The sequence below is a fragment of the Aythya marila genome (assembly GCF_965140915.1).
Source record: "Aythya marila genome assembly, chromosome: 5".
NCBI classification, from domain to species: domain Eukaryota; kingdom Metazoa; phylum Chordata; class Aves; order Anseriformes; family Anatidae; genus Aythya; species Aythya marila.
The window spans coordinates 18,703,060-18,773,024 of record NC_139046.1 but is presented as its reverse complement, the minus strand read 5'-3'; the positions used below and the strand labels follow the sequence as shown (position 1 = coordinate 18,773,024).

The 69,965-nt window shown below is 49.4% G+C and overlaps 2 protein-coding genes across 2 annotated transcripts; both read left to right on the top strand.

Annotated features, from left to right (window-relative positions):
- The first annotated feature begins 9,244 nt into the window (after positions 1–9,244).
- BAHD1 (bromo adjacent homology domain containing 1) lies at positions 9,245–45,859 on the top strand. The gene is made up of 7 exons (XM_082762052.1): positions 9,245–9,375; positions 30,559–32,211; positions 34,974–35,335; positions 36,918–37,077; positions 38,034–38,110; positions 40,136–40,227; positions 42,536–45,859. Exons 2-7 carry the CDS (start codon positions 30,576–30,578, stop codon positions 42,723–42,725), a joined length of 2,517 nt encoding a protein of 838 aa, XP_082618178.1. The 5' UTR covers positions 9,245–9,375; positions 30,559–30,575; the 3' UTR covers positions 42,726–45,859.
- Positions 45,860–57,956: 12,097 nt separating this feature from the next.
- CHST14 (carbohydrate sulfotransferase 14) lies at positions 57,957–59,812 on the top strand. Its single transcript, XM_082760801.1, has one exon. The coding sequence runs from the start codon at positions 58,063–58,065 to the stop codon at positions 59,140–59,142; it is 1,080 nt and encodes a 359-aa protein (XP_082616927.1). The 5' UTR covers positions 57,957–58,062; the 3' UTR covers positions 59,143–59,812.
- The last annotated feature ends 10,153 nt before the right edge of the window (positions 59,813–69,965 follow it).

Here is a 69,965-nt window from a genome sequence, read left to right as displayed (position 1 = left end):
TGCTTTCTTATGACACTTTTTGTTATCCCTTCCTGTGACAGCATTCCCTGTAGCATCCCTTGCCCAGCTAAGGGGGTTTGCCCTGCCATCAGCCCTGTTCTTTGCCCATGCATGCAGCCCCCAATGCACTAAAAACCTGCAGCAGAGCAGGACCTGGCATGGGGTGACGGCTTCCCAGCGGTGACAGCAGGGTTTCAGCCACTTCAGGCACTTCAAGTGTGCAGCCTCGTTCTTGGCAGCACCCGCTATCAGTTCGGAGGCTGCCGTTTCCCACCCTATTTTATTGCTGAGCAAAGAGCCGCTGTCACCTTTTGTCCCGGGATGCCTGCGTGGTACGGGGCAAGGTCCAGAGGGAAGGGGCTCTGTGCACAGCGCTGCCTCCGCCTGCCCCAGCAGACACCTCGCAGGGCACAACCTGCTCCCAAGGATGCAGGAAAAGGGTGGCCAAGTGATGGCAGCCCAGCATTTGGGGGGAATTGGGAAGAAGTAATGGGGTGGGGGTATTTTTCTCCTGCCAGTGTACCTTCAGATGCTCTCAAATGCACCTTTACCTCAAAAACTTGAGTGCTGATGGTGCCCTGTCGTGCTTAAGAGCATCATTAAAGTGCTTAAGGCACCACAGGGGGGTGTGCTCCAAAAAGCCTGGTATCAGAGCGTCCTGTGCTAAGAAAGTCTCAGTGACCACAGGGCAAATCTGCTCAATTTACAACCAGCCTGTGATACACCTGCTCAAATTAAACCTCTGAATCAGTGCGAGCAAAGGTTGGGGGTGGCTGTGGTTTAGATCTTCCTTGCACATGCCTGGAGCATGGTGCGGTGCAGAGAGTGGTGGAGGAGAATTTGTCAAGTACGAAAGCCCTGGTTTTACAACAAACACCCTCAGAGCTGTGTTGCTTCGTGAAGCCTGAGCCACCTTTAGTCCGAAAGCCTGACAAATTAATCCACAAGTAAGAGCGATCCGGAGATAAATGCATTCCCTGCGTGCTCGGCAGTCTGAAACTTGGCAGAATAAGAAAGCTGGGAAAATATCCTCCCCAGATCAAATGGAGGCACCAGTAATCCTGATGTGAATGCCACAACCTGCAAAACTCCTGGATGTGCTTTCCTTGAGCTGGTCTAAATGCTCCTGGCTTTAGTTTTTTAACGTGGCTGCATTTTTGTTGTGTGAGTGCAGTCTAAAGGAGCTGTGCTGCATCAGCTTGGACTTTGGGGAAAAATCCGCTTTTGTACTGGCACCAGCCAAAGAATATTCAATTCCAGAGCATTTTTATTTTAGATGGCTATTAAGCAATGCATGCAAATAGATGTAGAGTGGAATGAGCCCTGGAAACTGCTTCTCACTACCAGGGAACCCTCTAAATCCACTCTTTACTAAACGGCCTTAAAACCTGTAAAAAGGGGCAGGCTCGCCTCACCTTTCTGCAAAAATTTAATAAGAGTCAGGTCTCATGTGAATTGGATTTCATTATTTTCACAACATCCACTACAGATGCTGCTACAAAGTATTATGATAAATAATTCAAATGAAGATACAAATGATAAAATAAATGAGCAAAGTCAATTCTGAGAAACATTATCTTCCTTGTTGTGTGTGCTGTGTCCTTGTTGGTGCTAATTCACACCCCCAGTAATTTGCAGCTGGATTCATTGCAAACCAATGAGGTTCTGCACAACTTCATCTTTCAATGGGCCTGAAAATTAGGAGGGCAGAAGGGCTTTCTACAGAGGTCACAAAATTCACAGAAATCTCATAGTATTTGAGACAGCTTTTGTAGGCACAAGCCTTGACGGTGGTGATGCTTGCGTCAGGTTGGAGAACGTAGCCCAGGCAGAGCAGGAGGATGGAAGAGGGATGGCTCACCTCGGCAGCTCAGCCCCCTGGGTTGTTAAATCTGGGGCTGTAAAGGGGAAAGCAGGCTGCCTCAGTGCCACAGTGCTTAGGATAAAACCTCTGTGCAGAGAGGAGGGATGCTTCTAAAGACCACACCATTTTCTTTTGACTCTTAAACTGTTGATAACCCCTTTGCTTGGGATGCTGGTGTGCTGTGGATGTGTATGGGGGGGGGGGGGGTGTGTGGAGAAACACCAGGGGGTTCATTCCCCATTCTCCTCTTCCTCCTCCTCTTCACTTGCCCAGGGGCTCTCTCACCTGCCCTGAGGCATTAGCACAGCTCATGGCTACTTAGCGTCTCACACAACACACCGGGTAAGTAGGACCAGCTCTGTTTGAAGCCCAGGGGACTCCAGTGGCAGCAGGGTGCAGAGGAGCCAGCTGTGGGGACTGACAAAGCTTCCTCCCCCCTCTACTGCTGCTTTTACCCCCCAAGACATCACTTCCCCAGCGGCCCAGCCAGCAAAAAGGCTTGTCCACGTGCTGGCACCAGCTCGGTGCACCTGAGGGACACGGAGAGAAAAGGGCTGAAGTTTTAGTGGTGATGCAGCTGTTTCCTATGGAAGTGCGGGCTGGCCTCAGCTCACACCGCCGGGATTTCTTAGTAGGCTTCCTGCATTAGTCCTGCGTGGGGAAAAAAAGTAAATGTTTTGAGCTGTAAACATAGCGATGGTTTTGTTCCCGCTGGCTTCTCCGCGCTGACCGGGGCTGCAGTGAGGAGCTGTGGGGTGAGGAAGCGCCTCTGCTCGCCGCAGCCCCGCTGAGCGCAGCCATCGCTCGCAGCTGCGCTCGCGCTCGGAGCCCACTAAAACCCCATCCCTGAGCCTTGCCGTTTGCAGATGGTCATATAATTACTGTTTGCGTTCCCATCGTGTCTTTTTGGGACATGTGTTTTGCGTTCAGAATTCTCCAGTCTCGCTGTTCTTGTGAATCACACTTCATAAAATAATGGCTACCCAGGGAACGCAAGGCATAACATTTGATTCTTCCCGTGCATATGAATTTTTCACTAGCACTGCCACGATCCAGCTCATAAAGCGGAGCCCTCGCTTTTAATCCTTATTTTGCAATATTTTGAAGCACACACCTACGTTCACCTCGGCCCACGATAACACCAAGGTACGTTTTTAACTCTTATTGCTGTCATTCTCCATTTTAATTTAACCCGACCTCATTTCTTGGCCGTGCTGGTCCCCACCGAGCTCATCTCAAAGGCAAAATTCATTGTCCCTCAGCTTTTTCTCCCTGTTGATACATTTGGCTCATGGTACTTACACATTCCTCAGCACAGCACATTGAAGTCTTAAGATGAAAGGCGAAATAAGAAACGCTACATAGCGATCCCCTTTCTTTTGCAGTGCACATGTGCTGGGCTTCCCTGGCACTGCTGATTGGTAGAGGACCGCGTCTGATACAGGCAGCATCAACTTTTTTAAAACATTAAAAAAAAAAAAAAAAAGGAAACCTTCCGCAAAGAAGCTAAAAACTTGCAGATGCTTCCTTGAGACTCAAATCCAGTGCTTTTTATTTGCTGTTTTTGTAGGTAATGAGATCATCTAGGGCACCTCTGCACAGTCAGACCCCTCTCATTTAGCCCGAATCCCTCCTGACTGCTTTCAAGGGAAAAGGGGAAATATTTCACCCAGCTAAGAATGAGCAAAAGCTGATGTTTGAACAGAAATCTCAGCGGAAACTGCCTATGTAACCACAGCTGGTATGTTGCGTACCTAAATACTGACAGCCAATTTACTTTTTGGTGTAATATAATTCCAAGTCAGTCAATAGAGCCCCACCAGGGATTAATTTGGCCTTTAGTATTTACTGGGTTAGCCCCAGAGTCAGGGCTGGGGGGAAAAGGAGGGGGACCACTAAAATCCATTTCTTGCAGCTAAAGCCAGTGTAGCACAAGCGATTTTTTTTTTTTTTTTTATGTCAAGGCATCAGGCAGGCTGAGATATCTCAGCTGATTCAGGTCTGAGGTTGCCTATTTGAGGGGACACCTGGACAAGCTGGGAAGAGCACGGAGAGGGAGAAGTGGGGGTTAAATGGGTTCGGTACAAAAAGCAGCCTGAGGAGCTGGATGATTCTTTTTTTTCAGGGCAGGGAGGTTTGCAACAGAAAGGGCAGCTGCATGTGAGTAAGCCTGGGCTGTTTCCTTTCAGGGAGGGTAGAGCTGATTAAGCAAGTACCTGAGGTTGGAAAACCTGCGTGTCATGTTATGGTTTGCTGAGGGAGCAAAGGCTGATTTCTTTTTATTATTATTAAATGAAACTAGAAGTCTTCTCTCAGGATAGCCTGTATATTTTTTTTCTTTTTTTTTCTTTTTTTTTTTCCCCTGATTGTAGTTATCAGGGTGCCTTTGTTAAAGACCAGATTCATCTTGGTGCATGGAAATCGTGACTTGGTATCCATGTGCAGGCTCACGGGTGTGTTGTCTTCTCTCTTTATAGGTTCAAGGAGACAATCCTGGGAAGTGGAGCTGTACTCGGCGGCATCTGACTCTCCCATACGTTGGTGTCCCTTCTCCTGAACCACAGGGAATCCAGCTGAAGTAAAGAGGGCTTTCTAACCCAGCCCCATCACTGCAGCTGTGCCGAGAGCCACGTGAAGATGTGACCTCAGGGATCCCGAGCGGATGGATGGGCTCAAGCCCCACATGCAGAGGCTGCCTGGAAAGGTGGGAGCTGGCGATCCTCCCGCTCCATGCCGTTCCCCGAGGCCCGACCGAGGAACCAGTCAGTGCAGGATCCTCCAGGCTGCTGCAAGTTGCTGCTTTCAGTGTGTGAGCTTACTCGTTTTAAGCCTGTTGCTTAAGCTTCCCTGCCTGTGTAATGACGCTTTCCATCAGCGGCGGTGCGGTTTGCAGGTGCTGCTGTGGGTTCGTGCGAGGCTCTTGTGCCTGATTGCTCTGCTACAGCCAGCCGTGTCTCTCCCACCCTGATACTTGTCGAGATGAGTGAGGGGTACAATAGGAAAAAATCTGGCCCTTAATCCCCGCTGCCACATGGATCGTGCTGGAGCTGTAGGGCTTTGCAGCCCCTTCTGCTTCTAGTCAGCCTCTCAGCCCAAAATGTGAGCTGGGGAATGCAGCAGCAGCAGATCCCCTCAGGCAGCAGGCAGCAGAGGAGTCCTGAATCTTATTCCTTTCCCAAAAAGCAGGCCAGAAGCTGGGGTGGGAATATCTCCTGTTGGGGATTTGGTGGTTTGTTCTTCCTCGGTAATGAGTGAGGGGGAAGTAAAACAACCCAGGCTTCATCTGCGTCTGTGTGCTGATGGATTGAAGAACAGCAGACCTGTGGCACTGTTGTTCTGTAATCAGCAATTAGCTTTATATTTTTTCCTCCCCCATCCCTTTGAGAATGGGATGAGGAAAGGCCCCACTTCAGACTAAATTAGTTTCTTTTTTTTTTTTTTTTTTTCTTTTTTTTTTTTCAAAAGGGAGAGAGCTCTGCGGATGGCTTTGTGTCATGCTTCCTGCTCTTGCACAGCTCTGGAGCACACAGTCCTCCATCCTCGACCTGTCAGTGCTGAAGGTGTTCTCCTCCAAACACCTGGAAGAAGGGAGGTGGCCCCACTTCTGCCTTCACCAAAAGGAGCTGTCAAATGCCTGAATTCGCTCTGCTGATCGTTGAACTTCAGCATCAGTTCTGCACAGCATCCGAGTGCTGGGAAGCTGTAGGTTTGTTGCTATTTTGCAGAAATTACAGTACAAACGAAGCTACATCTAAAATGGATCAGGCATAGTGGTGGGGATGGAGTGAGGGCGAGTAAGGAACCACTAACTAAAGTGTGTGGTTCATTCATGTGCCCTGTGGGGCCTTTTTTAGGGTGTGTGTTTGTGTTTTTTTTTTTACTTTGCAAAGTGCAACAGTTCATTGTGCATGTGAGGGAGGTATTTACCTGGACACTGATACTCCCCAAGAAGAACCACTGAGGAGGGAAGATTTTAGAAATGGCTTCAACAGCAAGCTGTTGGCCAAGATCAGGGTCTCCATGCCCCCAGCTCAATGCCCTGGGCATCCTCTCTTCTTTTTTTGGCAGGGAGAACCTCTTTCCTGCTGTCGTCTTTTGATCCCTGGTATAGGCAAGCCTTTTCTGGCAGTGTTGTCTGAACCCTTGGGCTAGTGCTTTATCTCCAAGTGTGATTGAAACAGGCTGCCTGTTTTTTTCTTGCAGCCTCACTGTGGGTCACTCTGTGCAGGAGCAGGTGTCTGGCAGCCCGTTTGTAATGGGCTCTGGCCCTGTCTCCATACAAAACCAACCTCCAAATTCCCTGCTAAATTACTGTAGCCATATAGTGAACGTCATAATAGCAACATACAGTTCCCAAGACCGTGCATTTTCACTTTTCTGCTCCAAATATTGGTTGTGTTTAGCTAACAAAGTATGAGAAGTCGATTTCTGAAGTTGCTCAGACACATCTAACGACTGGTGTGAGCGTGCTTTCTATTATAGTAAAATTTCACTCACTCAGGTGCTCAGCAGTGCTTTAGTTACCCTCCTGTTGGTCAGGGCTCACAGCAAAGGGAAGGACTCTATTTAAAATGTAATTTCTACAGGGGAGTTTGGCAGCCACATCAGCTTCAGAGGAGGAGCAGTGCAGTGCAGCTCTTTGCTCTGAGGAGAGAGGTGATCCTTTGCACTGGATGATGCTCAGCTGCGTTAAATGGAGTCTGTGGAGATCCCATCCAAAACAGGTATCTCTACAGCAAAAATGGGTTAAATAAGAGTGTCTTGGTGGTTCCCACATTTCAGGACAGATTCTAACCTCTAAGGCAGGTGGAGGAGATCAGGAATGACTCTGCAATGCTGCACTGACAGAGCAGGCTGTTATGTGCTTTTTGCCAGAAACCCATTTATTTAATAATCAGCAAAGAGTACAGTCCTGCACGGGGCTGCATCCTTAACTGCAGGTTTTAGTGAGTGACTAAATGGTGGCTGTGCCTGCATTGTAAAACACGTTCATATCCCCTGGGATGGTCTCCTGACACATACCTGTCTTTCCACCTATTATGTTCTGTTTGCTCTGTAATATTTTTGCTTACTTCTCGTTAGATACTGATGTGACGGTGGTCTCAGAAACATTTCCTTGCATGAGTGGTTTCCCATTTGAATGCTGCTTAAACAGCCAGGAAAGCTTATTGTTCAGTCCTACACAAGCGTGCAGTACCTTCCGACAGGGATCCGCGGGCATGGGAAGCTGCAGATGCACTTAAAGGTACGCACACCCGCCCCTTGCTGGCTTCCAGGGCTGTCTGTAGCCATTTGGGTTATTTTAGCTCATTTCTCTTCTGCTGCATCACAAATATTTGGTATTTGTTTCAGGCAGGCTTCTGGTTTATCTGGACATGGCGCTGAGATGGAGCGCTTGCTCCCAGACAGAGCTCCCACCCTCTGGATGGGTTTCCTCCTCTCACGGGGTGCTCCAGAATTACGGTGGTCAACGAGGTTTATCTGCCCCACTTGTATTTGCTGCTACATCGTCAGGTACGGTCTGACTGGGAGGTGGGTATGGGGGGAATGGTGGTCCTTCTTCCTACGCATGAAATCGGGGCTGACGACCCGATGTCATCCACAGGGTCCTCAAATTCCACGAGGAGGAAAAGCCTGGGTTTATCCAGCTTTATCAGACTTCAGCTTGAAACTTCAGGTAAAAAGAAAACCACGCGTTTTTAGACTCAGTGTCTCCAAATAGCTGAATTCATTTTTTTTTGCGTGTCCCTTGGGTCCCATGAAGATCCTATTATCTTGCTCTTGCTTGTGAGGTCCAGCTCCAGAAACAAGGCAGAGAAAGCACCGTAGCCTCCTGTGTCTCCTCCAGCTTTGCTTCCTGGCAAGCAGACCCTCAGGGCTTGGGGGGTTTAATTTTTTGTCTGCGTTTTGCCTTCCTGGGACGCTTTGGGTTGCTTGCCCCATGTGCTCGTTGCTTGCTTCTCAGGAGTTTCTTAGGTTTAAAAGAAATACAGAGAAGAAATAAAAAAGAAACGTGAAACTGATGAAGGAGACTTCAGTGTTAGGGAAAGTGTGGCTGTGCCATAAGCTCAGCTGAAGACACCTCATCGCTGAGCTGCCAAGGCTTGCTGCATGTCTTTTGTCTTTAAACACATTTTTTTGAGAAATATCAAGGGTGATGGCCACCCTTCTGGTTGGAAAGAAGAAGAAATTGCCGCTGTGTGCCAGGCCTGTGGTGGGGGCTGTGTAGACCTGAGTGTGTCCTGCTCTGGGCTGGACATGGGGTTCTGTGGGGGCTGTGGAAGGGTTTTGGGGCACCCGATGGTTGTGGAGGAGCTTTGGGGCATCTGATACTTGAGGAGGAGCTTTGGGGCACCCGGTACTTGTGGAGGGGCTTTGGGGCACCCAGCACTTGTGGAGGAGCTTTGGGGTGCCCAATGCTTGTGGAGGGGCTTTGGGGCACCCGATATTTCCCCGCTTGCTTTTTCCTATCTGCAAGCACTCGGTGGTTTCCCCGATGCCGGGTTAGGGGCTGCTGACCGATGGAGGAGAGCTCCTTGTGCTTCTCCCCCCTGCCGATGCCCACACTTGGGTCTCCCAGACTGAGGCGTGTGGAAATACCCCAAACCACCCCATAATGCCCCAAACCACCCCAACCCACCCCAAATGACCCCAAATCGCCCCCAAATCGCCCACACCTCCCCGCCACCCCCCGGCATCACTCCCCTCAGCGCCGCGCACCCCCTCGGGGTACTTCTCCTCCCCCTCCACACACACCCCGGAGGAGAAACTTTTCCACAGTTTCGCTCTTTTATTTGGGGGGCAAACGGAAAATAAACGGAAAATAAAGGTGCGGGGGGCTGACAGCCGGCGGGGAGGGGTCGGCACTGGTGTGATTTGCCTCAGGAGCCTGAGGGGAATATGGGGGGGGGGGGAGGGGAGGGGAGGGAGGTGGGAGGGGGGGAGAGGGAGGGGGGCGTGGAGGGGGGGGGCGGGTGTTGGGAGGGGGGGAGCGTGGGGGGGGCTGAGGGGGGCGGGTCCAAGCGCTCCCATTGGCCACCTCCGGCGGTCAGGGGCGGCCGCCATTGGGCGGCGCGGCGGAGCGAGCGGGCGGCGATTGGCGGCGGACGAGGAAGCAGGAAGGAGGCCGGAGGGGCGAGCGGCTTGCGGGGAGCCAGCGGCGGCGGCGGCGGCGGCGGCAGCGGCGCCTCCTCCTCCTCCTCCTCCTCCCTCCCCCCCCTCCCTCCCCTCCCGCCCTTCCTCCTCCTCCTCCTCCTCCTCCTCCTCCCCCCGCCCCCCCCCGCCCCGCTCCCGGCCTCTGCGCGCCGCCCGCCCGGGCCGCGCCGGATCGCGACGCCCTGAGGCGAGGGCGGGCGGGCGGCGGCGGCGGCGGCGGCGGCGGGGGAAGCGCCTCAAGCCCCCTGCCCGTCCCCAGCCCGGTGCCGGTCCCGCCGCTGACGCAGCAGCGCCGAGCCCCGGCCTCCCTCGGGCTCCCACCGCTGACGGATCCAGCCCCGCGGGAGCGCGCCCCGGTGAGTCCCCACGGGAACGCGCACCCCCCCCCCCCCCATCCCATCCCATCCCATCCCCTCACCTCTCCCGGTCCCTTCTCGGCAGCAGGTGCCGGGGCCGCCCGCGGGTACCGGGAACTTTCCCTCACCGGGGGGCTGGGGGGAGAGGGGCCGAGCCTTAACCCCCCCCCCCCCCCCCTCCGGTCCCGGTCCCCACAAAGCCGGGGGGCAGCCCCCCAGGGCAGCCGGGCCCCGTGGGGCTGCTCCGAGTTGCCCCCCGGGTTGTGGTGCCTGGCCCCGGTCCTGCTCCCGCTCCCCTCGCTTCTCCCCCGCTGGCCCCACGCGTGGGGTGCAGGTGGCTCCGAGCCTGCCCCGAGGCACGGTGCAGGACTTCTGGGCTCCCACCTTCCCCCCCCCCCCCCCCCTTTTTTATTTTTTATTTTATTTTATTTATCCCTTCCCGCTCCCCTCGGTGGCCCCGGTGGCCGCGGGTCGGTTTCCTCTTCTCCTTTTGTGTAGCGGTGGCTCCTAATGGAGGCGGCTTCTTCGCTGGCTCCCTCTTTTCCAGCTGCTTCCACGAGACGCAGGAGCCAGCGCATGTGACCGGCAGGACCGCGGCAGGCCGGCGGCAACAGCTCGACACGGGGATGCCGGGAAGGCACGGGGGGACCCCGTGTCTTCCACCAGAGCATCCTCCAGAAAACTCAAAGGGCTTGGGGGGGAAAAACCCGTCAAAACCCAACCTTCGGGGTCTGCTCCCCTCGCCTTCCATTCCCTTCCTGCCCTCCCGTTCTCTTTCTCTTCCCCCGGGCGCTCGGCTGAGGGAGGTTCTGGTTCGGTGGTGTCCCAAGGGATGTGGCCGCCCCTCAGCTCAAGCCCTAATTGTCGGGAGCAAGAGGCCGGGTCCTTGGTTAATTGATCTGCTGGCTGCAATTAGGAAGCCCTCGGTGTGATTGCAGGCACTGGGCTCACAGGTCCCATTTCTGGGGTCTTAGTTTTTCGGGTAAAGGTTGCCCACCCGTACGGTGGCGACGCCGGCTGCATGATGGACCGGTGCTCCTGAAATCTTAATGGGATTTAAATATCAGCACGCCGCCGAGCGCTTTAACAGGAACATCCTGCTAACATATTCATCCCGAGCCATCCTTCACGTTTGTCATGTCCTGGCTACCTGAGTCGGTCCCCGGCTTCAGCTGCGACTGCCTTAAATATTTCCTTGGGGTCAAAACGCGTGTGCCGCTCTGATTTAACGGGACTTTTTATGATTTAAGCACTGATTTCTGTTTGTTCGCCTAATGAATCCGGTGTGGCTTTCTCAATGTAGCGGCAGCGTAGGTTTCTAGCTGCTCTTCTTGAGCAGAAATGCTACCGCAGTGAGACGTAGCTTTGCTTAGAGGTGTAAAATCACTTGGAAAACCCCAAACCTGCAGATGAAAACAACTTTGTGGGAGGGGAAAATCCTTCCTGGATGCTCTCTTTGGTGCGGGCTGACGGTGACAGTCGCACAGAGCAATGTAATGCTGCTGAGAAGCGTGGCACTTGGGGGGGCAAAACCAGTCTCAGCCTCACTTCTGTAGCCGAAATGTTGTCGTTTTGGGAGCTGCTGAGTGCTTTTTAACCAGATCGAGTAGTTTGGGGCTGGCGTGCTGTCTTTCTTACCGTCATCTGCATCACCTTTTTGTCTCTAGTCTGGCAGCCGTGTTATTTCTTTGTGGTTCTTGTTTTTTTTTCCTTTCTGGGCAAAAGATGTAAATGAATATTGTTTGCTGTGGTGGTGTTAATTGACACTGTGTGATCGAGGGGCTGTATGGACGGGGGGACACGTGCCAGAACAGCCTGTGGATATCCTGTTGAGCTAGTGCTTGGCCATTATTTTGGGGAAATAAACCCTTCAGCAAACGCAGATCTCATGCTGTCACAGCACCGTAACTAAGCCTCGAAAGGTAAACCTGTCTGTCCAAAGCAAACAGCTGAAAAATAATTAGGAGCGGGAGGTAAATGCCCGCTCACAGTTTGGCATTAAGTTCAGACCCCTGGGAAATGAAGGGTTGTATCTGGTGCTGCAAAACCCCGAGGGTATGCCCAAATCTTGGGTCCCAGCAGCAGCGGTGGGTGGATTTTTGTGCCCCACCTCACACTCGGTTAACCGTGGCATCGCACCCCGTGGAAGCAGCAAACCCCCTGCTTTCTGCCCGAGCAGCTGAGCTAATTAAGTTACAACCGTCGTATCGTTAATAATACATGAAACAGCAGTTTGGATAACTGGGAAAGACAAAAACTGGAAAATAAACACCCCAAAGAAGCCGTAAAATTAAAAAGAGCTTCAAGCACAAGCTGTGTGTGTTGTGCCACGGGCTGCCACCAGCCAGGATGGCTGTGTGTGCGACGGGAAGGGTTGGGTGATGCCTTCCAGGGGCTTTCTTCCCCATCCAGAGGCGTTTCTGGTGGTCTGGCTTGTTGGTTTGTGTTTTTTGTGTTGTTTACTTTTGCTTCCCGATGTATTTGCGTCTGTCTGAAGGCAGGTTATTGGCGAGCTGCGAGGAAGTTGGTTGGTTTTGCCACTACGGATTTGTGTCAGCCTTCGGTGTGTGTATTTCCTCTGGGTGTGACAGCTGTGGGCCGTGGGTAACTCCTGGATGCAAAGCGCTTTTAAGGGGAGAAAGGGGAAAAAGGGAGGAGCTCTGGGTGGTGCTCACAAGGAGCTGTGCCCCTCGCTTTCTGATTAATCCTGGGAGCCTTTGGGACAGAGGATGTTTCTTTGGAAATGTTCGAAGCCATCCTGCGCAGCAGTCTCCGTTCTCATTTGCACCAAGGGCATGCCTTTAAGGACAAAAATATAATAAATAAATAACCTTTGTGGCCAGGTGCTGGCTTAAGTGAAGGAATTATCTGTAACCAGACCATTCTGATTTAACCCTCTCAAGTTTTTGTGCTCGCAATCCCTCTATCAGCAACTGATGTTCTTTAAATGGGGAAAATGCATGTAGATCTAGGACGGGGCCTCTTTCTGAAGACAAAAAGGGACAGTGCAACAGGCCTTTACCCGCTTACTGCCCAAACCTGATGTCCTGGCATGTGGCTTTATTATTAAAAATAAAGAAAGAGCTCAGCAATATTTCACGTGACAGTAAAAAATAAAAATTCTTCTGTCGGAAGAATGGGTTGAAGGAAATCTGGTCTGGATGCAAAATGAAGTGAGGGAGAGATGTTATCATTAAACTGTAGGGTATCATTAAGAAGAGTAGATGTAAATCTGGTTGAAGACGAACCCCTTTGCACCTGTTCTCTCACCCTGTCGATATTTGTGGAACTGGAAACTAATTAATCTGTTAAATGCTATTTCTTCTCTTGTGATGGAGGCAAAACCCTGGACAAAATGGGAGAATAGGAGAGCACGGGGAAGCTGGCAGGACGTGCAAGGTGTGGTCAGCTGAGAGAATTGAGCAGCCTCAACCTCTTTTATTTTAAAATGTATTTATTTTGCAATCTCTGAGCTATTAATGCTGTGTTAATACAAGTCCTAGAGAACATTTTGGGTTCATTCGTGGTAGGAGTCACTCGGCGGAGGGCATCCACAGCCAGGCTCTGGCCAAGTGGGAGTAGCCGAATTGAGGCTACCTTGTGGCAAAGCAGTTCCCTTTCCCACGTTCATCTCATCATCGATAGACGCAGAATTTCACGAGCATTTCTCTAGGGGGTGTGTGGTTTGGTGCAAATTAAAATGAAGAGGTGGGATGCTTCAGAGTTTTGCCTGGGCGCGCTCGAGCGATGAGCAGGCTCACCATGGGGCGGGCGTTAGGCGGCGGCGGGTACTGTGGTGCCCTTCCTGGGCTGGTTAAAAATGGGGGAAAATGCCTCGTGTAAGGCACTGTGAGGCTGGTGACACCGAGCAAACCTTCTGGCCGCCTGTGAGTGTGCTGTTAGCCATGGAGTAGAGCAAATAAACACCTATTAGGACGGGAAAGGGGCGTGCATCAGCTCGCGCGAGCTCACCGAGGGTGCAGCAGCGCCTTGGCGGTTTTAGCTTTTAAAAGCTTTTCACACGGGGAGTGCTTTTATCACCTTTTTAAACGTTCAGACTTCTGGCTGCATCTTCGTTAAAGGCAGTTGCTTTAATTACTGCTGAGGGCCGTGTCTGGCTGTTCATCCTTTGGTGCTCTGCACAGCACTGTGACCAAGCTCCTTGGTGGGGTGCTGCAGGGGTTTTTGGGATGCACAAGCATTGGGTCCCCCTCCATCCCCTACAAAAGACACCGTGGATCCCCTCCATCCCCTACAAAGCCTCGTCGTGCAGCTGACGCCGTCCCGCGTGCGGTGGAGGGGCGCGCGCCGTGAGCAGGTGGGCTGCTTTGGGCATGGAAGAGCGTGGGATTGATGCCAAGCGCCTCGCGTTCAGCAAGGAGCCGTTCCGCTTCCGAGCTGCAGGTTGCCGTGTTTCTCGTGTCCCAATTTTCTGGAACAAAGGTGTGACTAAACAAGGAAATTATGATTTTCCCCCCGGCTTTGTAAGCCGCATCGCGGGAATGCTTTCAGGCACCCATTGTTCTTCGAGCAGTTTTTTTTTTTTTTTTTTTTTGAAGGGCTTTGAAAGTGTGCAGCCTGCCCGGCTCGGCAGGCTTCATCCCTATAAAAGAGCTCGGCTTGAAGCATCTGCCTGCGTATCAACGCCTCAAAATATTTACGATGCTCTCAGCACCAAAAACCAGGTCCTTCCCTTCGCTTGCCTCGACCCAAACCGCTTGGCCCCCGGCGGCTGCTTTTCGGCGCCCGAATTCTCGTCCTGGAAATAAAAGCGCAGCGCCGGAGCAGCCCCCGGAGCCAGGGGCAGCGCTGGAGCCGCGCACCGCGCACGGCCTTCTATTGTTCCCGGCTGTGGCCTGCGCAGAGCGCTGAAAATAGCACGCTCTCGCCCGCCGTCGTGCCGTGCCGTCTTTGTGTGTCTCCCGGCGCCCGCCGGGTACCTGGAAAGGGCCGAAAGCGGCGGCGGGAGGCGAGGCCGGAGCTGACTTTTCATTTTTTTGCAGGGCAGCAGCACGGCGAGGAGCGCGGCCGAGCAGCCGCAGCATCGCCGATGCCGCCCGAGCCCGTGAGCGCCCGCTCGCACCGAGCCCTCCGCCGGGGAAGTTGTGCCAAGGAAAGGAGCGTTGGGAGCGGACCCTAAAATGGAGGGGGGCACGGCGTTAACGTGAGCACGCCGCAGGCACGGGCGGATGGAGCGCGTTCTTGGGAAGAGCGTGAAAAGGAGAAGGGTCCCCGGGGGCGGAGAGGAGGGGGGCACTGACATCTCCCTCTGCGGAGCGAGGCTGGAGAGGCACCGGGGGGGGTTCGGGCAGGGGGAGGTAACCAGCGAGGATCGCATCGGTAAGCAGGGGAGGTTTGGAAGCGCAGGCTTGTGAAGGAAACTAGTGGGCAGCGCAAGTTTTCTGTTGTTGTTGTTTATTTAAAAAGAAACGCACCAGCAGCACGTTCGGTTTTGTTTCTTTGTTTGTCTAGCTCAGAGGCAGTGCAGGAAAGCAAGGCTGGAGGTGGCTCGGAGTAAGGAGACGGAGCAGATCTCTCCAGAGCGAGGAGGATTGCAGCTGCCAAATCCTTTTCCTCTGCTGTCATGTGCAGACCGAGAAGAAAAGGTTTCTTTTTCTTAAAATACCTGGCTAAACGCCAGGTGGCAGGACAGGTACAAGAATCCTGACGTCTTGGACAGGCAAAGCCCGAACTGGGATTTCTTCAGACTTGAGCAAATTGCTGGAGCAGTGGAAGCGAACCTGGCTTTTGGGGGGATTTGTGCCCTAACTTAGTAGCCCCAATTCTCCCACACATCCCTAATTATTTAATGATGGTACATTTGTTATCCCAGCATATACTGGTGGAGGCAGAATATGCAAAGATATCTGCCCCCCTTCTCCCTTGTGAGAGCCCTGTCATCTTCTCTCCCATTCTTAGATGCTAGAATTAATTACATTCCTAGGTGTCTTTCATTATTTGGGATTTCTACCATCTTTCTTGCTTTCTGGTTGCAAAGAGGTGAACCCTTTCAGACTGGAGAGGACAGGCAGCACGATTGGGAAAGCACTGTTTAGCCAGCCTTAAAATAATAACAATAATACAAAGGATTTCCGTTTGTTCCAATATCCATTTGTTTCATATAGTGGAAGAAGAGCCAGAGGATGATTCCCTCTTCAGAATACGATACCAGCTTCTCTGAAATTGCTGTTCTGAGGCCCCCAGGGCTGTCAAGGTGGGATTTAAAACGCCCTGCACATCTCGATACAGGGGAATAAGGAGGATGCAGCTTTGCTTAGGAACTGTGGGTCAGCATCTGTGTATTAAATGTGCTCCCCGGCAGTCATTAGGGATAACTTCAGCCTGGCCCCGAAGTTTTTTGGTGCGAGCAGTGTGAATGCAGTGCAGAGAGTGCCTCGCTACCTGCAAAGGGCTCTTGTCTGTGCTCAGCCTACGTGTGATTCGCATCGCTCATCCTGCCTGAAACCGCTAATGAGCTTAACAGCTCTTCTGTTTTCTCGGTGCTTAACAAAAATTAAATCCTTCCCCGCAAACAACAATGTTGCGGAGTGCTCAGCCCGGTGGTGCCTTCATGCAAGGACAATGGGGAATCGCTGGCTTTGCCTGAGATTCCACCTCGAAGCTCATTACGGAATAATTAGCTGGTTCTTGACTTTGCCGCCGAGTTTTGGGGGTTTGGGGGGCTTGTGGAAGGTGTTTCCTGCACTGAAAACATGACTTATCTTGAGACCCAGCCTTCAATTTCAGACACGGGGCTGTTTGAAACTCCATCTGCCCACTAAGTGAATGTCAATCCAATTTAGGCTTGCATATGTTTCCAAGGAAACCATTGGAGGCAACGGTGAGAAATGGACCACGGAGGGGCAGGAAAGCGAGTGCACCAGCAGCATTTCCACTTTCCAGTACTCAAACACGATTAAAACCTAGTTAGCTGTAATAACCCTGTGCAGAGCGGTGGTTGGACTACTAAAGTAAAAAGGAAAGTGGCTTCAGGTGCTGCCCCCGAGGTCTTTCCCGTATAGATTATGGCTTTACAGAGTACAGTCCCATTTTCGTTCCCCTCTAGCCAGCTGGAAAACTCGTGCAGCTGTGTAAAACCCTGTCCATCCCCTTGCTTGAACAGAGCGAACTGTAAATGCTTTCTCTCCCTCCTGCCCAAAGCAGTCTCTATTAAAAAATTAAAAAAATAATAATAAAGTTGAAAATGTTCAGGCAAATCTAAGCTCAGTATCCTGAGTGGGCTCAAAGCATCGAGGCATCTCGGTGCTGCACAAGGAGTGTTTTTAGGCTGGTTTGGATATTCCTTGCCCAAGGAGCAAGGAAAAAAAGGGTGAATATTTGGCAATTGGCTTCTGATCACTCCAGCGGGCTGAAGGTGCTGCAGTGGCCTCGGGGCTCATCTTTTACCCAAGGCGAAGGGAAACCTGTAAGGTTAGCCTGAGCAGAGAGCTGCGTAGCTTCCTTGGGCACCTTTTACATCCATGGGGCTCTAAAAAGCATCCCTGTGCCTTGCTAGCACTCCCCCAGGGTAGAGAGCACTGGAGTGGTCTGGAGACTAAAAGACAGGATTTGCATTTGGGTTCAGCTCAGAAGAAATGAGTGTGGTTTTTTCTTCTTCCCCATTAGGAGGAATTTTCCTTTAATTGAGAGCTTAAATTCTGTCTCAGGCAGAATTGTGAGCCTGCCTTGCTTTCCAAAGAGAGGCGTATTTCTGCCTGCTAATACAGCCATTAAATAAAATGTTTATCTTGGTTATTGAAATGAGTAGCAAGGTTCTCACTTCAGAGCTCTAAAGCGGGATATTATCTGTCATTTTACTTTAAAGAATGCTGCTGGCTCGTTCAGGTTTAACATATTTTACTGTGACAAATAGCTGAAATCCTGGTATCTGGGGATATCCTGCGTGGGTATATTGGATCCTTGTGTATCGCAACTGCAGTCGGGGGCTGAAACTCCTCAGCTCAAAGCTCTGTGCAGCTGTCGTCCAGCATCAGATCCTCTTTGGATCAAATCTCTGGATATTTGGGCTGCCAGCAGCAAAACTGGCTCTGGGGCAGTCGCCTTGGGTGCTGGGAGGATGGGGGGGGGGCTTTGTAGCACGTGCTTTTTTTTTTTTTTTTTTTTTTTTTTTTCCCCTTATCAGTTGTTTTCCTGTTCACGTCTGTGTGCAGCTGGGGTAAGCAACGCTCGCTGCAGCTCTCTGCCCTCTTCCAGCAGCTCCTGGAAACTTTCCGCTGGTTGACCAGCAGCAGCGAGCGTCTCCCGCTTTGGCTCGGCGTCAGCTGGCAGCTCCTGCAGCTGCAGGCATCCCTCGCGGGTCAGGTCAGAAAATTCAGGGTGATTTTGAAGTATCGGGGTGCTCATTTGAGAAGAGCAACTTGTGTAGGGTTTTTGTCCCTACCTAACCCATTTACATGTAGATGTTTTGAAGCCAGAGTTTGACTTGAAGGGGCCTTCCTGAAAATCCAGTCGGAGGCACCTGGGACGTTTCCATAAGACGAGGCTGAACTGCTTAAAAGCTTTGTGCTTCCAGAGGGGACGTCTCAGTTACGTTCCTTTGCTACTCACCTGAGGTGGGTTTGCATTGCCAAACGTGTGTGCTCTTAAAAATGAGATGGAGAAAATCACAGTTGAGTTTTTGGGCACCTGTGCTGACTGTGTGGCCCCTGCTGCTGCGTACCCATGGCAGCATCAGGTGCAGAAAAGGACCTTGGGGTGGTCGTAGCCATGTTGTGGGGCAGGGGATGAGTTGTACCAAAGCGTTGCTGACGGATATTCTTTTAACCTTCTCTTTAACCCGAACTTCTCCAGGCAGTCTGATGCTTTTTCTAGCCCAGCAGGAAGGAAAGATGTAGGAAAAATCTTCTTAAATCTCCCTTGGCGCAGTGTAAGTCATTTCCTTATCCCCTGGAGAATGCCATGCTGCTGTTCTGCGTGTTGCAGGCTTTTTTTTTCCTCCACCCTTTTAATTGCATGACTTCAGCCCTTACACCCACCCTTGCTGGTCGCTTTGCATCCCTTGGTGCTGCCTCACTTGTCCCGTGTTGGACGCGGTGCAGAGCCGTGAGCCGGAGCCTGCTCCCACCTGCTCCCATCCCGCATTCCTGGGCACATGCCCCAGGATGATGTTTGCTTTTCTTTCACAACAGCGCGATGATGTTGACTCACTCATCTCGTGCTCCTCAATAAACCTCAGCTGCGAAGTGCCACCTTGCTGGCTGCTTTCATCATGATTTCACTCCTGCCTATCTGGGCTGTAAATTGTGGGTTTGTCCCTATTGATGGGCATTTAAAACATATTTTTAAATGTTTTTTTTCTGGCCCATCAGGATCCTACTGTGGATCTGTTACTTGTCCAAGACTTGCTAGCTCCGTCTCCAAGCATCACCTGCAGGTGACTTGCTAATAAAATATTGAATGGTCTCAGGCCTGCCCTCAGGGAGCCTGCTACGTCTTGCTGTGTTTTGGTGCTGAACGGTAAAGTTTGAGGGGGATAAAGCCCTATTTGAGGCTGCCTGACAGCAGTTTTCTTCAGGCCATGTATCCCTTGTTGGCTCCTGGGGATGTCCCAGGGAGCAGCCGGAGAGTAATTGAGGAGCAAAACCCAGCGCCCTGCTCCTCCCGCGGAGCGCTAACCAGATTAAGTGGCAGCAACCAGACAGATTAAACAGATGATTCCCAAATACTTCTTGCAGACAACTGCTGTTAGCGGGGCCTGTGCACGTGGAGCTCTTAGGGCAGGCTTTGTGGGTCAGGTCACATAGCACAACCTCACAGAGTCCCCGTGGGACAGGGGGCACCCGCATTGACCGGAGCTCCAAATAATTCACTCTCTCCGGGCGGAGCATTTAATTTATTCATTGTTCTTAATTCTTCCCGGTTCTTTTCAAAAGTCTGACTTTCCTTCCAGCTGTGCAAGACCCAACACAACCTGAAAAGTGCTTGGGTGGCATTACATGGCTCACCTTCTCGTACCTCTCGCACCGACAGCTGAGCTCGTTTAATCACTCCCTCTTTAAATTGCCAAATAGTGTCACGCCTGTGTAGGTAGATAAATGCAAGTTAATGAGGGGATATAAAACAAATCTCTCCCAGCACGGGTCTGTGAATGCTGTCCGGTCCATTTAAGGGGGATATTTGTTGCCATGACTGATCAGACCTGGCTGCGAGCACGCGTGCGTACTTAAATACACACCTCTAACGATGTGGGTAAAGGATGGAGGAACGGGGCCAGCTCCTAATGGGACTTAAATGGGCTTCTGGTGGTTAGGAAAGCAACTCCAGCCCTGCTCAGGACCCGCAGCATCACGTCCCTTTGCTTTCCTGGGCTCTGATGATCCCCGTTAGGTGTGCTCAGGGGATGGAGGTCCCAGTGCCCCAGCCCGGAGGTGCCGTGGCATCGGGCACGGTGCTTGGTCCGAGCGCGATGCTCCGCTTTCCCCAGCCTACCCCAGACCCCGAACAACCCGGCAAAGAGCCAAGGCTGGGCACTTAAAACCTTGAAGGGCTAATTGCTTAGTAATGAAAAGTGTAATGACCGAGCAATTAACTTTAATCGCTTAGCGGCTGGTGGAGGTTGGGGCTGGTCTGATGAAGACATCAGTAACGTCAGGTCCAAACCTAAAATCTCTGTTCCTTGGACGGATCCAGATTTCCTGGGTGCTCTGTGTGCGGGCCGAGCCTTCGAGTCCATACCCATCACCTGTCTCCCTGCTGCCTTAGCAGATCGCATATTTCAGTGTCTAATTACCTTCCTGGAGAGCCAATCTGCTCTTTAAAACAAACAAAAAAAAAAAAAACTCACACACCTGATGGCAGAAAATCCCTTGTCTGGACAGGTGGGAGTCCTGACACCAGCGCAGGAATTACGAGGCTTGTCCTCCGTTGAGAAATCAGGTGTTGCAGCACCCTTCGCTTGGGCTCGTGTTTTTGACTGACCTGGCTCATTAAAGTAGATGAGCTGTGAAATTTTAAGAGGAGCTTTCTCACCTGCCTCATACTCGATCATAAATGCTGCGCGCTTGCCTTGCAAAGAGGGGAGGGGGGCGGAATGGCAGTAAGTTGGGGTATCCTTGGTGTGTGGATATACACCTATGTGGATGGTATTAATTGAGACAATATTTTATGAGGAAAACACTGTACAGTTTTAAGTGCATATATTTCTGTAGAGATATTTTTAGATGGGCTTGCTTCTCGATGAAACACGGGCGCCTTACCATTTTTAGGTACTGGGGTGGAAACGGTGAGGTACGGTGTCTTGAAATTCTGCTCTTCCTTTCTTGCAGCTGCGGGTTTCTAGATCTACAAAAGTTCTGTCTGGTATGATGAGAACAGCCTAAATTTCAGCCCCATCCAACCTACTTTTCCAGGAGTAAGTTCAAAGGCGGAAAGTTCAGCTCCAGATGTAAGCTCCGCTGAGCGTTGAGCGCAGCGCTGCGGCGCATGGGATGCAGGGAGGAGAGCCTTGGGTTACATGGGTGCCGGTGGGAGTTGTCTGTTGCACTCTGAGTATAAAAAGGGATCAAAACTTACAGTGGCGACATCTGAAATGCCAGGAGAACGTCAGCTTTATGGACAGCTCGCTTCGTGCAGAGCGAGCTGGGGCTGAAGTTGTACAATGCTTCTAAACAAGTTGCGCAGAAACAATAGATGCTTCCAAATGAAGGACGATGCTGTCTTAAGGACTTCCTTAGGACGGAAAACACATTCGGATTGCAGTTTTGGTCTGAAGAGGTAGTTATGGTCGGCGTGCTTCAGCTAGGGATGAGTCAGAACACAGGAATCCTCTAAAACCTTACACGAACTTGGTATTTAACATAGGCTTTTTTTGTCTGCCTGGGCTTAAGGTTTCTGTAAGTTTAAGTCAAGGTTATAAACACGCATGTTGTAGATTTTAAAATCCAGTTTCTCTTCTGCACCCCCCTTAAGGATTATAACTGATAGAGTTGGTACCAGGAGCCTCAACGCCAAGGATTCAGGTGCTGAGGTGGGGCTCTGCGTTTTGAGGGACACTCGGAAGTTACAAAAATACGGTGAAATTATTTAGGGGGAAATAAAAGGGTTCTTTTTAGGTGCATTTTGGGTCTGATGGTTAACTAAATGTTATACTGAAGGAATGCCCTGATTCTCCCTGAATTTCCTATGTTGCTTTTTTCCCTCCCCTAAAGCAATTTCTGAGTTTGCTGAGTAGAAATGTGCTGCCTTTGGATCTCAAGGGTGCCCCGCTGACAGTTTCCAAAAGGAGTTAAGAGAGTGAATAGAGACCTCTGTGGAGGCAGACTTACCCAGGAGGGGACAAATCCAGGTCCAGAGACAGGACAGCAGTGACAGCCAGGCGAAATGGAGAGGAGCTGGCAGGGATGAACCTGCCCTCAAAGTCCCCAAAGGCGGCACGGTTTTGCAGATGTGCCTATAATACCTGAAATCACGGCACACCTCGAATTATTTAAGCTGAGCAGCTTGGAGGAAGTTCCTAAAGTGTTCAGGGAAGAGGGTGATGCTGGTATATAGAAGAGCTTTAATATTTACTTTAGAAAAATCTCGCACCTTGTTCTTCAAAATACAGCATCTTGGAAATGATTTGTTGTTCCATTTTGTCCGTGTGAGCAGGAGCGGTGCCAGAGCGATCTGAGCAAAGTGACACATGATTGATATTTCACCAGACTCAGCCTTCTGCCGTGTAGGAATTTAGTTTGCATTTTGCATGTACGGAAAATCAGATGAGCAGGGCTTGGGTTTTGTTGGTTTTCTTTTTTTTAAACCTTGATTAACTTGATTGGCAAAGCTTGTGCTCCTTCTAAAAACACAACTGTCGAAGCTCTTGAAATAATTTTTGCTTGGTTTTTCAAGCTACTTATAGGCATCGTCCGGGGTGCTGTTAGCGTAGCTGTCATGTAGGCAGCTTCACGCCGAACCTATTTAAAGTTCTAGTAGGCAAGTCTTTGTAAACAAGGCATCTTCAGCACGCCTAGTGTTTTATAGCTAGCAGTGGTTGCTGCTGACGATCTCTGGGGTATTTCACGAGAATTGCAGGATCTGTAGGGCTGCCGGCGGAGGGGAGGGCGGGGACGAGCATCCGATAGCTCTGACTCACAGTGTCAAAGCAGTGTAGAGGGAGAAATCGAGCGAGGATTTCTCAAGTGCAGATGTCTCTCAGGCTGGGCTTGCTACCGAAGACTTGGCTTTAATAATCCGGAAACTTTTGTCCCGCCTGTCTCTCAGGTGGCACCCCTCCCAGCTTTCCTGGTGCTCCCCTTGCTTGATCCCTGTAGCTTGCTTGCCTTCGTTAAAAAGAAACCCTAATGAGCACCTCGCTGGGGATTGATGCAGCGAAGGCAGAGTGTCAAAACGTCTCCTAGGCTCGAGTGCTTGGTACAAAGCTTTCAGCCTTGAGGTGAGCTGAGCCTGATCTCCACCCCACCTGCACGAGCGCACCTCCTGCGCTTGCAGCATGCTCCAGGCTGGTTATTCACAGTCCTCGCTTTTTTTTTCCTTTAAAGATTGGTTTTGAGAGGTGAGAAGCCGAAGGTGGGCTTTGCGCTGCGGGAATAATTACAGCGTTTGCATTGGCAAAGAAATGGTTTCTGTTTGGGCAGGGGCTGGCTTTCTGCGTGTGTTTGTTTGCTCATATCTTTAATGACATGGCTGCGTCTTATTTTTCCCCAGGGTCCCTAAACTGCTCTGTGCACAAGCAGGCAGAGTTTGGAGAAAATATCCAAAGCTGGTGGCTACCGGCCCTGAGTTTTAGGGTGGCCACCTGTTCCTGCTGGTGCAGCTGAGAGGCTCCCTTGGAGGAGGGGATGACTGCAGGATGGAGATGCTGAGCTGGATGCTGTATCACCCTTAAGACACCTGATAGCTCAAAGTTTTGTTGGCATCCTTGTACGTTCCCCTCTAACCTGTTGGAAGGCAGAAGAAATGCCTCTGAGCGAGGAAGGATATTGTTCTGTACCTCTCTGAGGAATCAAAGGGGACAGAGCGACATCCCGATCTCTGATTGCTTCTGATTTTTGATTATTTTTTGAAGTCCCCATGGAATTTTTGGGTAGTTTTGCTTGTTGGTTAGCTCAGCTCTGCATCTGTTCTTGAGAGAACAGGCACGAAACTGTGGCTGCCCTTGCTCTGAATTGCCCCGAGCTGATTTCTGTCCGCTGCTAAAAACACTGAAACTTTCTGCGGATGTGCAGAAGAACAGCACTTCATGGTCAGGTCACAATCAGGATTGTGGCAACCATTGGCGGTGGAAATATTCAGTTCTTACAGGCCTTAGGAAGTGTTTTTTGCAAGTGTTGGTCATGCTTGTGCTATGAGGTGGTGAGCGAAGGCTTCGCGTTTGGAAACATCGGTCTTCAATTCAAGCCTGTGAACAGAGCACGGCTCTGGGGCTCTGTCTGGTTTTGGTGACTGATGTTCGGGTTGCTTGGGTCATGCGTGACTTCCTGCGCTTCTCCTTTACTACAGCACACACTGGGTATTCAGCCCGAGTGGTACCTTTTCGCTGAAAATGTGAGAGAAAATACGGCATCAGGAACGGGGAGAGGAAAGATGGGGCCTTTCTGCAAAGCAGCTGGCTTTTCCCAGACACCGTGGTAGATCCACAAATAATGCGCCTTGCCATTGATGTCAAGGGGCCATCTTTCCAATCTCCCCCAAACTCGAATGTATTTCTTGTCCACTGGTATTGAAAGAATTGACCTTGCCCAGGTAGATGGGACTACACTGCTTTGTTCAACCAGCAAATGGAAAAACCTATTCTGTGCATGAAGGCAGTTAACCAAGCAGCCCTGCTACAATCTCCTCTCCAAAAGTGGGTGCCTTTCTTTGCCAAAAGAGGTACAGATCTGAGTCCCAACCTCCCCAGAGCTGTGGCAGTACCTGTGCAGTGAAACACAGCCCTGGGAGTACGAGCTTGTGTGCTGCTGCCAGCCGTGCTGAGCCTGGTAGCAGGGGCAGGGGAGATGAAGCAGGCACAAGAAACCAGGGGAAGGCTTTGGCTTCCCAAATTGCTTTGGCCAGGGGAATTTAAAGTCCACTTTTTGCCTCAGAGACTTGAAAAGGGCCATTTTGTCCAGGGCAAGCCGTGTGGTGGTGCTGGTAATGCAGGGCATCTGCCCAGGATGCTGGGAAGGCTCCAGTGTGTTGGGCTCTCGGGTGCTGCTGTCAGGTTTCAGCTTTTCCCTTTTTCCATTTTTTTTTCCTGCTTTATTTTTCTCTTTTGCGAGCCGTGCTTGCTGGGGCTGCGGAGAGTGTGAGAGCAGTCGGAGAAATTTCATTTTGGCTTCCCTGAAAAGTGCTCCAGAGCACTGCCACCAGGCGAGATCTGAAAGCAGATACTCAAGAATAGGACAGGCCCTCCCAAGGAATCAGGCGCGCAACTTCTCTGCCCTGCTGGGCTGTTAACAGGTCTGGCTCATGTTTATGCAAGTGGTCAGCCGTGCAAGCAAGGACTGCACCCCGGCGTGTTCCCTTCGCAGCTTGCCATCGCTTTCAGACAGGTAGAGCGCCCCTGGTTTGAAGCATCCGCCGATAATTGCAGTTGTTTCAGCACTGTAATTCATCATGGGCCACACAGCGATGTGCCTGGAGCAGTGGCTTTCACAACCAAGCCATAATTACTGCTGTCGGACCAGGGAGGGGAGCGAGCAGCCCATGCAGCCTGGGGATCCTCTCTGGACAGTGCAGGAGGTAAAGGAAACCCCGCATCCCTCCTCGCTTTCCTTTCTGAAGCTAAAGAGGCACCGACTGCATCAGCTGGTGCAGTCTTCACCTTGTTTTCAAGAGGTGCTGGCAAATGGTGAGGGTTGTGTTGATGAGAGAGAAAAACAAGCCTTTTCTGCAGGATAATGAGCTCTGTATAAACAGTTTTCTCTGGAGCATGTGGATGATGGAGCTTTCGATGAGCCTCCAGAGACAGATCAGGGCTGGACCCCATGAAGACAAATCGCAGCCCGTAACGATTGTAATTTTTCTAAATGCTTGAGGTTGAAAGGATGCTCCTGCTCGTGGGACTCACGCAGCATTTAGGCGATTCAGCCTGGGATACCTGACACTTCGGTGCTTTACCCAGATTTCCAAGAGCTCCTGGGAGGCTTCCTTCATGCAACACGTCCTTTATAGCACCGAAAGTGATCTGACTTTAAAGCAGCAGGGAGAAAGGAGCCAATCCTCCAGACACTTGCAGTTATGGGGTTGTTGTCACAGCGTAAGCTGCACCAATTTAGAAGAATATAACTTCTTCCAGCAGACAAGGGCTGAAAGTCAACAGCACAATGCCGTGCGCAGAGAGGAAGATTCCTGTTGTCGTAACTCTTTGTATGTTACTGAAGTGCCAAACGGATTAGAAGCTCTAAAAGCTTTAAATTTCTGTGCTTTTGGCATCGTCTCCTTGGAACGAGCGCGTCTCTGTAGTGAAGCCTTGGAAGGGAAATGGTGCTTGAATGGGTAGTCCCAGACTGGTTTCTTCTAATTTCACTTGCAATCAAGTGATGGAGAGGAAGAGACAGATGCTGCAGCTGCATGATTACAGAAAATGCAGCTGTTAACACACTTGCTTATTTTCCTGCTAATGAGGCATCAACTCTCTTCTGATTTTGCTGTTTGGGTCGTGCTTTTATTCTGGCAGAAAACGAGACCGCTGCATTTAGCTTTGAATTTCTGCAGTCGGGTCAGGGTTCTGCAGCTGCCGGTATAATTTTTCTGAACTGGTCCAGTTTGAGGAAGGAGAGAGCGACTGCAGCGAGCTTTAAAATGCCTGGTGGGCTCTGCATGCAGCTGGCTAGACCGAGCTGCTCCGCCAAACTTGTTTCACTTCTAGCAGTTATAAATCACCGTCTCCTTGCTGCTAATCCAGTTCCTCAGCTGCAAGCAGGAGAGGGGTGGTTCTGCCGTAAGTATCTTCACTTTCAGTTCTTCAGCTTGTGTCGTGATTTCCTGGAGACTTCTGGGCACAGCTGGGTTTTCCTCTTTGCTTCGTGAAGCCAGACAGAGGTGGAAAGGGGACGAGCAGCCCTGACGCTCCCCCTTGGTGGCTGAATTGAGTGCTGGCTGTAGATAAGAGCTCTCGGTAAGCTCTGCGTGACTCGGATTTTTAAGGCATGATATATGCTGTCAGATATTTGAGTTTCAAGCAGCATCCAGAAGCTCTGCTCATGCTGTATGCTGCGGAGAGAGAAGGGATTACTGGCTCGCAGGTAAGTCTGTACTCAGGAGTTTTGCTGAGAAGTGAATGGGCAGGACAAGCCCCCTGGCAATTGTAATGCAAGCAGTTTGGTAAGCAGGGAATGAGTTCTTGCTAGTCCTGTGTGCGAGAGATGACTTTTGTTCAATGGAGCAACCGAGTAAGACTGCTTGTTTCTGGATGCGTGCCCGTAACGTGGAGGAATTGCCGATTTAGCGGGCTCGTTTTCTTTGTTCCTGTTGTGGTACCTCTCCAAAACTGGCAGTGGCATCACTGCAGTGGTCTCGTAGCAGATCCTCCTGGCCCTTTCTGCACCTGTGTCTGACAGATCGCAGACAACTGGAAAACACAGCCAGTTCTCTGGGCACCTTCAGTGGGACTGCGAGAGAGTTTCTCCAAAAGGGATCTCGAGGACCTGACTGAAAATGTTGCGGGTGGCTTCTGTGGGATATGGAGCCGGCTGTTGGGATCGTCCACCCCCTGCCATCAGTCGCAATAAACTCACCCTGCATACGGTTCTGGAATAACAAGATCCATTCCAGTTGCTCAACCTGGTTGTTCTCACCTCTAGTAGAGAATTATGTCAGAAAAAGGGAATTAAAAAGAACGCTCCAGCTTCGACAAGCTGCCCTGTGGGTCGTGACAGTTGATTTATCGTGGTGATATCCCGGGGTAGTTCCCTTTGTAGAAACTGAACCTTCTGAACCACGCTTTGTAAGTGACCACGTCCAGGCTCAAAATCTGTTTATTTTTACTCATGATATTGAGCTACTGCAGAGCAAACGGGACGCAGTCATGCTTTTGAAAACAAACACAGTTCGCCTAATTTTTGACTTGAGGTTTTTAGCGGGGTGTGATCTGGAAAAACGACCTGCTCTTGGTCTCCAAATCGAATGCTCGAGCGGGTCGGGGAGAAACTTGGCTGATGGGGTTTGTTTATCCAAGGAACTTGTGGCAATTTGTGAGGGAGCAAATACAGAAGTCAGCATTACTTCACTGTGATTGTACTCCTGCGAGTAGCCTGGTGTTTCTGCAATAAAGCTGCATTTCAGAGGGTTTACAATCATGTGGAAGTGTTGCTGGATGGAGCTGATGTTTTCTTTGCTGTTGCTTAAAGGATTTGCATGGCCATGATACCAAAACGTGTGGGGTTTGCTTATTTTGTCTTTGCACAAATTTCCAGATACTTAGTTCCTCGTCTGCAGCTGAGCTCGGAGTGGGGGAGAGAAAACTTGGAGACCAGATGAAAAGGAGGAGATCTCTGCAGACGTAGCCTCCTTCTACTAAGAAGTAGTAAATAAAAAGCCTGTGATGGCTTGATTACTGTTGTGCCTGAGAACTCATTGTGTCAAAGAGCTTACACGACCGCGACTCTTGAAAAGGATCGCATCGAATCGCTGTGTTCTTCACACTTTAATGCATTTTTGACTCGGTATCTCTAATGTCATCTCTGTGTGTTCAACTCGAGTGTTTCTCTTGACATTCCGGTTGCAGTTGTCAGTGATGAAAGCTGGTGTAGAGAGGAGTTGGAAATATGCTACAGCACGCGGGACGGTGATACCTGTTCTGCACCAGAATGCAGATTTCGCATCTGGGCTTCGGAGAGGGAGGTGCTTTTGTTGCAGTTGGAGGAAACGCACGTATTAAAGCTCCATTTTCATCTGGAGTATCATAACTTAAAGCATCCCCCTGCTTAGGTTCCGGAAAAGATATTTTATGTAAGCTCTTGTTTGTCTTGGCATTCCCCGTGGGGTCCGACGGGGAAGGCAGCCACCGTGCTGTTACTGATTCTCCACTTCATCGCTGGAGATATTCCCTTCCTTCAACCTGTACCAAACTTCTTTTTATCCTTTGGGCAGGCCTGGTTTGAACAAAGTCACGTCTAAAGTACTCTGGTTTTAAGAAATACTCTTCCTTATTCAAACACTGCTGTGCTATAAAGCCTCAGCAAGTGAAGGACGTGGAGGTGGTGGCCAGAAGATGACCGCTGCTCTCAGGAGAGCTCGAGGAGAAGGGGCAGCTGATGCTGGTTTTTAAAGCAAGCCACGGTTAGTTCATTTTTTTTCCCTCCCTGCTGAGCATTTCTGCCAGAGGTCCAATCTTTTGTTGGGAACAGCAGAAAATAGGTTTGGAGTTGCAAAGAAACCTCCGGTCTGTATGGGCTGGGAGACAAGCCTTGTTTGCGCATTTTGTTTTTTCAATAGAAGTCCTCTTGCTAACTCCCAGGGTTGGCTGTGGTTAATAGGGCTGCTTGTGCAAGAATTACTCAGATTTGGGGAGAAATTGTCTGTCTGAACTGATGAACCATCTTCCTAAATTCCAGAACCTGTGTTGCTTATCAGAAAAAAAAACACGGATGTATATAAATGTTTGCTCCCCGTGGAGCACTCCAGTTTGGGTACTAGCCAGAGGAGTTATCCCACACGTAACGGGGTGTAAAGGGTTCAGTCACTCCAGGACATCTCAGGAAGGCTTTGACATCTGCAAAAACAACGTGCAAACCACGGCGGCTTTCAATTCCTGGTTTTCTTTTAGTTAATGCATACAGAAGCAAGTCAATTAAAACACACTGGGCTTATTTCAAATAGATAATCTAATTATCAGCTTGATTAAGCCATATCAAATGAACAGTTCTTGTAATTTGGTAGCTTTGTTCTCAACACTACAGATGCAGGAGCTTTAATTAGCCAGCCTCCAAGTAGCAGGCCAGCGTCAATCGTGTCAATCGCGGGGTGCTGCAGCCGAGTAAATACGTGGTGCAGGGGGCATCCAACAGCTCCCGGGTGGATGCTGGTGGGAAGGCTGGAGGTGCCAATAAAGGGAATCTGACTGCTTCATAAACACCAGTAAATGCAAGCGATCACCCTTTGCTGCTGTTTCCCATGCTCAGATACAGGCTGTGTTAAATCTGTTCCAACATATCTCAATTAGACTTTTTTTTTTTTTTTTTTCAATGCCTGTGGTTATCCCAAACTCGCACCCTTTCGTGGCTTTCAGCGTAGAGCTCGGGGCAAGCCGTTCTCCTCCGAGGCCTTCCTGCACTGGCAGGAAAAGTTCCCTCTTACGGTAAATCGGAGCCGGACCGTTTCTTTAACTTTTTACCTGGCTGGGAAAGTCCGGAGGCGGTGGGGCCGGCCGGGCAGCAGCGTGTCGGGGCGCAGGGAGGTGGTTTGCTCAGCCTCGCAGGCAGATGCTTATCTCTTCCTTCTTGTGTTTTGGACATTTGTGTCGGTTTTAACGGTGTCCTGGCATACCATCTAGATGGAAAGTCAGGGATGACACGGCTAAGTAATCCCTTTCCTCTTTTTGAGAGCCTGCTCGAGCCTCTGCCAGATGCGGTGATCGGGTTGGTGGGAGTCCGCAGCTTTTACAAAACGCGATTGTGGGGAATGACAGCAGCACCAGGTAGCCAGGTCCTAACCTGTATAGGGATTTGCATGTATTTATTTTATTAGCGTTGGCAGATCTCCACCTAATAGACCCAAGTTTACTTTTTATGTGAGTAGGTGGACTTTTTTTTTGTTTTTCTTCTGTCTAATTGTTTCAGAAAACGACAGTGAAGCAGCCTGCCTGTACCAACACGCAAGCAGTCACATACCTGGCATTTATTTCTGTGCCTACCCTGGACCGGGATTCGGATGAGCTTTGGTAGATGCGATGAGAGTTTGTAACGTGGTAGAGACAGCATCGGCTTAGCGGGGAATGCGTTTGGGCTGGGAGCTGGCGAAACAACTTTCTGGATAAATCCCGGTTTCCTGGCTGCTGTGACACTTGCCATCACCACCTCGCCTTTAATTACTGCCATGTTCTAGGGCTTAATATTAAACTGCAGTGCATTGCATCCTGTCTCCTAATTGGCTTAACTGGCCGTCACCCAAAAAGACTCGGCTCTGTGCAGCAACAAGCTGGCCCGAGTGTTTCCTAACCGGCAGCCGGTGCTTCGTGAGGAGGTGGATCCCTCTCAGTGCTATTAACAGATGTTTTTTTTTTTCTCTCTTCGTTCTCAGGATTGGACATTGATCCTATGACGCATGCCCGGAAGAAACAACTTTTCCTTCTGAAGCATCCAGCTGGTTCTGCTGGCCAGGCTTCGTCCCCCCCAGGCAGCGGGAAGATGGACAGGACACGGGCAGAGGGCGGTGAGCAGAGGGACGGGGATGGCACCGAAAGCACCAACGGGCCCAGTGGGTTTGCGGGGCCGAACAAAAGCAAGAACTTGCAGGAAGTCCGCAAGACGTACCCGCTGCGCAGACGCCTGCTCCCTTCGGTGAACAAAAAGACCTGCAAAGTGCTCCTCACCAGGCTGGAGGATGTGGCCGGATCTCTGTCGAAGGAGACGCAGAGCTGCAAAAAGAAGGACCTTCCCAGCTGGGTGGAGGGCTTGGGACCTACCTTTTTTGCTGAACAAGTGAAGCCCGTGGGAGCGGGGAAGAGTGATTCCTCTGGGGAAAAGTGCACAATAACTTATCCGGGGACAGACGAAGACCTTGACACCGCTCCTTCGGAGCCCAGGAAGCGTAGGCTGGCCTCGCTGAACGCGGAGGCTGTGAACAATCTGCTTTTTGAGCGGGACGATGGCTTGCTGTCTGGCAGGCGCTGTCGGAGGGATTCTGCCAAAGCCTCTGGAGACTGTACGGTCAAGAGCTTGCATTGCAAAGCTGGTGACAACTGGTCTGCCTTGGAGAAACCGGCTGTGAAAACAGGTAAAGGCAAAAACCGCCATGAGCCCAGTCAGAAATGCAATAGCTGTGAGCATTCGCTGGATGAGGTCTTCGATGATGGGACAAAGAGGGAGGATGGTACCGTCCCCTATCATCCCACCCCAAAGAGATTGGCCAGCCTGAACGCTGTGGCCTTTCTGAAGCTGACCCACGAGAAGGACCAGCCCCTGAAGCAGAGGAGTAAATCGGACGGGGAGGGCAAGTCCGAGAACCACTGTTCAAAATCTACGCTCAAGTGGGCCAAAGCTAGTCGGAAGAATTGCGTCAAGTCCAAAAAGGAAGCGGCGAGCTTGAAAATGGAAGGGCAGCACGGCTGGCGGGGGCTCACCCTGGGCACTTTTGGGAAAGCAGAGCAGCGGGACTCCTCTAGGCTCTACAGGACGGCTGAACCCGTCCCTTACGAATCCCTCTCTAGCTCCTACGCTAGCACAGAGAGCTTCTACCACAGACTGCCTTTGCTCATGGGTGGACAAGCTTCCATGAAGCCTGAGTACGGAAGACCCGGAGAGAAATCCCCAACTCCCAAGCAGGAATTCCATCAGCCTTCCTTTCCCGTGCAGCAGTTCCCTCCCTTGCCCGTTCCCGGGAATCACACGGATTGTGGATGTCTCTATGAGTCCTCGGATCTGACTCCGTTGAACGGGTTTTACGTTTGTTATGGCCAAAGTGGATACAGTGGCTACTCTCACTGCTCGGTTTACCCCAAGGATGAGCTTTCGCAGTCTGCGACCTGTGAGGGGCTCTTGGTATCGCCGGGCTCCTTGCCATCGGGTGCTCATTTCCAGCCCCTCCACTGGTGCAGCTCCCCGTACTGCTGTGGGGAAGGGACGGCTATTAACAGCTACAGCATCTGCGGCGTCGTGCACGTGCCGGAGGGCAGGATCAGCAGCGTGCATGCGGGACGGAACAGCTACCCCTACAAAATGCCTTTTGCAGCAGGTAAGGTGCAAAGTGTGAGCAACATCTCGGTTGGCGTTCCTAGGAGAAGAGGGCTGCTCTTTGCTTTTTTGCTCAGTGGCTGCTGGAGGTGTCTCGCGGTTCCTCAAAGCTTGGGATTGGAAAGAAATCCGTGTTTCACCTCCCTTTCCCCCAGTTTTAGCCCAGAAAGGCTAAAAAGCCCCTTGAAAATCTGACTGGTGTGGAAAGCGTGGAAGCGCTGAAAGAATCTAGGCAGGAAGGAGGTGACCGAGGGCTTGTTGTGCTGGAGCTGACTGCTTTGCCCGGTGTAAAATGCGTGGTTTCGGTTCCTAGATGCTCTGCAAGGCTTCTCGCTGTCTGCTGCTGAGCAGAGGGCCTGAAACACGTCAGGCTGCGTTGCCCATCCCGTCCCAAAAGCCTACTCTCACAACCGAAGCATCCTGGCAGAGCAGCGCAAAGAAGCAAGCGCTGCCTCGGTTGTCAGACTCTTCCCAGTAAAAGCTGCTCAGGGGATGCAGTCTTTTAAGGTTTCATTCGATCTGATCTGGCAGGGCTGAGCCATGATTCAGTTTGAGTCTACTGGTTGGACCGATGCTTGAATTTCTTTGCAGTGATGTAAGTGCTGGTAGGTCGTCGCTTTGGCGGATAGCGGTGCTCTTGTTTGCTATTCAACTGGAAAAATCAGGCCCCGAAATGGGGTGAATGGCAGTGGAAGGGTGGGGTAGTTGGTGAAAGTCACCAAGCAATGCACTGCTGCTGCTTCCAAACGGTGTGCTGTGCAGGCAGAGCTGCTGCTCGGCTGCTGGGGGTGTAAGCGTTAGCATTTCACCTAACCACGGGCACTTGGTTAATAATTTCCATTTTCCCTAAATATCTCCGCTGTCGTAGTGCTGCTTCCTACGGCAGGGGCCAGGCGGCGTTCCCTCGCAGCTTCGATGCCCTTTCGATCCCAAGAAAACCAGCTCGGCAGCGTGTTCTCGTCTGACACCTCCCTGCCTGGTGCCCCCGGGTCATGCCAGCCTGCTTCGTTTTTTTCTTCAACATTTTGCATGCTGCTGCCTCCGATTCCCAGTAAGCAGAGGGGCTTTTTTCCGAGTTCAGCCTTCCCTGCAAGCCCGGTGGCTTCTCGCAGAGCTGGCAGTTGCAGGGTGTGTGTTTACCAGCGATGTGTCACCCCGCTGCTCTGAGCTTTTCCCAACGTGGATTAGCAGGCAGCAGGATCCTTTCCTGCTGTAGCACATTTTTGGACGCAGCCCGTTCTGGGTTAAAGCCTCCTGCACGTGTAAATGCTTCACGGGCTCTCGTTCCTTCCTGTGAGCAGCTCGGGTTTAAAAGTCTCCGCATCAGAATAATTTAGACTTTGTTCTGCAGGCTGAAGGAGCTCTCCCAGCATATTAACAGGAGTTTGTGCTTAGGAGGTGGTTTTTATAGGTCTGCCTCTGAAATTTCATCCTCCCCTCAAGTGGGTTAGTTTAGGGAATTCAAGGATTACTCGGTTGGAAGCGCCAGGCTCCCGTCTGAGAGCGTCGGTACGAGGGGATCCAACACGGTGCGTGACACGGGGCGGATCTGTCTCAGGTGGCGTGTTCGAGTTGCAGCCTCTTGTGAGCAAAACAGGGGAGAGGGGATTCAGGGAAGAGGTAGTTCACTGCTCCATGGGTCCTGTGGGGATTCCTGAACTCACACCCTGACGTCTCACCAGCAAAGTTGCTTCAGCATCTGCTGCTCGGGGTGAGCAAACCCCAAGGATGCCCACAGCAGCCCTCAGGTCTGCGGTTCAGCACTAGCTTCGGTGCAGCCCAGGTAGGGAGGGAGGCCGATTTCCCCTTCTTGCAGGGGGATCTCGTCCATTATTCAGCCGGAGCTCGGTGACTTCATGGCTTTTATTACCTTTTTATGTTCTTTAGCAGCTCTCTGTTGTGCAGCAGCGTGCTCCCGCAGACCTGCTAGGTCATGTTCTAGGCTGGAGGCATCTCCTGGAGGTTGCCCTCAGCTGCTCTTTCAGTCACCACTAAAAGCGTGCCTTCGGATGCAGGGGTTAGGGATGAGTTAGGGGTTATGATAGGGGTTAGGGATGATGTCTCAGTCTGGGGGTTGTCTTCCTGCTGACACAAGGTAAAATAGACCACACTTGCTCTTTTCTTGGCCTCAGCCTGGTTTTGGGGCTTGTTTTAGGACATCTGTAGGTGTTCCAGGCTGCTTCTGAGAGGCAGCAGCAGCCGAGTTACCTGTCGTGGTCACTGCTTCTGCCCTGGGGGCGCGGTTTTGCTGAAGGCAGCCTCATGCATCGTTTCACGCAGTTTTGATCCATGTTTTTTTGTATTTCTGGAGTTAATTTGGAGAATCTTCTCATTTTTCCCCCAATTACTTGAATTCAGCTTCTGGAAAGAAGCTGGCTTCTGCCACTGCCGTGGTTTAATCCCTCCCATCACTCCGATAAGCCTTTTATTTCCTTTATGCATATCGACAGGCTGGAGCGCTTTGGACTCTGGCCAGTCTGATGTGTGTTACTGGCTGGCAGGACTTGGGGGGATTTCAGAGGGGTTTGTTGTAGTGCAGTGTCATCAGCAACAACATACTGGAGGATCACAGGCTTAAAAACATCTTCGCTTCTAGAATCCTGTGACGGTGCAAAATGAAATTACGACGCGAAGGGGCTTCGCTGCTGTAATGCAATAAAGAGAATTTCGGGGGACGGTGGTGGTGCTTTGGGACAGTCCTGGTTGTGTAGTCCTCTTGTATTTCAAATGACATTCGTGCCTCTTTTCCTTCCCTTCTCATAGAAGGCTGCAAGTCTCTGGACCAGCTGAACCTCACAATCCCCGTGGCAGGGCACCCCGCGTCGCCTGCCCACCCGCTCTCAGGATGCCCTGTACCCAGCGTGCCGCCAGCTGCAGAACCCGTTCCTCACCTGCAGACCCCCAACTCCGACCCTCAGACCATGGCCCGGGAATGTCCACAGAGCTCCAAGCCTCCCAGCGGCTCCAAATCCGGCCTCCGAAACACCACGGGCTGCCTCCACGCCTCCGACAGCAAGGCAGCGGGTGGCCACGGCCACCCAAAGCAGCAGCGCATCAGCCGGCGACGGGCCACCAACGGCTGGATACCCGTCGGCACAGCCTGCGAGAAGGCCGTCTACGTCGTGGTAGGTGTCTGTGGAGCACGGATTTCTTGTTCGTTTTGTTGTTTTCCTCATCTCTTTTTCTCCAAATCCATTTGAGCATCTTCATATTACTGAGGTCATAGAGGTTTGGGGTCTTGCTCCAAGGTAAAGGTGGTCGCTTGATGTCTTCTAAAACCTCCTGGACATGTTGTGAGTCAGCAGCCCTTTGGCTGGGCTTTGAGGCCAGGCTGTTGGCTCTGTTTTTCTCGCACACCCTGCATTGCCTTGCGTGACGGGAGGTTTGGAAAGGAAGGAAAACCTGCTGCTCCTGTGCTGGCATCAGCCGAAATGCTGTGGTGATGAACACTCTGGCATTTATGAGGGTGGCACCCATGAGTCCGTCTTACAGAGATCATCTCCAGCTTCTTCCTCCTGGGTTAGGTCAACACTGAGAAAATAAGGGATGGTTTAGCCTTGCTCTAAGATCTGTTGTCCAAAGGTAGCTCCTGTAAGCTTGTTCAGTAAACGTCAGCAGTAAGGAGAGCCATGGCCTGGGCAGACACATCTGTGATGCCACTTGGTGTGATGGCACAACCTTGAGCTGCTGTGAGCATCACCCAGGTTTGTAGTTTCAGCTCTCAGAGCTGCATACAGGTAGCAAGGGCTGTAGGAGGACAAAGCCTGTGGAAGCTGGAGATGGGCCTCTTTCACCCCTCACTCACGCTGTGACATGTTAAGAGGGGCAGCACACCATGAATCTCCTGAAGTCCCTGCACAGAATGCTTCCCATTTTGCTTGGACAATCTGGCAGAAGGCTAAACCCATCCTGCTTGGGCATTCTGAACTCAGTTTTCAGAGCAAAAATTAAAAAATAAAGCTCACGGTCCTAAAAGCAATCCTTTTGTAACATGAGCAGGTGCTAAGGAAATGCCAGCAGCCTTGTTACAGAAAGCTTTACGCCGCTGCCTCGCTGCTGCTGCCTGCCTTGTTCGTGTGAAATATTTCATTTTTTATTTGCTTTCTTTCGATGTTTATATCAAAGAAGCACAGAGCATTCAAAATACACCTAGCTTCCAGTGCCTTCGGATATGAAGAAAATGCACAAGTAGGCAGATAAAGTGGTGGTTTCTCTGAAGGAGGGTCTTTTTGCGGAATTGAAGGAGCAATTGTTCTTGGTTTAATTTGAAATAAGAGTATTAATTTCACAGATGCATGCTTTTGTGAGACTTGCTGTCCGGTTGGTGAGCTGTTCCTTCCTGCCAGCACAACACAGGAGGAATAGTTGTGCTTTATCTCATGTTCTGTTTGAAAACGGTGGCCACAAATGACCTGCAAGCACTTGGATGCTATTCCCTACTGAACTTTCTTCACCTAGGAATGCCCCGAGTAGTTATTTTGACCTGGTCTTTGCTTTCGTAAACCAACACAGTGGGAAAAGGGATGCCGGGGGCGGTCTTATGGTGATGACTTCTCTTGGAGTGGAAGCACTTAACTTGTCTAAGCCTACTGAGAGCTTTTAGTTCACAGCAGGACCAGAGAATTTTTGGATCGAGACGGCAAACAATAAACTAACTTTTTGCCTGTATGCTTGGGCTGCTTTTTCTTCTGTGTGCCAATGCTGTAGAATGAACCTGAGCCAGCTGTTCGCAAGAGCTATCAGGCTGTGGAGAGAGACGGGGAGATTATCCGGGTACGAGACACCGTCCTCTTGAAATCAGGACCCAGGAAGAAATCGATGCCGTACGTTGCGAAGATATCGGCTCTGTGGGAAGACCCCAAAACAGGTACTGTGCCAAAAGAGTACATTTTTGCTTCCCTGCTTGACAGATGAGGAACTGGGGAGGCGACGGATCTCGGAAGAGCTGCAGGCTCGTTAGGCTACTCCGCTGCTGCCAGGTTGGGTGACAGGGGAGGAGATAAGCTCCGTGGGTTTTGTTCAGACTGTTCCAGGAGCTGAAATGCTCTTTAATCACTAGCCTGGGACTGCTAATCAAAATCTTCCTGGTCGTGAAAGCACATAATATCAGCCAAGTGCACATCTTAGCAATGATCTCCTTTATTATTCCATTGCAGCAAACATCTGGGGAGCTGCTGTTTACTCAAACGCCAGCAGACACGTGGGCAGGGAGTTGGTGTGGAGCACGGCTTATCTGCAGAGGCTCTGATAGCACTCGAGTAGGGGCGGGGATGGGAGCAGTGTGCTTTTGGTGTTCAGGTCCTGAATCTGCCTGCTGAGGGCTGAGCATAGGAAGCCGTGTCAAGTGTTGCAAAGTGCAGCTCTTGCTTAAAAGGAAGAAGGGCAAAAAAAAAAAGTATTTTGTAAAAAGTAATAGTGTGTGGTGAGGCCAGGCTCGGTCGTGCCATCCAGCAACAGCGATTCTGGTGGTGATGTGGGAGGTCACGCTGCAAGCTTTGGATGAGGATCTCCTCCAACCCCAAGCTGCAATGGAAACTTTTTTTTTTTTTTTAGGGAAATGCTTGATTTTTGTGTGTAGCCCACCTCTTTGTGACAATGTAATGCAAGTAGAAGGGGGTGAAGGTGTGATGGGAAAGCAACGTGACTGACTCGGTGCAGCTCCTTGCTGTAACAAAAGGACACCTAGTTCAGCATGAAATATTTATCACGGCACAGCTGCCTCTACATGAGCGCCATGGAAATGAAAGGGAGGAAGCTGGATATTAGTGGGAAAACACTGTGACAGCACTGAGCCTTGACATTCTGCAATAAATCTTCTTGCAGGGGAGCTGATGATGAGCCTCCTGTGGTATTACAGACCGGAGCACACTCAGGGAGGCCGTAACCCCAGTATGCACCAGGTGAGCCACCCGGACGCGAAACTAGAGGCCGGGGCACGTCTATATTTTTGTGAGAAGAGGGGATTAGCCTGAGGATCCTCCTGCATGCCTGGGTGGCCTCAAACTTAGGGGGCTGAGCTGCCGTGTGGAGGAAAACGGAGCTGTCTCTTGGCGGCGGCGCAGCTGTTGCCAGATGTGCGGAGCGGCGCTGCCCTACCCACGGGTTTTCCCCGGTCTGCTGTCGTATGTGGAAGCTCTGGGCTGTGACAGAAGCTGCTGCGTCTTTCTCGTGGCTGCCTCTGGTAAATTTTAATGTTTCTCTGCTTAATCGGAGAAAATCCTGAGCGTTAAGTGAAAACTTGTTTTGACTTCTGCTTTAGGAGTAAGGAGGAGTGAGTTTATATTGAATCAGGATGAGGAGCCTCTCTGAAAAGGGTTTTCTGATTCACACCGAAACGTGGCGCTTGATGCAGAAACTCCCACTGAAATTCTGCAATTTTGATTATGCAGGATGTCTGAGTAGATAAGTCACGTGGTGCCTTTTTATCATAAAAATCCCTGAATCTGCTTCTTCGGCTCTGGAAATGTGTTTGTTTTGTGCAGAAATGCGGATGCATCATCCACCCCTGTTTAAATTTATGACAAGAACTGGACTGATTTGAGGATGTTGTGCCAGAGTTAATAGAGTTCACTTCTAAGAAGAAAAATGTGTGAATCACTATGACTTCATGCCTTGTTCTGCTTTGCTTGGACTAGTGTCGGGTGGCAGAACACGCTGTTTTTAAACCAGGAAGGAAGAATTTACTGCTGTTTTCAACCCATTGAAATCCTTGATGCCTTTTTTCATTTAAATAAAATTGTAATGGTGTGAGAGAACAGGACTGGAGAACAGCCAGGGAATTGTACCTGCCTGACTTGCAGGGCAGAGAGGAGTTTCTAAACCAAAATATGCTACCTCATAGCTTCCTGGTCTGTAAATGAAGCGAGAATGCATCCAGTTGCATTTTAGTGTAGGGAGAGAGCCAGTAGTCTGGTTAGGAGGAACTGAGCCACTTTTCTGCACACCTGCTTAATTATACAAGCCTTGAAATGAGAGATTGCCATGCGGGCTGAGTAACTGCGATGGGCTTGCCAAAGATGACTCAGATCATTTTGATGTAAGGAGTAGACCAAAACCTCAACGTGCAGAAGCGAGGTGTGGCATTTTCAGTTTCTCTGATTAAGCCTGGCCCCAAATGGTGACCCTGGTTTGAGTCTTCCCTTCCAGCCTGCTTCCCTGGGGCTGTGAGCAGAAGCAAAGCCTGCAGGTAACGCTTCCAGCCTTGTGCAGAGCATCTGTATTACTACAGATCATCTCTGCTGATCTAACCACATCTGAAATTCTTTAAAACGGCTCCGTCTGGGTTGCCCCGTGTCTAACCAATCCTGCCTGCTACAGAGCCAAGTTTCCTAAATTACCCTGGGAGAAGAGGCTATTGCTACTTCCCTCACTAAAACAGCCTTTTAAATTGGATTAGGATGAAGAAATGGTAGCAAAGGAATGGGTTGCTTTATCTTTGATATAGAAATGGATTAGAAAGACTCTGAGAGTGTGTCACAGGCCATTAGGTAAGACAGCAAAGCGCTATTCAAACTCTGTTTCTACTCTTAGTTGTACAAATGAACGGGAAGGGTTTCCAGCACAGGAAAGGGACATGAATGAAGAACATCCCTCATCCCTAGGAGCTCAGAGGAACGTGTGGGTTCAACCTCCTGCCTGCAGAAGCATTGCCCACCGGGTTTTCTGCATGTGGTCTGAAGGGTCCTTTCTTGTGGACCCTGTACAAAGTCAGGTTTAGGATAAGCTGGAGCAAAAGCAACCTCTTGCAGGGCCACAAGACACCTGCAAAGTGTCTGACTTATTTGAAATACTGGCTCTAAAGAGCACCTGCTATGAGCATGCTGTGATAGCCTTCTCTTTGAGGTGATGGGTGAAGGAGTGGGGCTGGCCCTGCCTCCCTGCAGCTCCTGGCCAGCTGGGTGACCGCCTCCTTCCTTCTCTCGCAGAATGAGATCTTTGCATCCCGGCATCAGGACGAAAACAGTGTTGCCTGCATAGAGGAGAAGTGCTACGTGCTGACCTTTGCAGAGTACTGCAGGTAGGTGGTGCTCTTAACTTGCTGCTGTTCCTGAGACCTGTGTCTGTCTCCAGCTCTTGTCACTCTTTCCATTTCCAGCCATCACCCAGCAGAACCTCCCCTGCCCTACAAGCTTTGGTCCGGGTGGAGCTGGATGAGCTGCACTCACTCTCCATACAAGTTTGGTATTGGGGTCTGGGAGCACTTCTTCCACGCCAGGCTCATTACATATCTCATCGTTTTGTGTATGAGATATGCTTTAAGGGGCTTACAAATGTTTGTACTTGTATGATCTTGGTACCACAGCATGTGGACGTCTGTTAGAGGACAGTGCAGGAAAACCCATAACGATGGACCTAGTTCAGTGGTAAATTCAAACTGAGCAAGGCTGGAAGTCATCTTATATGGTGGTCCCTCTGGTATATGGATGTCCTAGTTAGCTCAAATGCCTGCTGATCAGCTTTTGTCAGTGTTGCTACTGGATCCTAGCAGTCGTGCCTGCAGATTTGGGTGTTCTGGGTCGCTTGGAGTAGTGACTAAAGCACTTACAGCTAAACTTGTGCTGGTTGAATGGAAACTTGGTCAGTAAGAATTTCAGAGCATCCATATTCCATTTTGCCATCCTTGGCTGTATGGATGAGCAGAGCAGAACGGAAACAGGGATTGAATGGGCACACAAGTCCGTAACGCAAAATAGTGCTTGAAATGTCTTCAGTTTTGCTGGCTGTACATGTATGTTGTTGACTTTGGAGTCTTACCACAGAGGGCATGTTTAAGTCCTGCAGCTCTCTTCTTTGTCCTCCTGCTCCTAGCCTAAGGCTACGCTGTTTGAATTTCTAAAACCAAACTTTTCCAAACTCATTTTAAACTAAATTTTGTTCTTTCTTTTGAAAACTAAAAACCAACCTAGGGCTTTGGACTCAAACAGCTCATTTCACTCCTAACAGTCTGCTCTTCTGGAACAGCTGTTGGCAGGGTTTTTTTGTGTGTGTGCTGCTGTGGGTAAGGTTACCTTTGAGCTAAGTTCTCTGAAGGCATCCTGAATTCATCCTTTGCCTGTGCGGAAGTCTGACAAAGACATAAAGGTTTTCAGAAGCCAAGAAGTAGCTCTTAAGTGATTTAGGTGTTGTGGACTGCTCGAGCTAGCTCTGATCAGCTGTGAGATGGCTTTTGTCCTTGGACACTTTTACCCAAAGGATTTACTAATGCAGGCTGCAAAATCTAGTCTGTACCATAGGCTTTTGCAAAAGGGTTATTAATGTATCCTGGACAGGAACAGCTGAGCACCTAGAACAGGGGATTTTCTTGCTCTGGATAAGAATCCGAGAAGTGCTAGTGCAGTTGATGGCATGAAGCTGTTGCTTTCTTGTTACTCTTACCTGGTGTGAAAGACTCGGCAGGTTTATCCCTGACCACAGCCAGGCTGTGTGACTTGCCATGCTGCAGGCAGCTTCTTCAGCCTAGATGCAGGTAGCACGGTTGGTGTTTGAAACATGCATGTGTAAGGAACATGCACATATCCAGTGTTTGGCGTGAAGCTGAACTGGCTTGAGTGCTCACAAAATGATGTTGTTTTTTGTTAGAGGTTGTCTCAGGAGCTTGTCTGAGCTCCTCCAGGATCACCCTAGTAGGTGCACGGGGCATTCAGTCATGGGGACCTGATTTAATGGGTGATGGTGGTGGTAGGGGGACGGTTGGACAGATGATCTTGGAGCCCTTTCCCAACCTTAATGATTCTGTGACCTGAAGCCAGCTCTTTGCTGTTTTGTGCACCTGACTTTGTGTGGATGCCTGTTAGGCAAAATGTTGGAGTGCAGCTTGGCTAGACAAATGTTTTCTTCTAGACAGAAAGCCTTGTCACTTACTCGGGGAGTTGTGGGTGGCTCTAAAATGTTGCAGGAGGTACTGTTTATTTGCCTGTAACAGGCACAGTTAGTTTGAAAAGCTGTGTCTGACCCTGCCCTCATCGTACCCAGCCCCTTTGTGTCCATCCAATGCCCTGATGTGTAAGACTTTTCCAGGGCTAATTAACAAAAACAAGGCCAAAGTAGTAACAACAAGGTGGATTAATTGCAATCATCTTTCATACTGTGTGGAACCTGCCAGTGTAGAGAGCAAAACCAACGTGTCACTTTGTACAGTTCGGTGTAGGATCAAAAGCGAGAGCTGTGTCAACCTATTGAGCAAAGGTGACAGCTCCCCATGCTCCTTATCCTTGGGCAGCCACGCTCGTGGTCTCCAGTTAGAAAGACTGACACAAACAGTGAAAATTGTGTGGTGAGAGATGAAGGGAGTCCACACTAACTCTTCCAATGTCGTTGCGTTGCAGATTTTGTGCCTTGGCAAAGCGTCGAGTCGAAGGGATCCCTGGCAGGAAAACCATTATGGTTCCTCCCTCGGAAGAGTACTCCACGCCTCTGCACCGCAAGGTGCCCGAGGACACTGACCCCGAGCTGGTTTTCCTCTGTCGTCACGTCTACGACTTCAGACACGGGCGCATCCTGAAGAACCCGCAGTAGTGCAGCCCTGCAGTGGGACCGCGGTGAGGGGCGAGCGGCACCGGAGAGCCGACGGTGGGCTGGCAGCCTGGGACATGCGTGCGCTCGTGGCGACTCACCTCGTGCTGCTTGCAGAGCAGAGCGCCCAGCGCTCTTTCCTCGGATTGAACAGCACGCGCGGGAGCAGATCCCTGTGGAGGAAGGCAGCAGTTGAAAGCACAGCACTTCGTTAAAAGCATAAATGAAAATATATACGTATAAAATAAATATATGTATATAGATATAGGTACTTGCATATGTAAATCTATATCTATATATGTATCTAGAGATGCATATATTGGGAGGAGGGGGTTGTAGGGGATAAAAGCCAGTAAGCTGAATCCAGAGCCATCATTGGTGGGGACGGTGGGAAGGTGCAGGAGGGATGCTGTGGTGCGTTGGATGAATCAAGCTGTGATAGTTCTGTGGTTTTCGTGCCCTGATGTGTAGTGGGAGGACTGAGACCGGTTCCTTGGCAGAGCGCAGGAGTCTCCTCTGTCCCACAGGGAAGAGGGAAGGTTCCTGGTGAGCGAGAGCTCCCCCGAAATACAACAGTTGCTTTTGAAGCTACCTGGATGCAGAGTGGCGTTGTGTCATGCTTGAATTGGTTTTGCTCCATCAGGGGGAAGAGGTAGCCTCTCCCCCCCCCCCCTTTTTTCCCCTCCTAATCTCTCTCTTCTCCTCACCTTTTTAAGAGGCGTTCTGCGATTCACCACCCGGACTAAGGCTTGGCAGCCAGGCTAGGAAATCTGCTCCAGCTCAGAGGCAGAGAGGGAGCCGGCAGGATTTACCTCCCAGTGTGGCATTGCAGAGAGCCATGCATCTGTCCTAGGTGCCCTTCCCTGAAGGATCACGCATCCCATAAGGCGCGCTGCCAGCAGGCATGCATTGCTCTGGAGCTGGGAGCACACAAAGTGGGCTCCGTTGGTGAAAACCACGTTTTCTCCTCTCTTCTGAGCATTGCTCTTGCTCTGATGGTGCAGAGGGCTGTAGCGATAGAAGTGGGTTTACTCCTTTCTTCCCAGTTTGTTTTTCTGTAATGTCTTTTAACCCCACGTCTTCAGTGTGAAGCTAGGCACCTGGGGGGAGAAATGGCAAACACACTCTGAGTGTTTTTTGGCTTTTTTTCCTTAGCCCCCTTTTACGGCACTGTCGTAACCCTGGGTGTCCCACTGAAGCCACCAGCAGAGCTGTCCCAGTGCTGCCTTGCAGCTTCCCCTCATCTCCAAACCCCTCCTGTCATCCAAGCGAGCTCACCAAAGTGGCTTTGTGGCTCCTGAAAGGACCTGAGTACTGGGAAGGGCTTGCACTGACAGATGCAGCCCACGCCCCGCAAATATTTTTTGCCTCTTGCCTTACGTGTATAGATCCTAGATAGACTTTAGTTTATCTTCAACGCAAGCTGTCGGAGTTGATCCTAAAGCAAACCAAAGGACGGTGTAACAGAGTCCGCCGAGTCAGCCTCGCCAAGCTGGGATCCGTGTCGAGATTGCACTAATGGGAAGGATGAGGAGCAACGCCGCGTCGGCTGGAGCCGCTCCCGTGAGCTAGGGATCTGCATCTTTCTGCTTTTTGGGGGGGCTTCCGAACTCACGTTAAATGGTGGAAGCACTGAAACTGCTTTCACGTCATCCTGTCGGTGGAAGCGACGCTACCTGCACTGCCTGCTGCCCCAGTGGGAGCGGCATCGGCTCGCTCTGGCGGCTGCACGCCCAGAAGGAAAACCCCATGGCATTGAATCCGTGACGTGGGCATAGCTTGTTAACCAGGAGGTCTCCAGAGATTTGCTCTACATACCAAAGAGGGGAACGTGTCTTGAAGAAGAAGACGTAAGAGGAGATGACAAGAGCTGGCACCCACCACGGGGGACAGCAAGGCACCCGTCTCCCTGCTGCTGGTGGACGATTCCTGCTCGGTGTTGCAGAAGGTGCTGGAAAAGCCCCGTTGTTCTTGCCGAGGGGCAAACACCCTGCTCTAGGACATCTGACCCTAGGTGCGTAGGCGAGAATCCACGGGAGAAGCATCTCCCTGATACCTCAAGATACTGTTAGTGTCAAAGTAATTGCTCAGATTTCTCCTTAACAATTAGCTTGGGCACTGGTGGTCTCTTGGAAGGACACAGCTGGGCTGCCCGTGCAGCGGCGCTGCTGGGATAGGATTTGGGAGCGCTGCTGGGGCTCTCGGGTGACCGAAAATGCCACGGGGAGGGGGGCCAGGAGGTGTCAGAGAAAGTGTTCCCTGCTGCTGCTGGGTGGGAGGGCGCTGGAGAAGCAGAGCTGCTCCTGCCCATCACGATAGAGGGTATCGTGGCCACCCAGCACACGGGGAACAGAGCAGCTGCGCCCTGGGGCCGTGGCCGCACGGTGCCAGCCAGGGAGGACACGGGGAGCCCTAAATGCATGTGCTGGCCTCGGCAGGGGCGCTGCTGCCACCCGGCCCAGAGCAGGCAAGCTGCCTGCAGCCACCTCCCTCTAGCACAAGTGCCATCGGACGCAGGATGCTCCAAGACCCACTTGCCAGGCCAACCCTGAGCATTGCTGCACAGTCAGGGAAGGGTTTGAAACCCAGCCTTGGAAACCACAGTAACTCGATGAAATTCCTTCTTCTGACCCCTCTCCCCCCCCCCCCGCTCCCACCTTTGTCCTGGCTCCTTTCCAGGCAGAAGAGAAGTTGCGCTTGCCCTGGGCTTGGAAGGGGCTCTGCTCCGTGTCCGGAGAGGACAAATCCCGACTCTTCTCATGTTAGAACCTGCTTCAGGCCAAGAACATTGTTTGAGATTCACTTGGTTGCTTATGCTGTTGTGCAAACAGCATGTAAATGAATCGAAATGTCTTATCCATAATGAAAATATTTCATGCTTTTTTAATCTATTAGATATGGAAATATTTTTTGAAACTGAAAATGCAGCCGGTAGAATTTAAATTGAAACGTAATACATGTAAAATATATTTTAGTTGATAATTTTGTAAAATGCACTTTTTTTGTGTCTCTTCCCTGGTTTCCCAGATCTGTATTTCAGTGTTTACAGATGGAATGAGAACATTCCCTATACCCTCCTTCTGTGAGAAAGATATATTAGAAGTAATTCTTAAAAAATAAATTTGAAAAATCGTATTGATTTAGAAAACAAAATCAGTGCAACGCTGTTCTTCTTCTTGCCCGAGCTTTTCAGGATGGGTACCTGTGGGGTGCAGGACTTGAAGAGCCTGGAGGGTGCTGATGGGAGAGTGAGTTTTGGTGCTTGGGGCTGTCCCTGGAGGACGGGGTCCCCATCCTGGCTGGGACACAGCCCCGAAATGAACGACTGGTGAGGCTCCTTGTGAAAACGGAGTGAGAGCATGGAGGATCGGCCAGGGGGGTGAATTTTTTATTTTATTTCCAGTCTGCTCTCAACAGCTGCTGTCATAGGAATAGTTAAGTCTGCCTTTCAGAAGGGGAAGGTGTTAGTGGCAAAGGCTGTCTCCACAGGCTTGGGGTGTTAGCCCGTGCTTTAGAAGCGCTTTAGGAGCATTTTGAGAGGTTGGTTTGAGAAAAGCATTCCCCATGGAGCGTCACCTCTACAAGCCAACAGTCCACTCGGCAGCATTTCTGCCAGCCCAGCAGCGTCCCCGCCCCACGGCACCAGATGCGTGCATGCTGAGGACAGGTCCAACAAACTGTATCGCCTCCGTGGACATCCCCAAAAGGCATGAGGGGGATCCCAAGCGGGTGTAAGTACTGAGAGGAATGAGGTAACCCACCTGAAGCCACACAGTGGGGTCAGCACTTCTGTGAGGAGCGGGATCTGGCGGAAACCCTCCGTGCATCCGAACGCAGGTGAGTGCAGGCTGAAGGTGCTGAGCTCGGGTGCTTGCAGCAAGCAGCAGGTCCTGGGGGTAAGGCCAAAATGATTCTGCCTGGACAGCGGTGGGAAGCAGCTCTGCAAGCAAAACACTGGCAAAAAGCTGCTGCCAAAGCTGCTCACCCCAAAATTGTGGCATTTGGTGTCAGGTTTTGGTGCCCTCTGCATCCACAGAGCTCCAGGCGCAGAGCAGTGGGGAGGAGCCGTGGTTTAGCTCTTGGCTGGGTGGCTGGCCCTTGGAATGGGTTATTTCTATAAATAATACCGTGTTTTAATTAGAGCTGGACCCTTGCGTGCCTGGGAAGGGGGAGAAATGAGCTCTGGGAACAAAATGAGCAGGATGAAAAAGTGACGGCTGGTACCAATGCTGGATTAGCTCCTAATTATAGAGAGGGGAGTGAGCGGCGAGCGTGGTTTGTGGCATGAATGCAGATGGGCTGGGCATGGGAACAGCAGCCTTGAAACACAGGGCAGCAGCGCAATGGGGTTTTGCACTTGTCTCTTGCCCCAAGGTTGCCTCAGAAGGGAGATTTTGAGATTGCCCTGTTGGTGGGAGCAGGGTATGGATGCGTACAGGTAGGGCCACCGCTCCCACCACCTTAAGCAGCCACCTTGCCGCCCTGCCAGCCTCATTAGCCCATTTTCATTAAGTTCCTGGTCTGACATCTTCGTGGGATTAGGGTTTGGTTTAGTTTTTTGCCAGAGGATCTTTGCTTTTTTTGATTTCCCTGCCCATCACCGTTAATGAGGAGCCCTCTTACCATGCTGCTCCCTATGGGGAGCTGTGGAAAGGTTAAGCACTAACCTGGAGGAGTGGATAAAAATGAGAAAATTTGGGCTGAAAAGGGAAAACCTTCTTGATAATGAAGTGCAGTTAGCTGCGAATTATCTCCCATGGGGAGAAAGGAGCTCATCCTGGGACATTTAAATTTGCAAGCCAGTGTGGGGTGAGCAGGCGTTATGTGCCTGACCCTGGATTTTTGCTAAAGACCCACTCGAAACTTTGAAGTTGTGCTTAGTGCACGTAGAGTGCCAGGGCTGAAACCCTGAGACATCAGCAGTGGCGTGGCCAAAATGTGCTCTGTGCACGCCCTCCACCTCTGGACAGCTGCTGCGCTTTGCCAGGCAGTGTTGATGTCTCCCAGGGGTCGGTTTAAAATAAAAGAAAAATTGAGAAGAATTTTCTATCCCAGCTCTTCATGCACAGTGAGCTGAAAAGCTGTGATTAACGTCGAAGAAAAATTGATTTATTGTTGAAATTGGCTACCCAAGGAGCTGCACTGAAGGCATCCAGCATTCCTGGGGCTAGCGTTGAATGAATTTGGGCTCTTGTGCCCTCACGACAGTGATGAAGGTAACAGGCACGGGCTCCTTGCAAGTTTCATCTGCCCTGGCTTCCACACGTGGTGTCCAGAGGTGGGCTGCTGGGGTGATTTTGGTGCTTGGGGCTGCAGCCACCTGCAGGGTGAGGCTTGACACTGGGATAAGCGTGCTGGAGGTGCGGGAGGCATTACAAAGCGCATACGTAGGCTGGGGAATTAAAATCCGTGCAGAAGAAGGGGACTGCAGAGGAAGAGGGGTGGCTCACTGCAGCCTTGGGGTGTTGGTGCACCTGCTCACCCCATGGCTCAGGGCTGTGTTTTGGGGCAGCTCCTTGCCAGGGGAGACACCGGGGGGCTCCTGGCACAAGCTTCTGCAGTCGCTTCCCTACGGGCTTCATCGCTGCCTTCATCCCCCTGGAGCAGAAGCAGAGCGGCTCTCGGTGTCTGCTCCGGTTACCGAAGTATCTTCCCACCTGGAGCAAAAGCCACAAGCTCTGTGGCTGTGTTTAACCACTGCCTGAATGCTGCTAATTGTCACCGGCTGTAGCGGTGCCAAAGCTCACCCCAGCCAAGAGACGGGAGCGATTTCGGCCGTGGCGTTCACACGATGGAGCGCTCGGCTTGGTCCTGTGCAAGCGGCTGCCAAGCAACGAGCAGCACCCAGACCTGAATAAAAACCCAGCTCAGCCTGTGTTGTTTGTCCCCACTGAAGCCCTTCCTCACCCCGCAAAGCTGTTTTTCCAGAGATACCGAGTTGGGTGGTGCTGGAGGGCATCTCCTGCGGGAAGACAGCAGCAGGAAGGTAGCGCATCCCCTTCAGCCCCGGGGAAAGGAAGCTGCAGGGTGGGGACCAGCTGAACCACGCTGCTCCGGTCTCCTGCAAACCCCAGAAATTCAGCCAAATCTGCCCTTTTAAAGTTAATCCTCCCTGTAATGGCAGCAGGGTGTTCAAACAGTGGGTTGAGGGCACACGTGCTGTTTCAATTACTCTTGTTCTTCCAAACACTAGTCTAAAATACAGGTTAAGAGCTCTGCATGCTCCTGGGGGAGATTTTGGGGCAGGCATCCCCTGCCAACCCACCTCTTCTTTCCAGCAAGTCGTCTTTCCTTCCTTGCTGGAAAACTCCTACCTGTGCTATCAGCACATTCGACACGGGACGGGGTCGCGTGCGTGGCCACCAAAGGAGCCCCCAGCACGACACAAATCTGCAGCACAGCTCTGTGCTGATGGAGGTAATTAATCAGAATTTATTGAAATTATCAGAATTAATCAGTAATTTATCAGAAATGCCACGATGGCAGATAACACGAGGCTGAGGAGCTGTTGTGGGAGCAAGTGTGGCGTTCGTGTCACTTGTTGCTATAGGGATGGGACGGCTTTTCCGCCGGAGCCTCTAGTGAGAGCAGCTAATCCATTTCTAAGTGGAAAGGATATTTAATAAAGGAAACAATTTAAATGGGATTTACACAATACACTGCGTGGAAGCACCATTTATTCTGCAGCTTTGTATTTAATTTTCGTATCTCCGTAAACCTCTTCGGAGTGCTCTGTAGGAACGAGCGGCGCTTGGAGCGGGTTCGGCTGCCCAATAATTCTTAGCCTGTTGGTTTGTGTTTACCCTACGGGGGAAGCACACAGCATATGATAATAAGCCAGGAGGGGCAGGGTGATGCCTGCAGGTGTTGGCTGGGCACCGCCTGACCCTTGCCCAAAATTAATTCTGTTTTTAGAGAGGCGTGTCGCACACCTCGCTGCAGGTAGTGCTCTGCTTGTCTGCGCTGACTTCACAGAAAAGGGAAAAGAAAGCAGCCCCTGTGCAAGCATCTCTTAAACGCCAGGCAGGTTGCTAGAAGCAGTCTTCTTTGTTGCTCTGAGTTTTCTCTGCTCCTGTAAATAACACAGTTCGCAAGGCGGTGTGCTAGGCAGCAATGGCAGTGCCAGGCATGTTGAGTGTTTGATGAATGAGATGGTTGCGGAAAACCTGGCGGGGTTTCCCCTTGGGAAGTGGTTTGGGACTGTTCCTGAAGCATTTCTGCTTTCCACAGCAGGGACGTCGTGGTTTGGAAAACATCAAGTGCGCTGGGAAAGAGTGGGTAAGAAACCTTTTCTCCTTTCCTCTCCAAAAGGTGAACTCCCCATATGCCTTCGTGCCACGATTCAGGCTCCCTGGGTTTTCTCCTGTGACATAAACATAATGTTTTTTTAATTATTTTTATTATTTTTTTTTAATATGTAGAATTCGAAAACCCTGTCTGTAGCAGCACATCTTTTCAAAGCACTGAGCATGCTTTTGGCAGTGCCTGAACCCGGAGATCAAAACGTGGGGCACTGGGTGCAGGAAGGACCACGTGCGTGCGCCAGCTGTCCCCAGCTATGCCTGGGGCCAAGAATATGAAATTCTCCAAGGGATGAAGCTCTAAATTGCTCAAAATTGAGGGTGACCTCGCGACTAAATGCTTCCCCTCCATCCCAGGCTGGGATGGGGTGGTGGAGATGTTTCTTCTTTTCCAAGCGCAGCTCCCAAATCCTCCCCTTTTGTATCGGAGCTGGAGTGCAGCAAATAAGTAGGGTTGAGTTAATACCACACTGTATAATTACAGTCTATAAAGAGGGAATTATATGGCATGTTAGTGCCATTTATTTTACCGTATTAGCTGCTGTCGTGCACACAAATGAGCACGGTTGGGTTTTGTTCTCGCCTCCCTGCAAGATGAAAGCCGAAACGCCTGCTGTGAATGGATTTCCTAAAGGGAGCGGGGACGCCCCGGGAGCTGCTCGAATGCCCGGTGCCAGCAACCCTGCAGGCGTGTGGGGCTGTAAACACGGGGCTGAAAAAGCAGCAGGGCTTCCCTGCAAAGCCAACTCTGTTTCCAGAGTCTTCATCCAGCAACAAGAAGAGACGCTCCCGACTTTGATTTATTTTATTTTTTTTCTGATATTTGAGAAAGTTGGCTTGCAATTTAAATTCCCTCCTTTGCAAGGGTTTTCATGAGAAACTGTGATTTGAGGAGGATGACTGTGGGCCTGCAGGAGAACAAACAACTTTTGCACGGCCTGAGGGTTGTAGTGAGCGTGGTGTGGAGGATTAGGGCATCCCGAAGCAAGACATGGGGCAGCGTGGGGCCGCAGTGCAGAAAGCATCCTCTGCTCCATGCAAGATGTCCCCAGTGGGCATAGCCCCTGGGATGGACCATTGCAGAGGGAAGGTGCTGTTATAATCTTGTAATAAACCCATGTGGAAAAGGATTTCTTTGTTAAAGGGTCAGACTCCTGGTCCTCCATCTTCTAGTGTGAGAATTGTAATGCCTGTGTTAGATTCCTAATCATTTTTTTCTAAAATCTGGGGGAAAAAAAATGTGCTATTTTAGTTATTTATAGATGGGGGAAGACAGTCTCCAGTGCTTTTCTGAAGAAAGACCAATTTCTCCATGGTAAGGAAGCAAGGGGAAGCAGATTTACTTATTTATTTTATTGCTCTTGACATTTCCTTTAAAATTATCCAGATGGGATGGATGGAGTCCTGGAGTTCTTGCTCAAGTCACTTCTGCTGCTTTGCCTAATTAAAACAGCACATGCTCTCTAACAGTTCATTTTTCAGGAGATGAAGCTTTCTCTCTTCTGTTTCCCGCTACCCAGATCCTGAGCTACCTCCTTCATTTTCCACTCTTGAATGCTCATATCCGACCCCATCTTTATGCTGACACATTTGCAAGGAGAAAACCCATGTCTGCCAAGCACCTCGAGACCTGCACGATGCTCTCAGCCACTCTGGTGAGGACCACCCAGCAACTCAGGGGATGTTAATCATGTTGAGGAATACCCTGCTTAATGGAGCTGTCTTGGTAAAACAGGTGGGCTTTGGGGGGCTCAGTTGGCTTTTAGTTGGCTGTGCTTTAGTTGGGGGCTCGAGGACAAGTCCCTTCTTAATTCCAGCTTGAGCCTCTCTTTCTTTTAACTTACACCTAGCATTTCTCATCTCCCAGTACCCATCACTATCACTGTCCAACCTCCCTCTCAAACAAATTTCCTGGGGCAAAGCATCCAGTTTGCAGGCTGTTCCTTGCTCCCGATACATGAAAGGACATTGCAAATGAAAATAGCTACCCGTTTGACCTCAGCCCTACTTTCCTGCCTTGTGGTAATAATTTCTGGCATCAGAGATGAGATGCTGCAGATTTGGGAGGCGTCAGAGCAGATTCAGTCCTTGCTTTCCTGCCTGTGAAATTAGTTGGCTCACAAAAACATTAGTCATATTCACGCAGCAAGTACTAAAAACTTGCATGCTGGCAAGCCCCCCTGGGCATGGTGAAGTGTCCTAGGCTTTCACTACATCCATTTTGCTCATTTATCCAGGAAAGAAATTGCAATTTCTTACTCTGACATTTGGTTTTGATTTGTTTTATGAAGGAATGTAAGCAATTTCTTTCCTTTCAGACCCAGGAAAGTGTTATTAGGTGCCATGTAGCATTGCCTTCCCTTAACAGATATTTCTGCCTTTCTACCAAGACTTGGGAGGAACATATATAATGAAGAAAGAATATTTCCAACCATCTATCAGGCCGGCATCGGTGAGAACGATGCATTTTCACAAGACAGCCAACCCTTCTGACACTTTTTTCCCACTGGAAATAACGCCCTGTCTGGCACATTTATAGGAGATCTTTAACCCCAAAAAAAGTCATCGACCGAAGATGTGGCAAAGCATAAACCCTCCAGCAATTTTCATTTCTAAGGATCAGTCTTGCTGCTGCAGCATCCCTGCTGTGTGTGGCAAATCACTCAGTGCTGACTCCAAACTTTCCCGGTTATTTAAGCGTGCAAGGCTGGCTGAAGCAGGTAATGAAGCTGGTGGCAATCACTGGAGAGGACCTGCAGGACTCGTAAGTTCATTACAACCCCACAAGAGCTGTTTGGGAGCCTCGGGGAACTGATTGTTGTAAAGATGAGCAGACGTACCTAGAATGAGTTTGGAGACTTTGAGACCCTCTGGCAACGTGAGTTTCATAGCTGCACACATTTAATGTGTGTTCGTACTGAAAATTTGATGATAAAGCCACAGCTGGCTGCTGACGTTAGTGATGTCTGATATGTGCACAACTGGTAGGGAGACACAGCCCTGGTCTGGAGGGGCTGGGAGGAGTCTGAGACTGACCAGTGGAGGATGAAGAGCAGAAAAAGGAAGTTTTGGTTTCTACTGCTTAAAATTTTTTGTTCTCTGCATGGGAAGGGCTCCTGCACATTGACCTGCTCTTTTTCAGTAGGCCTGGAAGCAGCTGCCCGCGGGCAGTGCCAGGAAAGCTCTGACTCAGAGCTGCTGTTACTGAAACGCCGGTCCCTGCGCTATTTCTGAACTTCCCCTCACCTCCTGCCCAGCTGGAGCAGATCCGAGCACTGGTGCCTATATGGTGTGTATAGCCCCAGTGGGGAACGTACAGCCTTGCAGCCTGCCCCACAAATTTACTGTCCTTGCAGTCCCGGGGACCTGAGTGTGTTCTTTTCCTTCCTCCAGGCATCAGCACACTGGGAAATTGGCAAAGCCAAGGTGGGACAAGCTGCTGTGGCTTCTACTGACCGTGTGTGGTGGTTGTTTCCTTGCAAAAAGGAACCAAAACTCCTGAAAAGGCTCAGTTCCCAGGCAATTGCACAGTTACGCACAACAGAGCAGGGAAAACGGCATTAAACTCAGCATAAGGTCTTTGCAAGTTCAGCCAGCTGCATATCAATTAATTTGCAGTTGCAAGATAAGCAGATCCTTCAGCACTACATTTTCCTTGAAAATAGTGATTTCTATTACGAGCAAGACAGACCCAGCCTATCATAACAATCTGCTCTGAATTATTTAGCATATTCACCCAGCATGTTTGACTTGTTTTAAAAAGACTTTTTTCCTAGAGAGATAAGAAACTCTGCTTTACATAGAAGCCATTTCACAATCAGCTCACTACACTTATCCACTTCCTTAAGAGGCTTTATTACACTAAATTACTGGATAATCTGTGGACACACAGCCACGATATCAGATCTCTTCTCTTCAAGCTTTGCTTGTTTTGACTTTTGATCTGGAGCTGCTCGTATCGGTCCAAGAGGTCCTATTTTGCCCACATTTACTTGTCACTGTCCTGTCACGCTGCACTGTGCTTGTTTGGAAAGCTGGCATCAGCTCAAGTGGTTGTTCTTGAAAGATTCTTTCTTTTTTTTGCTAAACTTTTTGTTGGGGCCTCATGTGTTCTTACTTTTTGCAGTTTCTCAGCCCAAAGTAAATATCGGATCTTACCCGAAAGACCAGCAGGGCCTTGGCAGGGCATGTGGCAGTGCTTGTGATGACCATCAGTGTTTGATCTCATGCTGAGCTGGAAGGACACGTATGTCCTTCAGTCTTTCTCTCCATCCCCTATAGGAATTGACACTTTCTTTGTTAAGACCATTTCTGTTAGTCAGGGATGAATTGTACAATCTGCTTTAAACCTGAGTGTCACTTTCATAAATGATACTGGGATACAGTGTAATGCAGTTAAATATATAAAGCAATGCGTTATGATGTTGCTTCTCTGCTCATGTGAGTTCTCATCGAGGGGAAAAAAAAAAAAAAAAAAAAAAAAGACTTATTCAACACCAGTTGGTGGTTACCTGGGGATGGAGGGAACGTGCTCCTAACCCCTTGGTCTGGACAGGCAATGAACTGACGTTTTCTGTTCCTGCTCTCAGGAATGGTCTTTGCTGGGCTGGCAAGAGCAGTCCTGCCACAGATTGCAATGCCAACCCTGTGATCCTAAGGCAAAAGTAAATGGTGGGGTTTGAAAGCAGCTTGAAGAGTGTTGTAAATTATAAAAATCCTATTTTTATATCCTTAAGAAATAAGTAATTGTGGGGAAGAGGCTGCCGTTACACCCCTAGGTAGATGAGGATCACTCTGAGATCTGGCAAAGCATCTCTATGAGCATGGCTATGAGAGTTTTCCTTGTTCCGTTGTGCTGCATATAGCTATGGGATGCAAACAATTTACTGTGACTTGGTGCGGATGAATGTGTCTTCTGCATAGGGACTTTAAGATTCCTACAGATGAAAGGTGCAGTTTAAGTGCAGCCATACTTTACCCATATATAGCAACAACAGCTGGATTTGGTTAATCCATTGGGCATGCTGTAAAGCCTGCCTGTTTTCCCAGGCACTCACAGTGGGGGTGGATTGAGAAGGTTGCTCTGTGCAGAGCTGTAAGTGCTGCTGGTATGGGGGACAAACAGTGCTGTGGGCTGCATGTGCTGTCTGAGTTACAGGAGACATGGATTTTTACGGTGTTTGTGAGATGTCGCTTTTTAAATGTGAAAAAGCAAAGGAACAGACTCTGAAATTTTACGTTTGAGTAAGTACAATTTATTCCAGGCAGTGCTGAGGGTAGTTTCTTAACACAATGCTCTACATGCTCCAGCAAGATCCAGTGATAACATCACTGGCTAGTCATTATGCACTAGTCTGGGCTAGGATGACAACTACTGCAGAAATACTTACGTGCAGTGGAGAAACAAGCATCAAAGTTTGTCTAGAGTGCACCATGGAGTCAGCAGATCAATTAGATGAAACAGCATGTCTGCAAGCCTCTTCCTTCCCAAACTGACAGTTTACAATTAGGATCAGTGAGATGCTCACAGATGCAGTCATCAGCAGGCCTTCTGTTTTCTGTGCATCTTATGTGTGGTTCCTGTAATTGTAGCAGAGCCAGAATACATATTTAGTTGGTCAAAATGAGGATCAGTTGCCTTTAGTTATATGGAATAAAGTGACAAAGGTAAACACGTGAGGTTTGAAAGCATCCTGAAAAGGGCTGCCAGTTATTACAAAATCCTTGATATATCTGTAAGAAAGAACTAAACAATTCCATCTCTTGTGCTTTGCAGTACAAGCTTTATAGGCAACTCACAGCAGCCTAAACTTGAGGTTTCTTAGTGACATTTTATGTTTGAAATGTATCTTCTCTGAAGAAATGGATCTCTGAAATATACTCCAGTAGTTCTGGACACTCTGAACATGGTGCTTCTTTTAACTGTTTTGAAGATCAAGTTTATTACCATGCAGAGTGAGCATTAGCCACATTCAGTATAATTTTTTTTTATTTTTTTTTTTTATCAGTGACATGGGCTTTAGTCCAGCACCACAAATCCTGTATTTTCTTAGTTATGTTGTTTCTATAGAGACTTTGCATCCTAACAAAGATTGTGCTATTAAGACCAATCCTTAAATCAAAGTTTCCTTGCATACCAGGGAGAAAAAATGAACTGACTGACATTTTGGGCCATCTCCTATTTCTAGCAGTCTGGAATATATATTCAGAACTCCTTGGATACCATATGTAACTACTCCAGACCTATAGATATCACAAGTGAATAGAAATAAAGGAGGGCAAGCGGTGCTAGGCTAGCATGCCTTCTAAGAAATAAAAATTTCCCTTGTTTGTTTTGGAAATAGTATTAGTGCCCTTACTAGTGTTTACTGTAATCAGTCTTCTTCTCCGAGATGCAGACTTTCCAAGTAGGTCTGATTCTCATCTCATACGTTGGCACACCTTCAGTTTCCACTGGTATTAAGATCAAGATCAGATCCTCGGACCTGTCCTCTGAAATCATATCAGAAATCTGGTAATGCTACAGATTGTGCAGATTTTCAGCTGTGTTGCTGATCACAGTGTAGAATATTCAGTATCTTCCTAAAACTTGAATGCTGTATTTACATCAAAATAAAACTGTAAAATGTAAAATAATCTAGCTTCAGGCACTTGCACTTCACTACAAATACTTTGTCTGTCTTGGCTGACAAAACACTCTTGGTTTTTGATCAAAGAAAACTAAGCTGTTTTCTTTTGATGTTAAGAAAGCTTTTGACAGAGTCCCTGGAAGACTAGTTAAGAAGCACAAACCTTGTGGTATACTCCGAAAGTGCAATGAAGAAAAATATGCTGAACAATACAAGTATGAAATGATTTCTGCTCTGGAAAGAGCTCTATTTAGAAATTGCATCCTTATGTCTAGTTGAGCATTTACCTGCTGTTCGGGCTGCCTACCTGGCTCCAATTACAAGCCTCTGGTTACAGCTTGTTGCTGCTTTTAGGGTTTGCTTTAGGCGAAGGTGGTGTGAGGAGAGCTTCAGCTCGAGTCATGCAGACAATCTGAAGAGCAAGGCTTGGGGGAAATACCTACGTATTCAGAAATATTTTTCTTTGCCTTCCAGGTGGTGGCACAGCTGTCCTTGGCTTAGACTCCCCTCTACACAGCACCCAAGAAGCTGCAGAGAGCTCACAAGGTAACTTAAATCACTTTATCTTCCACTTTCAATGCTGAAACTGTGCAATAAAATGTTAAAGGGTTAAACAAAACATGCCATAGCTAATTAATAGTAGTCAGGCTTAATGAAGTATTGGGGAAAATGCAGACTACAGATATCTAATTAAAGCCTGTATCATGCTGCAGAATGACTAAATACAAGTGGGGAAGCACTGGGTGTCAAAAGGTGCAGCTTCAGACTCGGTGGGTTTAAAACCCACTCTTTGCACCTCAGTGTTTGTTACAGGAACAGTGTGTGCAGGTAGGGTCTGGGTGCAGAAAACGCAGCCCTGAAGGGTCTGGAAGCCTCCTCTGGGCTACGAGCACCCTCCAAATCTGTCCTGTAGTTCGGAACCAAGCCCGGGGGTGGTTTATTTCCTTAAATGTAATACTTATTATGGGGAGAGGAGAGCGTGGGATGTTCGTGCACCCTAAAAACTGCGCCTGCCCTGAGTGAGGCACTCAGGAATCGAGGAACGCGGTGGGGCTGCAGCCCTGACTGGAAGGGCGGCGGCGGCCGGCTCCGGGCTCCCGTCCCTCACGGAGCCGCCTGAAGGGACCGGAGGACACCCTCCGAGGCTCCCTGCCCGCTCCCCCGTGAGGGGAAGAAGGAGGCAGGGATGGAGAGAAGGGGGAAGGATGGGCGTGGGGCGGGGACGCCGCGAAATGGCCGCCGCCTCCGCCGGCCCCCTGCCCGCCCCGCGCGGCCGTCACTGCCGGCGGCTGCCCCGCCTCAGCCCCCTTCCCCGGTGCCGGCGGCCGGGAGCCGGCATCCAGCTCCCCCCTTCTCCCCGGGCATGAGGCTGGGAGGCTGAGGCGGCGTTGGGCCGGCTCCTTCGAGGCCATGTTCCCCCGGTCCCACTTCTCCGGGGAGGTGAGGCGGGCGCCCGCCTCGGCCTGCAGCCGGTCCCGTTTGCGGGCGGGCGGCACGGTGCTGCTGCCCTCCATGTTGATGTTCGGCGTGATCCTGGCCTCCAGCGGGCTGCTGCTGATGATCGAGAAGGGCATCCTGGCCGAGGTGAAGCCGCCCCCGCTGCACCCGCCGGCGAGTGAGCTTGCCCGGAGGGTGGGTGGCAGGGAGGTCCCCGGTGACTTCGACCATGAGGTGCTGCGGGACATCCGCAACCGCACCATCCGCTCGGTCTGCGGGCAGCGGGCCATGCCCCGCAGCGTCTGGGAGCTGCCGGCCGGCCAGCGGCGGACACTGCTCCGTCACCTCCTGGTCAGCGACAAGTACCGCTTTCTGTACTGCTACGTCCCCAAGGTGGCCTGCTCCAACTGGAAGCGCATCCTGAAGGTGCTGGATGGAGCGCTGGAGAGCGTCGACGTCAAGCTCAAGATGGACCACAAGAGCGACCTGGTGTTCCTGGGGGACATGAAGCCAGAGGAGATCAACTACCGCCTGAAGAACTACTACAAGTTCATCTTCGTGCGAAACCCCGCGGAGAGGCTGCTGTCAGCCTACAGGAATAAGTTTGGGGAGATCAAGGAGTACCAGCTGAAGTACGGGGTGGAGATCGTCAGGAGGTACCGGAAAAATGGGGGTAAATCAGCAGGTGATGACGTGACCTTCTCCGAGTTTCTCCGCTACCTGCTGGATGAGGATGTGGAAAAGATGAACGAGCACTGGATGCCCATCTACAACCTGTGCCAGCCCTGCGCTGTCAGGTACGACTTCATCGGCTCCTACGAGCGGCTGAATGAGGACGCAAACCATGTTCTTGAGAAAGTTCAGGCACCTTCCTTCATCCGCTTCCCAGAAAGGCAGTCGTGGTACAAGCCCGTGACAGCAGAAACACTCCATTACTACCTATGCAACACCCAACAAAAGCTGATAAAAGAGCTGCTACCAAAATACATCCTGGATTTCTCCCTCTTTGCCTATCCCCTTCCAAACATCACCAGCGAATTCTGTAGGCAATGAGTTTTTTGTTTCAGGATCTGGCAGAAATTCTGCCTATGCTGGCAAGGATTTGCTAAGACGGCCGTTGCTACAAATCATGTGTTGCTGCAGGGCCTGTGAAACACTCTTCTATGCATAATTTCCTAATTGTATACTTTTAAAACACTTTTTTATATAATTTTATATATTGCCTTTTCTACTAAGAATACTTTTTGTATTGTTCCAATTTTAATGTGTACATATGCCGCTGACTCGAGCACAATAGCTTTTGTAAATCTATTTTGCTTCAAATTCTTTTTATGGCACGGCATGGAAAACTTTTGTAAGGATGTCAAGAAAATTGATATATTTTAAATATTCTTCCTCCTTTTTTTGTGTTTACTACTACGTAGTGCGCAGCTGACTCACAATCATAACTTGAAATAGTGGTTGATGCGCTGGAAGTCAGTGCTGTTAAAACTGGTCCTAGGTTAGACTAGAGGTAGTTTTTCAGGTATGAGTAAAAAAAAGTCTTAAAATTTGGCTTTGTTTCTACTTCATTTTCTCATATATAGATGGTGGTTGAGTGAGGCTGTGTTTTTTTTTTTTCCCTCGTGACAGCAATAGTATCTGTGTTTTTGCTTTTAATTACTTATCATTGAAATAAAACTAGTGATAATAAAAAAAAAAAGTGTGACTTACGATACGAAAATGCAATATATTTACTCAGCATAGCATAATCAGATGCAGCATCAAGCTCTAACAATTTGCTCTTCTCTTTCTCTTTAAGCTAAAGATCTGATAAGATCAAAAGCCATCATGGCTCTTATGACAAAAAAACAAACAAACCAAAAAAAAATCCAACCTGTGCCTGTTCACAGCCTCAGTGGGTACCTGTGTGCCCACATGCATTGCAAACCACCATGGACAAACACTTTCTGCAGCCACATTTCGAACAATTGGAGGACTAGTTCCTCTTTTCTGATGTGCACATCGTTTTTGTAGCTATTTGTATTTAATTATGACTGTTAAATTGTAAAAGTTTGGGACATAATGTACAGTGCTGTTTCGGGGGCTGTGTCCTCCTTTTAAATAAAATTTTTATATGAATGAATCTATTGCTTTGTGCTTTTCCTTCAGTGTTAATGTTTACTTGAATTCTTGTGAGAGGCCTTCTTCCCCTTATGCTATGCGTTAAAAGTATGACAAAGAGGCAATTCCTGCCTTGAATAATTTCTGTTATAAGTGTCAGAGCAGTGGTAACCAGTGGAGAAAGGAACTCATCCAAGCCGAACAATTGGACAACACAGGCAATTGGATAAAAAGCAGCAGTCAGCAGCAAAATAGGCACCTAATTGCAGTGGTGTTGATACAAAGCAGTGCAGATGGACTACAGGTACGGCAGAGACTTGATGGTTTCCTGGGATTAATCTCAAGGAAGTAACAGACAAAAATAAGTTTATTTCTCCTTTTTTTTTTTAAAAAAAAATAAGATTTCCAAAATTGGAAGAAGGGCATGGAGCCCCATTCAACTGAACTCAAGGTGGAGGGATGGAAAATCCTGCCTAGGGCATAGCCTTACGTGACAATAGATTCACTGCATCTATGAACACACATGGTGAAATTGCCACCTCCTTCTGCTCAAGTCAATAGCACGGCAGTTTGAGTTTATGGAGCTCAAAGATTTCTACTTCTGATGGGATCAGGGTTGTGTATGAGAGCAATGAGTGCTACGCTCATGGACTTCAGCTCCTGGCTGCGTCCTTCCGCATCCACCTGTGCCTTTCAAAAAATGCGTTAGACATGGGCTTTTGTGCCAGGTATGTGTGGCTAAAACTCCTGTCTGCCCTGGTGATTTTGGTGATGATGCAGGAATATCTGGGGCCCAGCAAGCCAATTGATCTGGATCTGCCTTGTTCTCCAGCCAAACACACCAGATGTCAGCTGGGAATCAGATTTAATTTTATATTGCGAAGCAAATGCCAGTGATGGAATGGTCTGGGTTTTAATTAAACATTACTTGATGATCCTTAAGGGTCCCTTCCAACTCAGGATATTCTATGATTCTATGATTCTATGATTACCTTAATGTCTTTCTAACTGGGAATAAGCTGGTTAGACTTTACTGTCTTTGTGTCAGTGAGGCTGAGGGAATGTTTCCTACTTGTTCAGCAACTGGGTTTTTGTTAAATGCTTATTTCTCAGAAATGTGAAAAGTTTGTGCTGCCTGCTTGTTTATCTGCTGCACCTTCTGTTCGCCACATTAATTTTTTGGTCTCTTGTCCCCTTAATCTCATTTATTGCATGCAGACGGATTTTGCTTGTCATGGATTCTGCACTTCACTGGATGTCATTGACTGCCTTTTTCTCTCTAAATAAAAGCAGACAGCCTTTTTCCAGTTCCTTGTACCCTTCTTTAAGAAAGGCTTAAATGTGAGCAAAACCCACAAAACCTCATAGCTTGAGCAGAAATTTGTACCATACCTGCCAAAGTGTGGAAAAGTCTTCCCAAAAGCCATGGCAGGGGAGGATTTTGTCATCTGCCTCTACAGCCCATTCCTCTTCCTCGGTCGGGGTCACGTCTTTGTTTTTCTGATCTGTCTTTGATTTTCTTACCTCTTTGTGGCAAGTCAGCCACTTGTAGGCTGGTGAATGCAAGTATGAAAAATCAATTGGGTTCCCATTAGTGCTACTTCTTTTTATCTGTAGCTAAAAATACAATTTTCTGAGAAATCTTTCAGCTGAGTAGGAAGGGAGCAAAAAGGAAAAGAAACTCATCTCTTACCAGCTGTTTTATTTCTTGTAGTCAGGTGTTTCTCTGGCATGGAATAAATCCTGAGCAAATTCCAGAGCTGGCAGTGTCTGCAGGAGGTAAGAGACACGGAGCAGGATCCAGCCCTCCTCCTGGGGACCTGGGGAAACTGAAAGCAGAGACTTCAGTGAAGGACTTCAGAGCAGCTCTGGTACATACTGGGAGGAGGTAATCATGAAGTTAGAAGCTGTCTAGGTTTGATCAAACTCTGTTCTTTCTCAAACACTTCTCCTTTCTGATCTATTCAGCATAGCAGCTCCTTTTTCCACTTTCCCATCTCCATTCTTGCAGTCGCCAAGCAGAATAAGAAGCTGATCTGTTCTTTTTTGATTTATTATTTGTGAAGCCTCGACACTAGATGGGATGCCCCAAGCTTCCCCAGCTTGAACAGCTGGAGGTTTTAGCGCTGGGGTCTTGGCCCTGCATTTTTCTCAGTTGCTTTTCCTAGCTTCATGTCAAAATCATTGCCCGGACCATGCCACTCTCCTGTTTTCTCTGCAGAAGCATGCGAGAATACCTGGAGACACTCTGGTAGCTTAATTCCGTCTCATTATATGGAGACCTTCTGACAATGTCCCTCTAGATTATCACAATGAGATTTTATTTTAATTTGCCATTAGTCCCTCCTTATTAAAAGGAGGTTACCTTAAAAAAAAAAAAAAAAAAAAAAAAAAGCATTTGGGGCTCTCAATTTTTTCCATTTGTGTGTGCTGGTTTATTCTTGCTTCCCTGCTGACTCTTGGACATGCCAATCCACTTCTACCAAATTTAAGAGAAGAATATGTTGCACTGATCTTTTTATTGCTTGTAACTCCCATAGTTGTAGTGGGGGGCTGCAGAAAGAAGTTGAGTGCTTTACCCCCATGTGAGTGCTGGTCATGAGCCAGCCCTAACGCCTTCTCTTTCCCCCAAATCAATGCCTGTATGATGTCCAGAGCTCCCTGTGACATGGAGTGATTCTTTTTGCACGGAGGAATGCTTCCAGAGTATTTTATGAGGATTTAATTGATCGTGAAAGAAATGCAATGATCAGAGAAGGTAACAGATGAAGAGTCTGAGGAAGAGCTGGGAGAGTTCTCTTTTGTAAGGTCAAGTTCCTGCACTTTGTGCTGATGAACACCTACTTCATGCCGTGGCTTGTTAGCAGACAGAGAGTTATGCTTGGTGCATGTTTGGTTCTGGACTGCTTGCTAGCAATAGTTGTGTCTGATTCCTGCCTGGGGTACATTTATATATTTTCTTACATTAAATCTCTATATCCCTCATAATATACATACACAATGATGTGGGATTTTGTGCTGGAGACAGGACAAAGGCATAAAACCTTTTTTTTTTTTTTTTTTTTTTCCTCAGGGATTTAGTGATCCAGTATCAGATGCTAAATGTCCGTCAGTGCTCAGTGTGGCATCTTCCATACAGTCCTGCGTGCTTGTGTCTTTCCAATTTGCTGGCATTTCTTTTTGCTGAAAGCATGAAAAAAAAATAGGTAACTGCAACCTGCCATTATGATTTTGTTGTATCGGTTTGCTGGGTTATTTCTCATAACTCATGCTATACTTGAGACAGATTCACTCGTTCGTGGATCAGGTCTGATTTAGGTGATCCTCCTGTGAATTGAGCTTCGTGCATCCTCTTGCTTCGTGGAAGAAGACCTTGGTTTCTGCAGCGGTGTGAGCACGGCAGCTCTGAGTGCTCCCAGAAGGAACGACCACAGGCACACAGTGAGAAGGTCCCTGCTCGCCAGGGGTTAACCAGCTGAGAGGTGTGAAAAATCCATCCCTGCTCTGTGTTGTCTTGTTTAAATCATAACAGCATGTCAGTGAGCCGACGTCTTAAATAATTTCCATATTGCACTGGGACTACAGGAATGGGAATAAGCGAGCCGTTTGAGTTTAGTATGCAGGGCTGCTGGTTTGTTTTCCCCTTTGGAGAAGGGAGCAGGACAGGTCATGATCCCTTATTGTTTCAAAAAATCGTTTTACGTATTGCCTCATTTACCAATTCCAATGTTAGCAGGTCTGGAAAGCCTCATCTCAGCATACCTAACACCCGCGGGGCCGGCGGTTGGCAGTGCGACGTGAAGAGCATTCATCAAAGCATGGGGATTTCACACCAGGCAGAAGAAACCATTTGGACCTGGACAACTCGGGGAGGGAGCATCAGCATCGCAGAGCCAGTGCTGGTGACAAGGAGCGCTCACTGAGCTGGCATTTGGCATCTGCAGCCTGGGCCCTCCGAATTTCTAAAGCAGGTTCATTGCAGCCAGCTGCTGGTGGAAAGAACAGGGTTTTAAGCACGGTCCCTCTGAGCTTCACAGCTGAGCTCTGGTGCGTGCGTCAGATTTTTTCCTCTTTCCTGTGGGCTTTTTCCTATTGCTTTTGCAGAAATAAATAACTTCCTTGCCAGGCACTGGTGCTGAAGTAAGTGCATTAACGCTGCCAGTCGCCTCGCTGGCTGCTAGCCATAACCCTGTATCTAACGGGAATAAAGCTCTCTGGAGCACGGCGGGAGCAAGCAGTGCCACGGATGCTTGTTTTGATGTCTGCACAAGGCACCAAACCAGCTTTGCTTCTGCTCCTCTTTGTTTCAAACCTTTTATATTATTATTTTATTATGGGGGAGAATATCCGCAGACAGTTCCTCTTGCTTTTAGGTGGGATTTCTTTTTTTCTTCACGCAGGAGCACGATCATCCTTGGGAGGTTTATTTTGTTTTGAAAAAGCTGAAGGAAAATGTCTTTAACGGGCTGTTGTGTGTAATGAGGCTGAGATATCCTGGTGGAGGCAGTACTCTGCACATACCCCTCGGGGTTCTTCTGTAGTGCTTACAATCGTGTGTCTTACTTCTGAGGGTCCAAGCTATGTGGAAAGAATCCCTATAATCTGACTCCCTACATGGGTATTGAGGACTCCCACCTATACCCTGGTGAGGGAATTTTTGCCTGTGGTTTTAGAAGAGCTTGTTCAGCTGTGCACGGTTTGGTAGCAGAGAGCAGAGCTCAGGTCAAACTGAGCGGGGTTGTTTTGTGAGTTTTTTTGTTCCAGCTTCATGAGAAGGGTACTTCTGATGACGTTTTTGCCTTTGGGATGCTGCTGAACAGAGCAGGGAAAAGTTCTTTGGATCAAAATCTAGCCCAAACCTCATAGGCAGTGACTGGGAGGTAAACAGAGCTGGTAAAATCTTCTGCAAACATTGACTTTAAGGCACTAAAAAAAATACAACAAGCTATTAAAACAGAACTGTAGTCTTATGTCTTTCTGGTTCATGCCAATTGCAGTGTAAATACCAGCGTTGTTTTGTCCAGGGTGTAACTGCCCTTTCTTCTATTTTCTTTCTGCAGGTGGATGCTAAAATTTTATTGCAGGTCTGCTTTAAGGTGCAAGGCATAGTGTCTGCATGCAACAGCAAGCTGAAAATCTGTAGAAAAACACAGTGTTTGTTGTTGTTGTTTTTTTTGTTGTTGTTGGTGGGTTCGTTTTTCTTTTCTGCATCTCAGGAATAACTTCAACAGTGATGCTTCCATGCTACCTGGGAGAATGCACCCAAAATGGCTGGTCTTGTGTCCAGGGGCTCTTGAAAAGTGGTAAATAACCCTGTCTAGTTTTATTTTAACCCACACAGAGCATGCCCTGCCTTGCCCTCTTGCAACACGAAGGCAAATGGTAGCAAAACAGCTAGAGATAAAAGCAATGAATTCACAAGGTGCTGACATGGACTTCAGACTGTCTTGAAAGCCATGCATCTTTCCTGTTTTGCCTTTGCTAAGATCAGGGTGCTTAGGGGAGTTAAAAAGAAAAAAGAAAACAACACAACTGGACATGGGTTTGAAAACTCAGCTGGATTTTTCCAAAACGAGTGCCCTGTGAGCCAGGGGTTTCCTTGTAGTGCAGTGTACACACACACACGCCCCAGCAGCTGCCTGAGTCATGGAAGAGTTTATTCAGCAAAGGAAAAAAAAAAAAAAAAAAAAGTACTTCATCCAGCGAAAACACCGCAGAGGCTTTTACAGCCCTTTTGCGGGCAACGATAGCAGCAAAGGTTTGCCAAGGCGGCGAGGCTCTGACAGCCCCACAAAGCTCCTAGAAAAGGACAGCAAATCCATTGTTGAAAGCATTATGAGAGGTTGTGGGTAAAGGTGGGGTATTCAAAGCTTTCCTTTTTTTTCAGCTGCCAGCCCTGCATGCTTGTCCCCTACTCACCAGTGAGGAGGCTGCCTCCAGTCACAGCTCTGTCCTAGGTTTTGTTGGGAGACAATGAGAAAGCAGCTTCCACTAAAGGAGGTGAGCACGACCTGGCTCTAGGCTGCTGCAAAAGTAAGTGACAATGAAAAAAAAGTGAATGTACAAGCACAAAATGCTTCTTGCTTAGTTTGCTACTTTTCCTGATGAACAACCATTTTATTTTGGCACAAGGTTGGTTTTGATGTCATAATCTTTTGGAAGAAATGCCCACCTTACTGCAGGAAGCAGAGCAAAGCTGCTTGGGGTGAGACCTTTGGGGCAAATATTTGGATGAGGCCAATGGGATCCTTTAGATTTGCAGGGGGCTTACAAGACTCCAGTTAGCAAAGGAGCCAGGTAAGGGCTGGTGTCCCCATATTCCAGCAAGGAGCTAGGGAAGGCAGGATGGCAGATTTGCACAAAATATTTATAATTTATCAGCAGTAAAAAGCTCGTGCTAGGCAGAAGCAGTTGTTAAAAAAAAAAAAAAAATTAAAAAAAAATCTCCAGTCCGAGCCCTGACTAAAGCTGGTTTCCATGGAAATAATGGAAGCTGCATCATCTTCACACCTTGTTGGCCACACAATTTCCATGGGAGCCCATGGGTCCCCAGGTGAGGAAAAACTGGCTCAGAGCCGGTACAGCAATGGGCTCAGAGAGCTCTGATACGCTTAATCTTGGCAGTTTGCCCTTTGGCCGAAAGCCACCAAAAATAGAGATATCTGAAACATCAGAACTGCGTGGAAGGGCGTTGAACAAGCCTCGTCTGATCTCCCTCTGTCTTTAGCTTCACTGAGTTCAGCAGAATCACCCTAAGGTGCAGATTTATTCCTGGTTTATTCCAGATTTATAAGGCTCGAATCAGTTCATGCATTCAAAAGCAGCCCTGATCAGGTTATTGAAAGAAGGATATGCCCAACAACACTTTCATTCTTTGAGAGGTTACATGAAGCAGTTGGAAAGGACAATTTCATGGCTAAAATTCTTGCTTGCTGCTGCTCAGTGCCCATCCATTCAGTCTGGCAGTAGACTAAACCATGAGGTGTTGTCCTTGCTTTCTCATTAAGTCAGAGCAATGCTTAAAATTAGCAAAGAGGATGCCAAAATGTATTTCATGTTTCTGGGAGTGACTATCCAAGCAAATCATGCATGCTGAAATCATTGTGAGTGCAAGGATTTCCAAGAGCAGCCACTGGATGCTCAGGATTTGTGCTTTAGGGGGAGCTTGGTCTTCTGCAGGTTGGCAGTGGAAAAGAAATTCATTCTGGTTTCAGTCAAGGTGTGAATTTGGGATGCAACAGGGGTGTAGCTCTCAGACCAGAGCCAGAGAACTGCATTTTAATCTGAAGGCTTCCATCATTCAAAAGCAACACATTTACGTCAGTGCTGGCTTGGGCTGCAAGCATCAGGTTACGGCATCCAGGAAAACTGGGAATGTGCCATTGCCAGGCACACAGAGAAGAGTTGGGTAACATGCTTACGGATCATTTTACTATATCAGCTCTCAAAAATGTGACTTTGAGGGGAAACAGATAATACGTGGTGCTGCTTTTCCCTTGTAACTTCGTGCACAAGGACTTTAGAGGGTTTGGCTTTGTTGCAGGCTGGGGTCAGGCTTCAAGCAGCATGCTTCTACCTAGGATGTTTAGTTGGAAGGATTGCACCTTTTCATGGCCTTGTGAAGGCAAAGGATGGAAAAAAAGCTCTTTTATCCCCTGTGGTGTTCCTGAAGGTGGAGAGGAAACAGGAATCAGGGCTCTGGTCATAATGGAAAATGCAGAGTGGCACAAAGCCGTGCCTCTCCTTGATGCCAGAAGGAAGACATTAACAATGTCCCCATGGAGAAAAAGGAGAGGTGCTGAGGTCTGGGAGAGAGAAATGTGCCCTGATAGTGCTATGGAGAGGAGTGGGGATTCACACTGCGTGCAGACTTCCTATATGCTTCGACGTATATGGGAGTATAGGAAACTGTATAGGTATATAGGAAGCGATAAACTGCTCTTTTGGCCATCTGCAAATGGAATAGCAAGCTCACAGCAAGAAAGGGAGGATGGTAGTTTTCTTTGTTTGTTTGCTGTTTTTTTTAAATTCCCCCAGTTAAAATCATGCCCGCTGTTCCTTGCAGCTAGTTTTGATGGCCTGCTGACCATCATTGATCAACATTTGGGTATCAGCAGCCAAGCGAAGCAATTAGAAAAGAGTAGGAGTGTAAAAGCTGCAGTTTTCTCCGAGCTGCGAATAGTAGCAGGCAGCTGATGGAGAAGGGTCTTGCTTCCCAGCGAGAGAGGTCCAAAGAGGTTGCTCTTAATTATCTTTTTGCTCCCAGCAGGAGAGATCAATGCAGCCCCATGTGCGATGCTCGTTTAGGAAGAATCGCATCGACTCCTGCAAGGCCCTTAGTGAAGGGGTTTTAATCAAGGCTGGAAGGGGACTTTGGAGATCCAGCAGGTCAAGCTTGAGGGGTTCCAGGGACAGGTCTGATTCAGCTCTTCAGAAAACACGGTGATTTCTTTTCAATTCTTCAGATGAGAAAGAAATAGAAATGTATTTAAACAGCCAAACTTCCACTGGTCCTCTTGAAATGAAGCTGGACTGAAGGGACTTCTGCAGGACAGACACCTCTGTGGCTGTCCACCATGTGGTTGTTTTGCTGGCACCGTCTGCAGCTTGTTCTCATTGGGGACCCGCTCCCTCAAAGAGCTTGTCCACATGGCCTCAGGGCAGATTTTGGCTAAGAGCTCTGCTGATGGATGAGCATCACAATCAGGCTGGTTTGTTAGAAAATAAGACAGACTTCAGCAGCTGCTCACATCGGCAGATACGCCTCTGGCGTGCACACATGGAATGGATTTGAGAGGAAAGATGTCATTTTTATGACCCCGCTTTCCTGAATGCAGTCCTGGCTTTGCAGACAAAATAAGCGTCATGGCAGGGTCCTCAGGCACGGCTCCAGCCCAAAGCTGCAAGTTAGCACAGATCTGCTCTCTCTCAACGGGATTTACCCATCACCTTCCCCTTCCTAGCAGGAATCATCGCCAGCATTGCAGTGAGGACATATCAGCGCAACCTCCTCTCAACGGCAGACTGAAAAAGCAGTAAAAGAAAATACACATCTAGAGCCGGAGGAGAGGGAGGACAGCATTGTGCTAAAAATCCACTTCCCTGCTCATTGGCATCCTGCCGCTGGCCAGCCCCCAGGTTTTCTGCTGGTTGGGTGTGAAAAAAGTAGGTGGGTTTCTTGGGGATGCTGCCATCATGCTCCCAGCACCCAGGGTGCCCACCGTTACCACCCAGGGTTTGTGTAGGTTTTCCCCAGGAAGCATTTTGTAGGGCAACCCCATCTGAGGAGTGAGACAGGCTCTGCCAACCTCTTTATCCCCTGGGTTTTCTCATCTCCTTACTACCTGTTAGAAAAATAGACAGGACGGGGATTTTTGCCATCCCTCCAAACTTCCCCAGCGCTGACAGTGCGTGCTTTATGTTAGAGCCCCATTCAGCAAATCGCTTCCGTATGCAACCGTGGCGTCACAGGCTATTAAAAAGAATAATAGAGAAGCAACCGTGGGAAAAGGACTGCAATATTTTCGACTCTCCTGGTGAGATCGCAGCTCGGATGAGTGCTGAGCCAGGCTGTAGAGAGCCCTGAGCAGTGCCCCCATTCTTTTTCTCATTGTATAGGCACATCCCTGCCTGCAGGCAGGTTTTTTATGGTTTAATCCTGGGGTGTTCTGCAGCATGAAATAGCTCTTTTCTCCTTTCTCATTGCAACTTGGATGTGTGGCAACCCTGAGATCACCATCACGGGTGTGAACAGCTGCTCAGCACAGGGTAAC

Coding starts and splice junctions, on each gene's coding strand:
- CHST14 (XM_082760801.1), top strand. CDS start 58,063: ATGTTCCCCCGGTCCCACTTCTCCGGGGAGGTGAGGCGGGCGCCCGCC.
- BAHD1 (XM_082762052.1), top strand. CDS start 30,576: ATGACGCATGCCCGGAAGAAACAACTTTTCCTTCTGAAGCATCCAGCT. Junction 38,111..40,135: donor GTAACCCCAGTATGCACCAG/GTGAGCCACCCG, acceptor CTTCTCTCGCAG/AATGAGATCTTTGCATCCCG. Junction 40,228..42,535: donor ACCTTTGCAGAGTACTGCAG/GTAGGTGGTGCT, acceptor GTTGCGTTGCAG/ATTTTGTGCCTTGGCAAAGC.